At 41.1% G+C, this 72,089-nt stretch overlaps 2 protein-coding genes across 5 annotated transcripts in view; one reads left to right on the top strand and one right to left on the bottom strand.

Moving 5' to 3' along the window:
- LOC147612670 (uncharacterized) overlaps window positions 1-6,763 on the top strand; it is an 11,840-nt gene extending 5,077 nt beyond the window's left edge. Inside the window, exons 3-5 of one of the 4 annotated variants that reach the window (XR_015263485.1) lie at window positions 6,035-6,150; window positions 6,306-6,426; window positions 6,613-6,763. Coding sequence is in view for 1 of the 4 variants with exons in the window: in XM_086783237.1 (XP_086639363.1) it covers window positions 5,480-5,535 (56 nt within the window). In the remaining 3 variants the exon portion in view is untranslated. Of the gene's footprint in view, window positions 1-5,479; window positions 5,964-6,034; window positions 6,427-6,612 lie in introns of those variants that run through there. The other 3 variants (XR_015263484.1, XR_015263483.1, XM_086783237.1) reach the window with 3 other exon arrangements.
- Window positions 6,764-42,186: 35,423 nt separating this feature from the next.
- Window positions 42,187-43,491, bottom strand: LOC147612669 (pathogenesis-related protein 1A/1B-like). Its single transcript, XM_086782835.1, has 2 exons — window positions 43,379-43,491; window positions 42,187-43,146 (listed from the first exon to the last, which is right to left on the bottom strand). The coding sequence occupies exons 1-2, from the start codon at window positions 43,416-43,418 to the stop codon at window positions 42,674-42,676; spliced, it is 513 nt and encodes a 170-aa protein (XP_086638961.1). The 5' UTR covers window positions 43,419-43,491; the 3' UTR covers window positions 42,187-42,673.
- Between the last annotated feature and the right edge of the window lie 28,598 nt (window positions 43,492-72,089).

Below are 72,089 nucleotides of genomic sequence, written 5' to 3'. Positions count from 1 at the left end.
TTCCAATCTTTTGCACGAAGTGTTTGTGGAGGAATGTTACTCTTACTAGCAACATATTTAGGATGATCTGAGGGGAGAAATCGATGATGATTATCGAATATAGTCTTACACAAACCGTCAGCATACTCATGTACTAACGAAGGGCCACAAACAGGACATGCATGTTTACCCGATGTTTTCAAACCTGTTAAAATATAAATAAAAGTTAGAATAATAAAGTCAAACCGTCTAATTAATATATATAGCCAATAGTAATAGAGTAGGGAGGTAATTAGAATTCTTACCAGAACAATCGCTGTATCCTGGAAAGTCATGCATTGTCCACATCAACACTGCTTTTAAGACGAAGTGTCGAGAGGAGGGAGGCCTACTAATGTCCACCACCGCAACACCTCTCCATAGTTCCTCCAACTCATCAATCAATGGTTCAAGATAAACATCCATATGCTTGACTTTATGTTTCCCTGGAATTAGAAGGGATAACATAAGATGTCCCTTCTTGATCGCCATTGATGGTGGAAGGTTGTAATTCACCAACACAACTGGCCACACGCTGTATGCGGTGCTTTTGAAACCAAATGGATTCACTCCATCCATACCCAGGCCAAGTCTCAAGTTTCTGGGCTCTGTTTTAAAGCTGGGCCACTCATCTTCAATATGCTTCCAAGCAGGAGTGTCTGCGGGAATTCTCCACATGCCATCATCCGATCGATGTGAGGAATGCCATGACATGAGCTCTGCTATGGATTTGCACTTGAACATGTCTTTGATGCGAGGAATTATAGGAAAGTGTCGCAAGACTTTACGAGGTACATCAAAACTCTTCATATCTGTTCTGTACCTTGCTTCATCACAAGTGGGACAATGTAGAGCCTCCTTATGCGTCCCACGAAAGAGAATGCAATCATTGACGCATGCATGTATTTTATCATAATCCAGTCCTCCAAGAGATGTCACATAGCGCCTCGCTATGTCTCTTGAGGTGGGTAGTCTATTTTCCTTTGGAAGCATGTTTGATAATAGCCTGCATCCAATATCATCAATTATAATTAGTCTTAAATCCTAAACCTTAAACCACTAATTCAAATTTGTAAGTTAGAATGCTTACTTTAATAATGCGTCAAGACTTGCATTGCTCCATCCATAAACTGTTTGTATATTAAGTAGTTCAAGTGAAGCACGTAAAACAGAGAATGTGCACCCTTCAAACACCGGTGTCGATGAAGCCTTATAAAGATGCTCTTGTTCCATATCATCGTCGTCCATACCTTTGGGATCATCCTTAAAAAGATCTCGCACCATATCATCAAGCACCTCCTCTTCCACAACTTCGTGGGGTGCAGGGCTATTGTCATCCCTTTCCCACTCATCTCTGACAATAGATCCCGAAGCTCCAGCATCATCTCGTCGACGCTTTACGTGCTCTCGTCGTGCGTAGGGTACCATGTTAGGGTGTGGTACTACATCCTGCTTCAATTAGAGTTTATATATTACAACTCTATTAATTTAATTTGGATACCATGAGTCATTTGAATACCATCAATTTACATCTACTCACCTCTAAACCTGTTTGATTCCATTCTCCATACATGGAGATGTGATTCAAGGTAATTCGACGTGCTTGTACAATGCATCCTTGACATTGATTACACATACATTTGATCCGTTGTCCCAACCACACATCGCGATTACGATGACGCATTGTCTCATCTTCCCCAAAACTGCTTGAAGAGGTTGATGACATACTGTGTACAAACCAGAAAACACAAAATCATAATATGTTTTTAATGAAAGTATAAAAATCGTGTGTATTGACGCGGCTATTTCCTAAAAATTGCGTGTTTTAACGCGGCTACTTCCTAAAAATCGCGTGTATTAACACGGGTAATTCTGCAAAACGCGTGTATAAACGCAGCTAAAATCTCATACACGCGAATATACACGCGTTTATAAACGCGACTGTATGTTTAAACTAAGAATAGCCCGCCTTCCCCAAATATAGATTTTGAACTAACATATCAACACTGTTTTCATTTTCGCCTGTTTTCGCCTCTTCCAACAGCAAGGAGGGAGTAGAGAAAGGAGCACACACAGGAGAAGGAGGGAGCAGAGAAGGAGCAGAGAAGACTCACTTTTTCAGAGGTGAGTCAGTTTGTCCTGTGCCTTGTCTCTTTCCTCAGATTTGTTTATGCTATTTGCTCTTTGCTTTTTGGGTTTGTCTCCGTCCTTTTGCTTCTATGCACACGATTGGGTGAATGATTCTGACAGGGGCGACAATGGTCCTTTTATAAGGACACTTTGTCTTTATCGGAGGTCGGTCCTTTTGAAAATTTTTTTTCGCAGGTCGCGTGTAGAAACGCGTGTAAAAGCGCGTGTAAACTGTCTGCAGAGTCTGTTCACGCGGATATACACGCGTTTCTGGACGGATGTATACACGCGTTTTTTGACGGGTGTATACACGCGTTTCTGCACGGGTGTATACACGAGGAGACTGCGTTTCAAAATTCATGATTTGCAGGCAACAGAACTGATTTGAATGATGATATTTGTGTGAGTCAAGAGACAGCCCATGATGTACATGAAGATGTTTGTTGCAGGTTCTTTATGGATATTCCAGGTTCTTCATCCGATCCATTTGCGTACAGTAATTGGCTGATGGAGATGCTGAATCATTTTGGGCGCCATCCTGGTCCGGTTGAGCTTACAGAGTATATGTATGCCCATCCCCCTCCTTCCCTGCCTGGTGTCTATACCCCTACCGCGAGTATCCAGGGCACTCCAGTGCCGTCTATTCCTCCGAGTCCGACGAGACGGCATGCAGCTTCTCCTCTTCCACGTCCACCGAGGAGACATATCTCGTCCCAGACACACTCACGTACACCCTCACAGCCACCATCACGTGCTCCCTCAGAGCCACCGTCACGTTAGGGCTCACAGCCACCGTCACGTAGACAATCTCCCAGTCGTGACTCCACCCGCAGCAGTAGGAAGAGTGGGAGTGGAGGATGCGGCGGGTGCTTTGGTGGGGGAGGTGGGGGAGGTAGTAGGGCACACGGTGAGAGAGGAGATAGAGGGAGAAGAGTTAGAGGAGACAGTTCGGAAGAGGAGGAGATGAGAGAGATGGAGAGAGTGGTCTGCTATGATGTGACGGATAGGGGCGGGATAGTGATGGATGCGAGGGGGAGGGAGGTAATGGAGTACATGCATGGGGTAGTATCAAACTCATATAGAAATTGTTTTATTAAATTTAAAGATCAAAATAGCCGATTAGTTGGGGAGGTGATAGAGGCTGTACATAGTCGGTACCCCAATCCCCCACATGCTACATTCTCGGATGTATGGGGAAGGACGCGAATAAGGGAGATCTTAAGTAATAAAAGATCTCACCTTAAAAAACTCGCGTACGATGACCGGCTAAATGTAGTTGCGGGTGGCTATCCTGCCGAGAAACCTGCCACCCACTGTGCACAAACGCGAGTGGAAGGAGGCAAAGAAACGAGCAGAGGGTGGCATGAAGAGCAGGCAGCATGTGGAGGCACGATGGATCCAGATGGAGACCATTGGATCTTCGCATTTCGGATCTGGCGACGTCGAGTCATGGGAGGCAGAGTTCGTAAGTATCTTGCCACTTTATTTGATTGTTTACTTAATTCATTGATTCTATGATTGTTTTAATCTTACAAATTGTGTTGATTATGATACAGCGACGGGTTATGGGGAGGAAGCCCACAACCCACGATACTGCGTATGCTCGCCGGCATAGTAAACGTGACACGTGGGCCATCTTCAGAGCCGAGGGACGTATTACGGACGCGCAGTTTGAGATGGCCATGAGACCATACGGTCGACAGGTACTTGAAAATTCTAAACGAATGATTTTGGTTTATTGAATTACATATATATATACTTATATACTATATATTACTTGAACATGCACAAGCTGCTGATGATTCACCGGCCGCCACTGCAGAGGGTGGACGTGAGTACTACTCATCGGACATTCCGATCGATGTGAGCTCATCTGAGCATGGAGGGAGCACCGAGTCATCATCTGGGTCTGAGTAGTACTCAGACTTATAGTATCACATTTCATATTGAGGATGTGATTGTATATATTTTTTTGTAAACTAAAGCCATGGGCTACTTCGAGATATGGACTCCCTTGTATACATGTATGAAATTTTGATAGTAATATTGAATTGATTGATCGATAGTATTACATTCATGTCTGTCTTGAATCGTGTATTGACAATGTATGCATTCATGTCGTTCTTGTCTTAATCTCCCTCGTGCATATGTTCTTCGTGGATGGTCTAATGGGATGGTCTAATGCACAAAAAAAAAAATCCAGAGAGTGCTATTGGGTGCTGGAATGCTGGAACAGTATTTAGGCACCAAATAGCACTCTCTGGATTTTTTTTTTGCTCTCTGTTCGCGTGTATAAACGCGTCAGAACTGCTAAAACTCGTGTGTATTTACGCGGATACTCTGTAAAATATGCGTGTATTACTGTGTCAAAACTGACAATTACGCGTGTATAAGCGCATCTAAATTAAAGAAACGCATGTATAGACGCAGGTATCAACGCGTCTGAGACATCTGAACTGAACAGAACGCGGCTATACACCCGTGTATAAGCGCGTCTAAATTAAAAAAATGCGTGTATAGCTGCATGTATCAACGCGTCTGTGAAAAGAACGCGGCTACACACCCGTGTATAAGCGCGTCTGAGAGGTGCTATACACGCGCTTTTACACGCATGTCTGTGGCCGCGATGATACACGCGCTGATACACGGGCCCGCTACTTTTTTTCACAAGTCATTTTTAGCGGCTAGGAGCGCGGGTATGAGCCCGATCCCTTGTAGTGGCAGTTGTTTGCTTCAAATGTCAATTGGCAGTGCTCTTATCCGAATCTATTGAAGTTATGGCAATTGATTCTTGTTTTACCCGTGTCATCTGTGTCTTGTGAACGAGGCTTTTCAAAGCAAAATGCAATTAAAACGTCTACGCGTCAATGCTTGAAAGTGGACACATTAGACATGCTCATGCGTATCTCACTTGTTGGTCCAAAGTATGATGCAATTGATTGGGTGTCAGTCTACAAGATTTGGGAGCTCAAAAAATGCCGAAAAGCAACAGATGCTTAGTTTTTGCATATGATTCAGCTTGATAGCAGCTTGTTGAGTAGTATGATGCTCTTGATGCATAATTGGTTGTGTAAATGATGGTCTTGGCAACAGTTTTTGGCAGCAGTTTGTGTTCTCTATGTAGAGATTGACATCTTGACATCTGTTAAGCAAGGCTTTTGCCGTGTATGGCTGCTTCTTGTAATCAGATGTTCGGCTACCTTTGGTTGAATGATCCCCATGTGGCTATGCTTTTACTTATTGACATGTCAATCAGCATGTGTAAATGTCGAAAGTATGTATAATAGTTTGTGGTTTTTTCACTTGTTATACAGGGCTTTGTGTTTTGCAGGTACAGCCAGATTTCAGCCTATAGTGCAGCCCCATCTCAGCCCACAGTGCAGCTGATTTTGGGCCAAAAGATAGCCAATCAGTTTGCCTATCTTCAGCCCACAATCCAGCCCTTTCTCACCTTGAATGCAATCCGACAAAGTTCTCCTATTTTCAGCCCAAAGTGTAACCCACAGTACAGCCAATCTCAGCCCGAAAGAAAGCCCACAAGTTGGTCTAGTTTCAGCCCACTGTTCAGCCCTTTCTCAGCCTGAATTCAGCCCAATGTCCATCCCCTATAATGCAGCTGATTTGAGCCCCTAGTGCAGCTGATTTCAGCTCATTAGACATATCAATTGTATTTGAGATATATGCACTTCAGAGATGTTGAAGGATCAAATGAGAGTTTATATGACTAACCTTGTGTATCATGTTCTTGAAAGAAATCTTTGCAGATGTGCTACTGTTAGCATCTCCATTCTGTGGCAATGCAAATTTGTTGTATATACAGATGTGATGGTAGAAGTTTGCTACCAACACATTGTCATTTCTTTTAATTTTGGGCTCATGTTTGTAGAATTTCTTTCCAAGAGCTGATGTTACTTACTATTGTCAGTGCGTCAGACTAATTTGCTAGCTTCTTTTTGGAAGATGGTGACAATTCGGGAGCACAAGTTTGCCTTTTTTGTAAAGGTAAGGGGAGCTTGAACACATGTGTGTCCATGTTTTTTATTATTCCCAAAATACTTGAGTCCGTTTGCTATCATATGACTATATCTTCTTGAATTTATTGGAGCTTTACACAAATTCTTATATCTATGAGATGGTTAGTACTCTCTTGAGACCAGGTTGGAAACTGGAATTGCTTTACTGCTAATACCAGGGCACCTTGATGGAGAAATTCTTGTATGTGTAATGGCATCAAGATCCCAAGATGTGAATAGTTTTGATGGAAACAACAATGGCCAGGTAATTGGAGAAATTCTTGTATGTGTAATGGCATCAAGATCCCAAGATGTGAATAGTTTTGATGGAAACAACAATGGCCAGGTAATTGGAACTTGAAAGTTGTGTCAATATTATGTATCCAGGCTATTAAAAGAATGTTTTAACTCTTTAAGTGACTGATATTCTTGACAATGCTTAACATTGTAGAAGATGATGATGGTGTTTGCTCGACCTTTGTATGTTTATTGGAGGTGACAACAATGAAGGAAATTCGTCTTGTCGAAGACACTAGCAAGGTGTGTGTTGATTCTAGTCGACTCTTATTGTGAATCTCCTGATTCGTAGCTTGCCTGGCATACTATTTCTTCTAAAGTTTTTTTGTGAATTTCCATGTATCATGAACTTGTTGTTTTTATCTCGTTGTTTTAATATTTTTACAAATTTGAGTGAAGCCCAGGAATATTTTGGGAAGCAAGGAAGCCTAGAATAAGTACACAGGGAGTCACAGTCCTTGTGCTATGGGGAGTCAATTTTAAGGCCTGCTGAGAGGGCCCAAATTCAACGCCAGGCGCCTTCAAAGTCAGTCGAGCGTTTAAAATGCGTTTACAAAAGTGCCGTGTTTATCTAGACCTGGCCCAAAAATTCGCCTCACGAGTCAGTCAAGTCAAGCGTTCACTGCGAGGCACCGTAATTTTTATCACGGCTTTTCATATATGACTAAAAAATGACAAGTATTATTTTTAAAATGAAAGACTTCTTTTTTATATATATCATAAGATATTAGCAATATTCAAAGTGGAAGACTTCTTTTTCTCACAACAAAATCATATATATTAAAACAAAGCCCAAGTATTATCTTAGACAATGCTATTAATATATTGATTAAAAGAAGCTTTATCCAAGCATGCTACCAAAAACACCACATTTACTACTATCATGTACAAATTGAAAAGCATCTTTATTCATCACAGTGTAAATGATAACATAACGATCATCCAAAAGTAAATTTTCATGCGTATGGAAAATTTTTGAATAGCAAAGTAGATAGGATTCAAGCCTACCTATGATAGGAGAGATGATGTAAGCGGCCTCGAATAAGTACATCTCCAAGATCGCAATCTCCAACGTTGTTGTGTCCATGGTGAGGGCCCGCCCCTTTACCACATAAAGAGAAAGAGTAGGGGAGTTGAACCCCTTCACCACGTGGAGTGGCTTGGCTACACCAAGCTCTCTTCGGCGGGGCGGGGGAAGGGGAGTTGGTTCTCTTCACCATAACCGTTGGAGAGAACCAACTCCCCCCCCCTCCCACACTAGAAAGTTAGTACAAATGAGACAAAAAATCAAACAAAATATAAATATTTAAATTTTATGATTTTAAGATAAAACTTAGGTTTAAACTCTTACCAAGCACCTTGAAACTCGTGATACTACACTAGTCATGGTACACACGAATGAGTGAGCTTAGAAAGAAGTAGCAACAACACAAACACCACATGTACATGTTTAAAAGTACTTCCCTTCACAAGCACCACATGTACATACTTCCCTTCATAGATATGCTCGAATGAAATACATGCCGAATATATATTTTTGATACACATGCAATGTTGTACTATACTATGCTTCATCACCCCATAAGATAGCCAAACATCATGATGCAATGTTGCAATATACTTTGCTTCACCTACCAAAGGATTACCAATGCAGCCATATGCATGTGCTATGCATACTAGTGGCGCTGAAATGGCCCCCAAAACTAGTATGTGCAGAGTCCTCAACTACATATCCAACAAATGCATATGTTATGCATGTTCATGTTCTGAAATGTGACAAAATAGTCGTAGCCCAACAGCCATCAACTTTTCCTAAAACAAGCAATCAACTACTTCCCAAATGAATCTTTTTCCAAAATGTAACCTATAACCTGTATAGCCCAGCCACCCATGACTTTTTCCCAAAATGAAACCTTTGTCCAAATGCAGCCGACAATCTATACAGTCCAGCGATGGCCTAAAAGCATACAGCAATGGCATAAAAGCATGCATCACTGTAATGGCATTGCCCGCCTATATGTTCGTTCTTCTAACCAAGTACTAAAGGCATCATTCCAATGAATTTGGACACTTCACTTGCATTAAGTGATAACAACATCAAGGTATCAAGGGTTTCCAAGCACAAACCACATCTCAAGTTAGTTTTAATAGCATTTTGACCAAAGAAGGACCGTTCACACGATGTCGTGTTGGTCAGAACAATAATGCTTGCTTGCCACAAGTGCATCAACCCTGGATATATATCCCACCATGTTTGTGTATTGCTGCCCACAAGTGCATCAACCCTGGATCTATATCCCACCATGTTTTTGTATTGCTACAAAATTTCCAATAATCATACATACCCCTATTTCTAGCCACTTTATATAGCATACCCACAAAATCCTCTCGTTCACCAAGACACCTTTTGATTTCGATGATTGGACTATCAACATTCCTCTTATTGATAAGCCTTTCCAACCATTATGTGGTCCGTTTTCCACTATCAAACGGATCCAGAGGATATGCGGAAGGATTAAATAACCTAATTGAGTTGAATACTCCAAGGTCAAGAAACCTATTATTTAAAGCATCCAACGTATTTTGTACATATGCTCTTCCAATAGAGATAGATTCACCAAGAGAACCTACTTGCACAAGTATGCCCAAGGATGAAGAAAATTCCATTGATTTCTCCACCTCCTTTTGGGATTGGTTGATAAAGACTCCGAAGCAATCCAGAGCATCATTTGGAGAGCTCTCACTCTTCATCCTTGGGCATACTTGCACAAGTATGCCCAAGGATGAAGAAGATTCCATTGATTTCTCCACCTCCTTTTGGGATTGGTTGATAAAGACTCCGAAGCAATCCAGAGCATCATTTGGAGAGCTCTCACTCTCATGTATTGCATTGACATTAACCACTTTGGACATGAACGAGGCTATTGAGGGCTGAGATTTACTCTTTTTACATCTCCCCCTATGAGACATTACCATAGATAGACCCTCCATATCTAAAGGACGAAGGTGAATAAGTCTCTCTCTCTCTCTCTCTCCCTCTCTCCCTCTCCCTCTCTCCCTCTCCCTCTCTCTCTCTCGCTTACTAGCTACCAAATACATTAGCATGAAGAAAGACTCAAGATCAAATCAAGCTCAATACTTTTATAATGCATCCCAATCCTCCCAAGCAAACTACTTTAAGCAAAGGATTTAATTATGTTAAGTAGGGATATATGTATAACAATGTAATAAAAAGTTACCAAGCCAAATCGTCTACAAATTATAATATTGCAAGAATGCATTATGCTGTTATTTTGAGTTTGCTAAGATTCACTTTCTGTCGTCAAGATAGTCAAATGTATCACCACCATGGAGCAGAGAAAACTACACAAATTCAAGTTAACCCAATATAATACCTAACTAGCCATCAAGTTCAATCAAAATTTGAGACAGCTGCCTAGATGATTGTAGACATAGAGAGCACAATTCCATAGGCATGGACTACCCCCACCAAGGATGATTAGAGTGGATGGGGGAGTGCACCAGACTTGAGATATTAGAATTTAGTAATGATCCGGGGCTCCTCAGAGTATGTTTAGAGCATGGATTTCACAGTACATGATAGTGGCATGTTGTAGAGGACATAGGAGGAGCCAAAGAAGATTCGAGAGTGCATGTTCTAGAGGGTGAGGATAGTTGGATTTCAAAGAAAATCTTGGTAGATTCAAGAATCAATATCACTTCCCCAAAACTCTTCATAGGAGCCCAAACCAAGCAATTCACAACAACCCACCCACCTCCCTCCGCTCGTCGCCTCTCACGATTCACAAATCCCTTGTTTTGTACTAATAAAAGGATTTAAAATTAAGGACTTAAACTGTGGATAATAGATATTTCTTGTAAACCACAAGTAGGATGAAAATTGATTTTTTTTTTAAAGATTACCTACTAGCCACTATCCACTACTATTTTACCAAATGGATGAGCAGGCTGCCACTGCAAGTCCTTCACGTCATCCCACCGATGCATCATGCATTCCTTTGACCAGGAGACAGTAGGTGTGGAAATCGGCGGAGTGGTCGAACTAGAGGAAGATGTGCCCACGCCATTGGAGGATTACAGCTCACAGAGAAGCAGCAGACAACAACACACAGGCGGCAAACAGACCTAGGACCTCAACCCATTCAAAGGTTAAAGCAAGGAACAAACCATGTGAAAATCGGAGGAGGGGTCGACTATGGAACCAGAGGAAGATGCACTCCCGAGTCCCGGCCGCATTAGAGGGTTATAAAGAAGCATGAGGCTTGGCCAATAGCACACAGGTGGAAAGGCATGCAACAATGCAAAGGGGTCGACCGTCGAACCGGAGGCAGATGCATTGCTCCTGAGTCCCCCCGCGTTGGAGGGTTACTACAGAGAAGCATGAGGCTTAGCCAACATCACGTAGGTGGTACATAGTTCACCAAGGCCTAAAATAGGCGGTACATAAGAGTAGGGCTCAACGCATGCACATTGTAAAGGAGTCAATGAGGCAGTAGATAAGAAGCATGCAAGATGTAACAGCTAAAGTAAGAGGAGGGACCTGGGTAGGTGAGGTGGTAGGAGCAAAGGGTCTTAACTTGATTTCAGATTCGGTTGGTGATTTGAGTGAATTTTTCTGAACTGGTCACATCGTCTTTTCTTGAAACTGACGAAGGAGTTATATCTTGGTAATAGTCTGATTCAGGGTTTGAGTCTGGAAAGGTTCTCCCTGAACTATGGGAGGTTGCAAGATGAGGGTACTCACTTTTGTTCACTCTCTCTAAAATTGGGACATCCATGCATCTCGGGCGGAGTACCTCGATCGTGATAGCGCCATGAATTAAAACACGACACGTGCCTCCCAAGCCTAAATCGACATATCTCGATTGAGATGCCAACTAATGCCACGCTAGGAGGTCCGGGTTTCCAGTCATCTTCCATGTCACCATTACATGTCACCGCCACCACATTATCTCAATCGAGATATCTATGCCACTCGGATCCACATCAGGGCCACGCTGTATCCCCCTAGGCATATTTGACTAGCACATCTCCATCGTCCACGTATCTCGAACGAGAAATTAAAATCAAATCGTGACCATTCATTGTTCGAGGTGAAGGGATACAATCTCCACCGTCCACATATCTCGAACGAGATATTGAGATCCAATCTCCACCGTTCAAATAGCTCGTTCGAGATACAGAGATACAATCTCCACCGTCCAAATATCTCGTTCGATATACGTAGATGTAATCTCCACCGTCCAAATATCTCGTTCGAGTTACAGAGACGCAATATCTACCGTCCATTTAGGTACGTTGGAAGATGTGATCTCAGCCGTTTAAATATCTCGATCGAGGTATATAATGAATCTCGACCATCGACATACCTTGGTCGTGGTAATGACTTTAAATCATAGCCGTCCATGTACCTCGAACGAGATAGTAATATCAAATCTCAGCCATCGATCCTTCACCAACCCTAAAATTAAGTGTGTATCTTGGCCGTATGTTTCACTAATCCTAAAATCCAGAGCGTTAATCTTGCAAACCCTAAGTTGCATGATGCTACCGAACCTCGATCGAGGTTATAAAACCGGAAAACTTTTTTTTTTACCCTCGGGGGGTGCACCTCAAAATATGTAAGTCTACCACGTGCGATCATTAGGTGGGGTTTTTTTAATCCAAAATATTGGGTAAATTTACAGAAATACAATTACAAGTGGGGTATTTTAATTGTACTTTGGAAAAAAACCGTAAGTTTATAAAGAAAAAGGGGTAGTTTTATTAGCTCAAAATTCACAGATAAGGGGATTTTTAAATACCGCTTGAACGCACATCGTAGGAGGGGCTTCCATATAGTGGACCCCCGAGTTTTTACCTCATTGTCAGAAGTCGTTTTCACTCTCCTTGCTCTCTTGATTTGGATTAGCATTAGTGGGCCCATTAGCATTGTTTTATAGCTTCATTAGTGCTACTTAGCACTAAGTATTAGACCCTTCACATTAGACCCTTCACATTGGACCATTAGGGAAAAAGGGAGCTCATTTTGGGGCCTTTTACGGTTTGGAAAAATAAGCTCTCAACCAATGAACAGAGGGCCAACGTAACGTTGGAAATTCACAAAAATAAAAGAAAATAGATAAAAGAAACAATATTTTATGTAGGTACAAGCGTGCTACATTAATGTGGAGATTGGTTTTTTATTCTCACAAGATCTTTGGACATGAAGATAGAATCTAGTCTGACATTTTCTCTGACAAGGGCCTTCCCGCTTCCACCTCCCTTTGAACTTTGAATTGTTGTGCTGCCTTTCCTTCAAAAGGTCTACCATTCTACACCACTACCTCATTGTGCAGTAACCTCTTCTTTTCCAAAATTGCTCCCTTGATCCAGTTTGGCTTAGAGTAAGATGTTTCTTGTCAACTATCTGTCTGCCTACTTTCTCTTTCTTGAAACTTCACTTTGTTATCTTGTTTACATTACTTTGCTGTGGTTACAGATTCACAAGGTATCCATGGTGAATAAAAACTATGGTCGTTCTTGTGGAAGACGCTCTGTGGATGATAATGCTATGAAGGCAGAATTATACCACACATCCTTACCCCGTCGACCTGCTTCTTCTATTTCTTCGGTAGAGAATTCAAGTACAGTCAAAACGGAAGGAACTTGGGAAAGGTTTACTGTTTCGAAAGGAGCATGGGTGCTCATGCAACCCAGTAAAAGAAAGAAACCCCAGATAAAAAATATTTTCTTGGCATCATGGAAGGGAAGAGTACGAGATTTTAAAATCACCAGAGGAAAGATATCGGTGAAAGAAGTTTTGATTCAGCATGTGTACATGCATAAAGAACTTGTCTTGCGAGACTATCCAAATGATCTTCCGCAACACAGGCCTAATTGTATATTTTTCTATTGTGGTTTTGTTCTTTATGAGGTGCATGGATTTTTAAGACAAAGCTTTCTTTCTTTGCTTATTGATATTCTTGTGTTATTTTATTTCAGATTTATACCCTTCATCGTATGAGACATGGCAAAACATCGATTGTATTCTGGGATTTATAGATGTTTTGCATGGATCGATAGGAGAACAACAATACGAAGGTCGATGTGCAACAGAGCTAGCTCAATCCGGTATATTTTTTACTGATCATTTTTATCAGTTGCTGGACAATGCAAACACACATGGTGTGTTAAGAAAACAAGACCTTCCAGCATGGAATTCAGTGGATTGGCCTCTCCCACATTTTAGTGTTACAGAGGCATATAGAGCCAAGCTTTTCAAAGAAGTACAGAAAGCTCTTAGACCCAATATTGCCACAAGGATAATAAAAATTTCTTTGTGCATGCCTCTCACAGTTTTTGTAGACTTGTTTAATATCTTTCCAGTGAAGGTTTCAAAAACAATGTTCACAGTTAAAGCAACAAGTCTGGCATGCATGCCACAATTTTTGGATAAAGGTTGGGATAAGAAGACATGTAGTTCAGTGTTTTGTGAGGTTGTCCAACCTTCTATGCAACTGAAGTACATGGTTGCATCACAAAATTTCATTTTTTCTTTTTATTATAAGCGCAGTCGAATGCTAGGTACAAAACTAGTTCCTATGGATCAAGATGAAGATTCTTTTGGTGCAAAAAATAAACTTCTTGATATTGATGTTGTTGAGAATGGTGATGTGCTAGTCAATATCACATTAAGACAATGCTGCTCCCTAGCTCAATTGCGCAATGACATTCTATTTGAGACAGAAGGTTCTATTTCAAAGGACTTTTTATTTATCTACAACAATAAGAAGGTATACCATGTGACTTATCCTAGTCTCATTAAGCACTGCTATTAGTTTACTTTACCCTATTGTTTCATATTGCTTTTTTGCAGGTGCTCAAAAGGAGAGAGAGATCAATAAAATGCAAAGACATTGAAAATTTTAAAATTGAGATAACACAGACTCCATAAACAAAGGTATTATATTCAGAAATGTAAAATTCTGTACAGAAGTGTTTAATTACATATGTAGAACATATTCTTGACAACAATTTTCTATTTATCTACAGGTTGATCTAGAGGCTGCTCTACATGGTCCAAGCTCACCGTATCATCTTTATTTGGAGAATCTACTTTCTGTTGCTCCATCTTGTCGTGTACAGTCTCTTGGTGCTGCTCCATTGTCTCCTCTACTACCCTTGGAGCATCTGTTTGCTGTTGCTCCATCATTTCCTCAATAACATCAGCAGCAACAGGTCCTTGTTCTTGTGGCTTCTCCTCATCAGCACTAGGTCCTTGTTCTTGTGGCACCACATCTGCATCATCTGTGTCATCAAGGTGTATGACACCTTCTCGGACTTTAGAGCTCTCACCTAACTCGACAGTAGCTGGTACAATAGGTTTGGGGAAGGCATACTTCAAAAACTTCCAAATTATATCAGCTCTGAAACTATACACATAGCTCGAGTTGAAGCTATCTTCTCTCATCTGCAATGAGATATGATGATTTAGAACACTTTGTACCAATATCAAATTTTTTGAAGCTAAATGAAAATTATTTTTTCTTACAAGCTCTGGCTGTCCTATCTCAAAATAGCTTGAAAGTATATATTTGGCACTAATCAGCACTCTCCAGCCACAGCTACTTGAATCATCTTGTTGTGGTGTCTGGATAGTTGGAAAGATATGTTAGAAACTGTTAATGTCTGAACAAAATAAAATTATTCAATAAGTTCAAAGGCATAGCATGAAATAGACATCAGTAGAGGGAGCAACTTTCTACCTCTAAATCTATTGGCTCTATTGAATCCAAAAGATTGACATTAGGAGGACACTGATCCAATGCATCTAGAAGTCTTCTAATACAACTGCAATACATATAATTCAGTTAGTGTGCATGAAATCCAAATAATGAAGTTTAAAGTTAAAAATAGCACACAAACCACTTACAATTTAACCTCTCTGTGTGTGTTTCTAAGAGAGTTGAATAAAAAGCATTGCTTCTGCTGGATGTCAATAGAAGCAAAGCTCCAGTGGTCACTGCATAAGGAAAAAAGCATTAAGAAATCAAAGGCTACAAGAGTACTCAATCTTGAAGGAAAATCCCAAAAGAAGCAGCCACACACATACTTGTTATGGTATGGAAGTAGCAAAATATCAACATGATCAAAATCACAGTGTCTGAACCAATTGGAAATATCCATGGGAGTTTCCTTTGGATCTCTTAACTTGAAGGAAATTGTAGGATCAATAATATAAACTGTATGCTGTACAGCATGGTTCAGCCAGCTTCTCATCATGCTACATTGGACAAAACAATAATTAAGGTAAGGTGTAAGGGAGGAGGTACAATAAGGATTGTTTTGCAAACAAATGTAAAATAAAAGACACTTACTAGAGCATTGCAAGAATGATAGTATCTGAGCAATACTCATTCTTATGAGCCAATGCTGCCAAGCATGCTCTTGTCAAGTCAAAATTATTCTCTGAAAAATCATCTTCAATATGGACAACTATGTTAGGGCCCAGCTCCTGCAACCTGCTCTGTATCTGTAGCTCCATCTGTATAGTCTCCACATTTATAGCAGACTTGGATTCCTCTATTTGCTGCTTCAGTGACTCCTCATAAGCAGCTTTCCCTCTGGTGCTCATTGAGTGGGTCACTTCAACAACCTTCACCTTGTCTGCCTTCAATTTCCTTGTAGGTGGAATTAATAATATGTCTCTCATTTTAATGTCCTGCCATTCCACAGGATGGACCAGCTTGTCATACCTCCACCTCACTCTGGACAATGTGTTGAAGTCCTTGGCCATCAGAGTTACCCTGTGAGCATGGGCTGCTACAAGCATTGCATCTTCAAAGTACTTCTCCAGGTAATCCTCTGCCATTTCCTGTAAGGAAAGAATGGCAGTCCTGTTCCACCTGAAACCAAGGTGCCAGCTATCACAAATTTCTCTCACTAGCCTCTGAAAAGGTGCCTTGGGGATTGCAAAGCCTATAGCTTTTTGCTGTTTCCTGATCTCCTTTAGCACACCAGCAGAATGCTTTAACCTCTTGGACTTTTGCTGTAGCATGCTCATTGGCTTCCCCTTCCTGCCATGTGCAACTCTTCCTTTTGTAGGCACACTAGATTCCTTGACATCAGCCCCAGCTGCTGCTGCAAGCCCTGGCCCCTTGCCAGACCTCCTTGCAGTTGCCTTGGTTCTTGCCATCACTCTGAAAAGGTCCATACAAAGCAATAGTAAAAGATTAGAAACATGGAGAACATAGAATGATTAAAGAAGGTGATGACAACTTGGATGAAGCAAAATTGAACAATTTGCAACAAAAGGCGATTATGAAGATTTGAAATTTGTAACACCTCAAAATCGCGTTTTTCTGCAAATGCTTGAAACAACATGCTTTTGCATTCATATGATGAATTCTCTATCTTTCCAACTATAAACAATATGTATTGTGTTTATAGAAGAACTATGCAGGCTTGAAATGGATGGATGAAGAAGCATTTTAAAATTTGCAACAAAATGCGATTTGAACTATTTTGAGATTTCTAAAATCCTCTCCTCGCGTTTTGCTGCAAATTCTAGAGACAACATACTTCAGCATGCCTTTAGTCATTTCAGTGTGTATGCAGCTTGGTGCAACATGGATTGAGCCTATGGACATCAAGAAGTGATCAAACTCTCATTCAACAGGGCCAAATAAAAAGTCTTCCTGCTTCTACATGCAGTGGAGAAAATCTAAAAAATGCATATAATATTTATCATAATATGTAACCTACATCACATCAATCAATTCCTTACCCTAATATACTATTAAACAAGAAGAAGAGGAAAAAGATTTTCTTACTAACCTGGAAGCTATCTGCAAGTGTTCTGTGCTGATGATGAGTATCCTGTGCTGGGTATGAACCTCTGCTGCTGGTCTGGATACTGATGGTGTGGAGTAGGGAGGTAGAGATGCAAGAGAACTGAGTTAGGAGAGTAGATTATTACAAAATACAAATAATGGAGTTATTAATACCACACGTGTGAGATATAGTCGTTTTTTAACACGTGTGGGTCCCACCAAATCTTTTGGGATTTGAAATTTGTGGGTCACTTTTTGCCTTGGAAATTGTGCCAATCATGATTTCATAATTAGATCCATTAACACTTTTCCCTCCCCGTATTCCATCCCTGCCAGCACCCTCCCATCATCCTCTTCTCTCCCACTTTGACCACTTTCTACCCAACACACTCCATCCACTCTGCAACCTGTCTGAAGACTACTACCATTACCAGATCTCCAGGTTACCAGTGCTACAGCTCAGTTTTGGAAGAGAGCAGGACAATCTCCAGGGCTATTCCATCAGTATGGAAGAGGAAAAGAAAGGTCAGAGATCTATACCATTTCCAATGTTTTCTGACATATATTTCTTCCATCTGTAGAATTCTTAAATCTCAGTGCCTAGAAATCTGGCAGATCACCCTAGGATTTGATTAGAGATGGATATGAGTAGGATTTAGAATTTTGCAACAAAATGCGATTAGAGAGGTTTATGTTTTCCAAATGCTCCAAATCGCGTTTTGCTGCAAATTCTGATATTTGTTCTAGTTTTTATTTTTTCTCCTTCTTTTAATCTCTTTTGCACTGGGGAATTCCTCCTTGCATCATTTACTGTCCTGAACATTGTGAGATATCCCTAGCATTTGATTGGAAGTGGATGTCAGTAGAAATTCAGAATTTGCAACAAAATGCGAGGAGCGCACTTTACATTTTTCAAATGGAGCTGCATCGCGTTTTGTTGCAAAGTCTTGTGTCTCTTTTGGTTTTTACTGTTTGCTCATTGTTTTGCTTTCTATGTCCATGGAGATGTCTTTCTTGATGATGAGAAATGTTTCTGCTTTGGAACAGTTGATCCTCAGGCCCCTCCTTTCAAGAGGAAGTTGGACTTCTCTGCTGCTATACTCAGACCACAGCAATCACCAGGTGATTCATGTGTGCTGATGAAGAGTTTTGTTTGGTGATATCCTATACATTATCTGATTGCATAGGTGAGCATATAGAATTCATGTTATATAAATTTTGCTTCAGGCAAAAGCAAGAGACTAGAGCAGAAAGGTGAGTCTTCCCTTTCAAAACAAAGGGAACCAGAAGAGGACAAATCTCCAGATTTTCTCCTATTTGACTTTCTTCACAAGTGCAAGGCTCAAAGGAACTTCCACATATACCACAGTATTTTCAACAGGGAGTTCACTATGAGCTCTCTTTTGGACCATCACAGAGATTTCCTTTCAGACCATTGGGATACCTTCAAACAACTGACAGAGGTAGGAAGGATTGTGGAAGGTGAAAAGGTTTTTGTGCATTTAAATCATATTGTCTCCATTGACAAGCTGAGGTACCATGTGAATAGAAGGTTTGACAGCCTGCCTGAGGAATATAAATTCAGTTGTAACTTGCACACCAGAAAGTGTAGAGTGCTTGAGGAAAACATGGCATTCCTTATGTACATTGTCTTTCAACAGCAATCTCTAGAAGAGTAAGGGCAGGAGACTGAAGAAGAAGATATATCTGTAGCAGAGGTAAAAGAGGATATTCCTATGGCAACAGATATAGCAGAGCAGGAAGAAGATATTAACCTCGAGGATGAGGGGCTGCAAGTGGCTGCTCTTGACCTTGTTCAACTAAGGACTGAGACTCTTAGGGCAGCACAGCCAGTTGAAGACTTTGATGTTCAGAGCAGCAACTATGCAGTGCCCATGCTTCCAGGTGTCTTGATTGGTGGTAAAGATTATGTTTTCCTCCATGATATAGAGTGTATGTTCAATTTGAGGGAGGACTATGCCATTTCCCTTATTGCCCAGGCTTCAAGGCTTGACAAGGAGGTTGGCATAGAGGATGACCATTCACTGCTAGCTTTGGAAACAACCTTTGATCCTGCAGAGGCCCTTACTATTTGTTTCAAAGAGGCTGAAAGTTTCCAAGAGCCAGATGAAGCTGCCTTCCAGCTCACCCAGGAAGCTATGAATCTCTCATCACTTCATAAGGAAAAACTTAAAGAAGAGGCTGGACTGGAGGGGAGAGGAATAAATCTTTGGAAAGATGAACTTCTTGTTGCTGATGAAAATGAGAGGGTATGATATTATTACTTCAAATCAAATACTTTATGTTGTGTTTAAATGTTTTGTAGTTATGTATCATTGTCTCACTATAATCTTTTGATACATGGCAGCTACAAATTGAGGATGACACATTCCTCCAGAGATCAAGTGGAAGCAGGCCAACTGGGTTTGGCAAAATGTCAAGCCTAGCTCATTATATTCATGATCTAGGTAGTGCTAAGATCTTGATTTACCATAGGCAGTTGAGCAACAATGGAGAAGCCATTGTTTACTTCTTTAAATGTTTGTCTAGGGTATTAGGTGGACATGATCTTCCATGGCAAAAGGAAAAGATCATTTTAATAGAGAGGTTGTCCGCCATAGATATATTTGGGGATTATGTGAATAAGCAGGCCTCTAGGGCCTCTTACTTTTTGTCTTACACTTCTTATGCATTAGCATGTGGTGTTAAGGAGCCCAAATGTCTAGAGGGCTATGGAAAACACAAGCTCATAAGGTTTCGAGAGCCACCCATGATTGCATCAGGCCACACAATCCAAGAAGAAGAACACGTGGAGATAGCTGAAGACAAGGATACCCCTCTCAGACAAGCAACAGAGGCAAGCATTGATAAACAGAAAGTCGACATCAAGCCAATAAGGAAGAAAAAGAGTCCAATCAAGTTCAAAAAGAGAGTTCCGACTCGCAAGCCTTGGGAGTAATAGGATTTAGTCATCAAATATAGCACAAACATTATGTTGAAGTTGAACTGATTTGTACAAAGTCTTTGATCCTCATCAGTTCCTTGTCCGTACGGACGATCAGTACCCTTTTGCATTTGTCCCATCATTGTACGACACTTCAGTACTCTTCCCACACTCAAAAGCTTCTAAAAGTGTTTGACACTCAGTATTTTATTGGTAAGGATCAACAGTATGTCTAGCATAATTAAGTAGTATTGATTGAATTTTTTGTGTGTTAATATATGGATGTATTGATGCTTGTTAATATAGATCACATGTTTCACAAAAGACTTACTTTTGATGGAGTCTCAAAACATATAGGCATTACACCAAGAGTCACTTGTTCCACAGAATAAAAATCTATTGATTGAGTTTGAAAACATGTGGACATAACACCAATAAGTTACAAACTGCTATTCATGTTTACTTGTCCATTTATGGTTTCTAAATATCTTCGAATCCCTCCACTGTCTATGTCTCTCTGCTGCCATTGAATTGTCCAAAGTTTGTCTTCGTCTTTGCTTTTGGGCTAGAATAAAAGCAAGCTTGACTTTGGAGCTAGCAACTTTTCTTTTAGCATGCAGCCTTTGTAGAATGCCTCGGTAAAACCATTGGAAGACTTCCTTCAGACTATTTGCCTTTTGACTCCCTCCATAGTGTTGTGTGTGTCTGAAAAATGCATTACGTGCCATGTAGTGAGACTTCTCCATGCCTTGGGTAGACCAAATTGCTGGGCATCCATACTTTTTGACAAAATAGGGAAGGTGGTTGTAGATGATATGCTGTTTTCACAAAGACATAAGAATGCATAGTAAGTTATAAAAGAAAAGAGGATCACACTTAAGTAAAAGAAGAAGACATCACTTTACCATGTAGTGAGTTATATTGCAGGCTGTCCATGCGTCTTTCATTGACTTCCCAAAATGTTTTATTGCCTCTTCAAAGTTCTTGTAATCACTCTTTGTCCATGTTACATTGTCACAGAACATGAAGAGTTGATCAAGAGACCTCCACACCTCTGCCTTCACATTTCGTGCTTCCCCATCTGCCTCATGATCTTTCACGGCATTATGGACTTGCTTCCACAATCCATAACTAATCCTTGAAACTGTTTTACCTTGCCTTACTTGCTTACTATTGTGTTTGGGTCGAGACAAGAATCTTCTTGCCTTAACACCACCAATAGAGGGCTTGATTGGTACCTCCTTGCCATTGCTAGACTTTTTAAAATCCTTTGTGATATGAACATCACCTCCATGCAGACCTATATCGGATAACACTTTTTCCAATGCATGAAGAGCATCCTTTTTATTTCTTTCGGGACGGAGTTTCCAAGCAAATCCAATATACAAAAATACCAATTTCTCAATAATTCGACATAGAGCATGCAATGTGCATATGTGAACATTACATAGTGGAATGTCAAGAATGGCCTTGAAGTCAGGGTCAACTTTATCTCTATTAGGTGCTCTCTTCCACCATTTAGAATCCATTACTTGCGTTGATTCTTTGCAGTAAAGACAAGGAGACTTTGAGTTACCTCCTTTACTAACGTTATACATGCACTTAAGTGTTTTAAGATCCCCCGCCATGTGCCACTCTACTTGAAAATCACCTTTTCCTGCAACATGGAGATTCTCTCCTTGCACCTGTCTTTTAATTATTCTTGGTATTTCCGTGTGGTGAAACACCCAATCTAGTGTTTCATGGTCTTCTGTCTTTACCTGTGATTATACAAAACAAAAGTCTTACTATAAAAGATTTGAAAACATTGACTAAAATCAAGTACGAAATAAAAAATGATCATACCTGGAATGAGCCCAACCACCATATGTGTTTCTCCGACTGCACACTAAAATACTTCGAACTCGCTTCATTCAATGATGTATCAAGTGCTCCATTCATCAATGTGATAGTAATCCTTTCCATTTTCTTTTCCTTTACAACCTCACACTCATCCAGTTTGATAACAAATTTCAAAATGCCTTTGCACTCTTCAAATGTTATTCCATAAAACTCGACCATTCTTCTTTGAAGTTGTTGTAGATCTACAAATATATTGTTCCAAGGGTCATACACAGTGGTTCCTTTAGCACCATGAAATATATCTTCAATATGGATATATGGTCCAATAAACTCATCTATACTTTCATTCAAATGACCTCTTATCTTCCACACTGTTGCTGGATTTGGCAGTAAAACTCGTTTAATCCTTTGATCTCTCAAAGTTGAGGATATCGCATGGAAAATCGAACTATATCCCTTCCTGCTAACTCCACTAACATCAAGAGCCTCTTGGATTGTAGTACCATCAACTTGATTATTGGATATAAAGTCCTCTACAACATTGCGTTTGATTGTTTTGTATTTTTTTTCTTCAATCAAACCTTTTGCTACACCACAAGAAAGCAATCCTTTCATTTGTTTAACTGGAAGAAGGTTGGGATCCATATTTTCTTTTGCAGGCTCCAATAATTTCCTATAGTAACAATATAGTAACAACACAATATGCCTATATTATTCAACACTTCCAATCCTGTTTTGCATTAATGGACAAAATACATATAGTCATTTGAGAGCATTTTTGAGTTTAAAAAATAAAAAATTGCAAACTAACCTTGCTTCCTGAATTCTTCGCTTGCATCCACCAGTCCCAGCCTTCAAATTTGCAATGTTTTTAATCTTCCTACTTCGTTGTCTGTCTCCAAGCATGGTTCTCTTCCTTCTTGATCTTGTTAACTCTTTTTTACTCTTTGAATGCTCCTCAATTTCATTCTGCAACTGCTGCTCCAATTTTGCACGAATAGCTATCTCTTGAATCCTGGCTCCCTTTTCTTGTAGGTACATTGTTTTATATGTTTCTGCAAATGCAGACTGTGCTGAAATATAACCAAGAAGTCCATTTTGTCCATCGCCCGCAAACCTCAATAGTGTGGTTGGATTGACAAATGGAGGTGTAGAGTTTTGTACTGGACATTTTGGATATATACTTCCATCACACCATAAGTCAATATGTTGGAGCCCTTCTCTTCTCATATTTTCCCGTTGTTGAGCATTTAGCACCGTATCCTTTCGTCTTTTTTGTGCTGGAGCATATTGTTCTTCTAAGTCGATGTGAAGATGATATAATCGCTTCTTCTGAGATTGTACTTCACTAGTATCGGCCATTTTTGTGCTTCTGAGGTTGCAAAGTTGGCTTGTCAATCTCATAGTCTTTTTGTAACATGAATTGTGGAAGTGTGGCGGTATCCATACAATCATTAAGTTCAGTGATGGATTCTTTATGAGAGGCCTGCACACGTCGTCAAAAGAGATGCGAAATCTTCGAGAAACAAAAAAAATTAAGGAGATATTTAATGCAAAATCGTGTTAGTTAGACAAAAGATTATCTTATTCTTTTCTGAACTGACAGTTCAGTGGTCCTTACTGACAGTTCTGAGCCACGTTTCCATATTTTATTATTTTTGAGATCTTTTAGGAGAGAAATAAATCGAAAAATAGTGAATTTCTTACAGGGCCCCAAAATGAGCTCCGTTTTTCCCTAATGCCTTCACATTGGACCTTTGTGTTAGGCTTAGGTTTTAGCATGGAGTCACACGAGGAGGGCCACGAGGAGGGCCGCTCATCTATTGTGGACCTCATCGCAGAGATAGACCACGAGTTAGCGGCTATCCGTAGGAGTGCTAGAGACACACCGTCTACATTACATATCGTGGAAGACTTGGAGGCGATGCTTTCGTCCCTTCATAGCCTTCACGATATTGTTTATGTAGATGAGTGGATAGCCCACCATCGCACTGCTCCTGTGTCACATGGCATGACATATCGTCAGGTCTGTGATCTTGCTCCGATTAGAGATGGAGCCTACTTAGATCTTTTCCTCGATAGTCGTGGGATGAGGCCTAGGGCGGGCAAGCCCCTTACTATTTCGTGGTGTTTGCATCCTCGTATGGCGGCACATATCTATAGTCGATATGTTGCCACATATGGGAGGATGCCGAAAAACGCCAGATTCTCATATACTTCGCAAAGCAATTATATGCGGAGTTTGTCTTAGGGGAGGAGGTGGATTACACTAGCCATCGGCTGGGTGGTGGTGCTGGCCGAGGCCGTCTCCAGGACCAGGGTAGGCGGCCTCCACCAGCCCTTCGTGTAGCTCCTACTACAGATCCTTCATTTGTGCCTATGTCGACAGTAGAGGCTCTTGGCACCGAGGTCGGCATCGACGTACGGAGTACCACGGAGAGCATCCAGCACGTGGTGCGCCTATTCTCACGATCGATACCGACAACAGATGTCGAGGTATTTACATATTTATTACTTCTTAAGTTTTTTTAGTCATTTATTTACATGTTTATATGTACTTTTCTATATTTTTACATGAGTGGCATGGTTGATTGTGTCACGTAGGGTCCCACACCTACCACTGAGAGACTCACTCAGGAGTTGGTAGAGGCGAGAGTGGAGATTAACCGCCTTAGAGCTGCATTACAGACGGCAGAGGCAGCTACAGAGGCACAGCATCTGAGAGAGTCCGACATCCAGCAGGTAGGTTTCTCTTGCACGTAAAAGAGTTATAATTAAGGTCCTAAGTTATAAATTTCTTTAAGTAATACCTAATGAGAGAGACTAATCAATTATTTCTATGCTTTACTTTTTTGCATAGACTTGGACCGAGGTAGAGAGCTCTAGAGCTGAGGCATAGTATCACCAGATTATGGAGCGGATTGCCCAACATAGGGCAGAGCAGTTGATGCTGCATGTTCGAGAGTTTCGCAGATCCTCGGACGTGACAGTGCCTTACCTACCTTTATATCCACGGCCTGTTATTACAGAGGTTTTTCGACAACCTCTCCCTCAGGATGCACCACCCTTCCTATGTGATGCGTGCTGCGCTTTATGTATCGAGGACATTGATACTACTGGTGGATATGCCCTGGGATGTGGACATTTTTTCCATTTGTCTTGCATCACCCAGGAGCTAGTATGGTTCTTAGCATGCCCCTCTTGCCGTGCACGCGTCGACCTAGCAACATACAGAGTTTTGGGCATTGATGATCTTCACCCAGGCCTCGTTCGAGTAGATGCTAGGACTAGCAGGCCTATTGATTTTACATCAGCTATATTGACTTGGGACTCGACGCCTTTGATGATAGAGATCAGGAGCCTGAGGTGCCTCCAAAGATTGAGTGGAGCTCACATGAGTTTGATGCATACCAGAGAGTCCTACATGAGAGCAAATCACAGCATATGAGCGCGTGGGTGGTGCTGGTCCTAGTGGCACCTCGGGTGATGGTGCTAGCAGCAGTGCTGCTTCTCATGAGAGCAGCGTGTCCTTACAGTAGAAAAGCTTACATGAGCAGAGTGGCAGACACGTACCATTGTAGATTATAGATTTTGGGTTTACAAAATAGAGACGTCTTGCATTAGCACGACATAGAGAGAGAGAGAGGGCTATAGCAGCTTTTGGGACTCGTGAGCTCTCGAGTACACCGGCACCAGCTCACGATCCTGCCTTTGAGGCAGACCTCCCCGCAGACATTCGACGACCCCCGCAGTCGGCACAGCCTCCTCGACGTGCACAGCAGCCTCGACGCGCACGTCGACCGACAGTTAGAGATGACGATTTTGATTGGGTTACCATTGATAGTGACTAAACTCAGACTAGCTAAGTTGCCGTAGATAATGACTAAACTCAGACTAGCTGGGTTAGCTCACTTACATTGTACTTAGATTTATGGGCAGTGACTAACCTCAGACTAGCTGGGGTAGCTTATTTTCATTCTGATGTACTTATTTGATGTTTATATCATTATGAGTTTTTTCATTACTGAGTATCATTACATTTTAGTTGATGTTCTTGATTTTATTATATTTTTTAACACTTTGGCTATCATATTGTTTGTTGAAAATCTCCATGCCATCGTACCCAAACATGCTCTCATGGGGACCAAACTTTGCAAGCATGTGGGGGGGACCCACCCCCACATGCTTGCAAAGTTTGGTCACAATCAGAGCATGTTTGGATTGGTAATTAGCGCCCAATGCGGGTTTTTGAAGTCTCTTGGTGCTTAAGAGGCCATGGCAAATCCGGGCCTTCCCCATACCATCGTACACAAACAGGCTCCGATGGGGACCAAACTTTGCAAGCATGTGGGGGGGACCCACATGCTTGCAAAGTTTGGTCACAATCGGACCCACCCCCACATGCTTGCAAAGTTTGGTCACAATCGGAGCATATTTGGATTGGTAATTAGCGCCCAGTGCGGGTTTTTGAAGTCTCTTGGTGCGTAAGAGGCCATGGAAAATCCGGGCCTTCCCCATACCATCGTACTCAAACATGCTCCGATGGGGACCAAACTTTGCAAGCATGTGGGAGGGACCCACCCCCACATTCTTGCAAAGTTTGGTCACAATCAGAGCATGTCTCGATTGGTAATTAGCACCCAGTGTGGGTTTTTGAAGTCTCTTGGTGCTTAAGAGGCCAAGGAAAATCCGGGCCTTCCCCATACCATCGTACCCAAACATGCTCCAATGGGGACCAAACTTTGCAAACACGTGGGGGGGACCCACCCCCACATGCTTGCAAAGTTTGGTCACAATCAAAGCATGTTTAGATTGGTAATTAGTGCCCAGTCTGGATTTTTCAAGTCTCTTGGTGCTTAAGAGGCCAAGGAAAATCCGGGCCTTCCCCATACCATCGTACCCAAACATGCTCCGATGTGAGGACCAAACTTTGCAAGCATGTGGGGGGGACCATCCCCACATGCTTGCGAAGTTTGGTCACAATCGGAGCATGTTTGGATTGGTAATTAGCGCCGAGTCCGGGTTTTTGAAGTCTCTTGGTGCTTAAGAGGCCAAGGAAAATCCGGGCCTTCCCCATACCATCGTACCCAAACAGGCTCCCATGGGGACCAAACTTTGCAAGCATGTGGGGGGGACCCACCCCCACATGCTTGCAAAGTTTGGTCACAATCAGAGCATGTTTGGATTGGTAATTAACGCCCAGTCCGGATTTTTCAAGTCTCTTGGTGCTTAAGAGGCCAAGGAAAATCCAGGCCTTCCCCATACCATCGTACCCAAACATGCTCTGATGGGGACCAAACTTTGAAAGCATGTGGGGGGGACCCACCCCCACATGCTTGCGAAGTTTGGTCACAATCGGAGTATGTTTGGATTGGTAATTAGCACCCAGTCCAGATTTTTCAAGTCTCTTGGTGCTTAAGAGGCCATGGAAAATCCGGGCCTTCCCCATACCATCGTATCCAAACATGCTCCGATGGGGACCAAACTTTGCAAAGATGTGGGGGGGACCCACCCCCACATGCTTGCAAAGTTTGGTAACAATCAGAGCATGTTTGGATTGGTAATTAGCGCCCAGTCTTGATTTCTCAAGTCTCTTGGTGCTTCAGAGGCCAAGGAAAATCCGGGCCTTCCCCATACCATCGTACCCAAACATGCTCCGATGGGGACCAAACTTTGCAAACATGTGGGGGGGACCCACCCTCACATGCTTGCGAAGTGGTCACAATCGGAGTATGTTTGGATTGGTAATTAGCGCCCAGTCCGGATTTTTCAAGTCTCTTGGTGCTTAAGAGGCCATGGAAAATCTGAGCCTTCCCCATACCATCGTACCCAAACAGGCTTCGATGGGGACCAAACTTTGCAAACAAGCATATGGGGGGGGACCCACCCCCACATGCTTGCAAAGTTTGGTCACAATCAGAGCATATTTGGATTGGTAATTAGCACCCAGTGCGGGTTTTTGAAGTCTCTTGGTGCTTAAGAGGCCAAGGAAAATCTGGGCCTTCCCCATACCATCGTACCCAAACATGCTCTGATGGGGACCAAACTTTGCAAGCATGTGGGGGGGACCCACCCCCACATGCTTGCAAAGTTTGGTCACAATGAGAGCATGTTTGGATTGGTAATTAGCGCCCAGTCCGGATTTTTCAAGTCTGTTGGTGCTTAAGAGGCCAAGGAAAATCCGGGCCTTCCCCATACCATCGTACCCAAACAAGCTCCGATGGGGACCAAACTTTGCAAGCATGTGGGGGGGACCCACCCCCACATGCTTGCAAAGTTTGGTCCCCATCAGAGTATGTGGGGGGGACCCACCCCCACATGCTTGCAAAGTTTGGTCCCCATCGGAGTATGTTTTGATTGGTAATTTGCGCCCTGTCCGGATTTGTCTCAAGTCTCTTGGTGCTTAAGAGGCCATGGAAAATCCGGGCCATCCTCCCACCATCGTACCCAAACATGCTCCGATGGGGGACCAAAATTTGTAAGCATGTGGGGGGGACCCACCCCCACATGCTTGCAAAGTTTGGTCACAATCAGAGCATGTTTGGATTGGTAATTAGTACCCAGTGCGGGTTTTTGAAGTCTCTTGGTGCTTAAGAGGCCATGGAAAATCCGGGCCTTCCCCATACCATCGTACCCAAACATGCTCCGATGGGGACCAAACTTTGTAAGCATGTGGGGGTGGGTCCCCCCCCACATGCTTGTTTGCAAAGTTTGGTCCCCATCGGAGCATGTTTGGGTACGATGGTATGGGGAAGGCCCGGATTTTCCTTGGCCTCTTAAGCACCAAGAGACTTGAAAAATCCGGACTGGGTGCTAATTACCAATCCAAACATGCTCTGATTGTGACCAAACTTTGCAAGCATGTGGGGATGGGTCCCCTCCCACATGCTTGTTTGCAAAGTTTGGTCCCCACTTTGCAAGCATGTGGGGATGGGTCTCCTCCCACATGCTTGTTTGCAAACTTTGCAAGCATGTGGGGATGGGTCCCCTCCCACATGCTTGTTTGCAAAGGTGGGGAGTCAACTAGGTTGACCATGTTGACATGGAGGGTGGAGGTGGCAAGCTGAGGTGGCAAGTTGCATAAAGTGGCATGCATATATAAGATTTGTGCCTACCCAAGCCTCACACATGGAATGAAACCTAAGCTGTGAAGTATACCAAGCCTAGATTTCCAAACCTAACTAGGATTGGTTTTAGACTTGAAAAGGGGAGAGTGGACACAATATGGGAATTTTCACTTGGGAGGATTGAAAATGGACCTTCCCATACTCAAATTAAGCCAAAATTTTTTAAATAAATTCATGGCAACAAGAGTATTGATCCCTTGAGTTTTTAGATTGAAAGATTCAATATTTAATTTTATAGAATTAAATTACAATTGATTTAATGGACCTCTGACAGTCATAATAAATTTTCCAAAGTAAATCTACAAAAATCCAACCGTTAGATTTGTAATTTTACCTTATATCCACATTATACTAATCTTTCCCAATCTAATCATCACTAGATCCATACAATTTGAGCATTTTAAATGGTAGATGTGGTGGAGGATAAAATAGTATGTTTTTTAATAATTCTAATATATTTTAAATAATATAAAAAATAGTAGAACACATCAAAAATTACTCGATAAATCAAGTTAAGATCTATGTTATTTGTATTTGTGATATGCAAAGTGGGAACATCATATGAGTAATAATGTAAAAGTTATAGGCAATTTACTCACATTCACTGTACTTGTCTAAACCTACGACAGGGCCTATATACAAACTTGGTTCCCAAAGAAAAAGAGATTTGCAATTATTAGATATTCGATCAGATTATAGTTTTAGGTGCCCAACTTTGCATATGATGTTTCATTAGAAGACCTTGAAGTGAAACTCCTTGGCTAACTATGAGAGATCTTGAAAAAATGCTTGTTTTCCAGCTAAATTTGTTAGATCACCTCATACCACTGAGGTAGGTGCTGCAATAACCGGCCGAATTATTCCCATAGATGAGTTACCTTATACGTGTACAGCTTGTGAGTACTGCTTTTGTGACCATATGATGGACGGGCTTATGGAAGTGTAAAAAGTTCTTCTATCTTTACTGTATATGTTCCAAGAGTGAATAAAGTTGAAATCTTTGTTCTTGTCTTGAGTCTTGCTCTCTTTAAGATTTTTCTTGGTGGTTAATCTTAATTAAATTTTCTCTTAGTCTTATATTCGTGCATCTTGTGGAATTACTCCCAATTTGCGAGATGAGGGCATCTCACGTTTTTCAAGTGGGAGAGAATGTAAGATTCCTCCCCAGCCTCTCAAGATATCCAGCATCTTCCCCTGTAATCAATCCCCTCTTCAGAAATATAAAAGATCTTGTCTCTGGCTGTTTTGACATAGAGAGAGAAAATATTCTAGAGAGAGAATATTCAGATTTTGAATATTTTTAGATAGAAAAATTTCTCATATTATTAAAATGAATTCTCCTGAAACAGAAAATCAAAAAGAACTTTCCAATGTGCAATTGGAATTAATTGGAAATGGGTATTAAAGTCCTTAGCCTAAGGGTCTAGATTTTCAAAAAAAATTAGATTATGGTCCAATTAAGGTTCTTGTGGGCCAATAGGATCAATCCATGTGTGGGGAGGAGATAAATCCAATTTTGTAAAAGAAGATACCCAAAAATGAGTAAATACTCACATAAGATGAAGAGTTGACTATGTACAAAGTTTATTAGTAAAAAACTATAAGCAATATTAAAAATATGAGATATTTTGGATATCCAAAAATGAGTAAATGCTCACATAAGATGAAGAGTTGAAAATGTACAAGGTTTATTAGTAAAAAACTATGAGCAATATTAAAAATATGAGATATTTTGGGTATAATCATTCCATTTTGACACATATGTAAGGAAGGGGAGTCCATTAAAGGAGGTGCATATTTCACATGCTTGAATGAGTTTTAAACTCAAAAATAATGTGATATTTTTATCTCTCCTCTCTCCTGAACCAAACCAAATCAAAAAGGAACCAAACCGAATAAAAAAAGAACCAAACTAGGTTCAAATCTAGTCCAAATTCAACCAAACTGAATCTGGAAAATTCTAAAAATCAGTTAGCCTTGGTTAGATCCTCCCCCTCCTATAAATAGAACATGAGTCCTTTGAAAAAAAGGAGGAGAATTTTACTATTCTAGAACTATGCTGAAATAATGCTAATATTTACTATTCTCTAAAACTCTCTCCAATTTGTAAGAAATTGGAGCTTCCCTCTTTCTTCAATCCCCATTGGTGGCTCCATCAACATACTAAACCAATTGATTGGTTGGGGGCCTCTACCGTGAACAAAGAATCAAGCAATTTGTAAGGTAAGTGGTGAATTTTGAGCTTTTCTATAATCTCTCAATGTTTCTCTCTTCTCAACCCCTCTCAAGCTTGAGAAGCTTAATTGGAATGGTTTTTGAATGCTTTTGAAGTTAATTGATGAATGGTAGTAAAGAATTACATAAATTGATGAATGCTATTGAAGTTAATTGATGAATGATAATGCTATAGAAGTAATTAATGAATGTTAGTAAAGAATTACATAAATTTCCATTTATGCTTAATTCTAATGGTTTTTTATGTAATATCTCCCTCTCACTCAAGAAATGGTCATACTCATGACCTATTCTCAATCCAAATGAAGCTTTTAATAAAGCTTTTTCTTAATCCAAGATTAATCTATGCTTAAGACCAAATTAATGGCTTTCCCTATGCTTTTAAATTATGTATTTCATGAATGTTGATGATTCAATCCATTATGGGTCAATGATCCAATTAGGGATCATTCTAATCATTCCCTTAATGATAAGCTTTATCTTTTAAGATAATTGAGATTTATCAGTCATAGCAGCGGAGCTATGGTAAAATTTTTATAAAAATTACACATAAAATAATTTCATTCAAAGCATGAAAAGAGGACTTCCTACCATATTCTAGGCATTATCATCCTAGATTAATTAAAAAAAATTTATTGTAATCATAGAGATGTGGATGTATGCATGTAGATGTAGATGTATAGATGTGGATGTGAATGTGAATGTGAATGTGGATGTATGCATGGAGATGTGGATGTATGCATGTAGATGTAAATGTATAGATGTGGATGTGAATGTGGAGGTGGATGTATGCATGTATATGTAGATATATGGATGTGAATGGGAATGTAGATGTAGATGTATAGATGTGGATGTGAATGTGGAGGTGGATGTATGCATGTAGATGTAGATGTATGGATGTGAATGTGAATGTGAATGTGAATGTGGATGTGGATGTATGCATGGAGATGTGGATGAATGCATGTAGATGTAGATGTATAGATGTGGATGTGAATGTGGAGGTGGGTGTATACATGTAGATGTAGATGTATAGATGTGGATGTGGATATATGCATGGAGATGTGGATGTATACATGTAGATGTAGATGTGGAGGTGGATGTATGCATGGAGATGTGGATGTATGCATGTAGATGTAGATGTATGGATGTGAATGTGAATGTGGATGTGGATGTATGCATGGAGATGTGGATGTATGCATGTAGATGTAGATGTATAGATGTGGATGTGAATGTGGAGGTGGATGTATACATGTAGATGTGGATGTATGGATGTGAATGTGAATGTGGATGTGGATGCAAGCATGGAGATGTGGATGTATGCATGTAGATGTAGATGTAGAGATGTGGATGTATACATATAGATATAGATGTATAGATGTGGATGTGAATGTGGAGGTGGATGTATGCATGGATATGTGGATGTATGCATGTAGATGTAGATGTATGGATGTGAATGTGAATGTGGATGTGGATGTATGCATGGAGATGTGGATGTATGCATGTAGATGTGGATGTGAATGTGGAGGTGGATGTATGCATGTAGATGTAGATGTATAGATGTGGATGTGAATGTGGAGGTGGATGTATGCATGTAGATGTAGATGTATGGATGTGAATGATAATGTGGATGTGGATGTATGCATGGAGATGTAGATGTATGCATGTAGATGTAGATGTATGAATGTGGATGTGGATGTATGCATGTAGATGTGAATGTACGCATATAGATGTGGATGTATGGATGTGAATGTGCATGTAGATGTGGATGTATGGATGAGGATGCATGAATGTGCATGTAGATGTGGATGTGAAAATAGATGCATGGATGTAGATGTGGATGTATGGATGTGAATGTGGATGTGGATGTGAATGTGGATATATGTATGGATGTGAATATATGATATGTGATGTGAAGGAATCTGAAGTGATGAGATGGAAAATGATGTGATGGGATGAGTACACATATAAATGGAATGTGGAATAAGTAATGTGGATTAATGAGGGATAATGTGGAAAAATGAGAGTTAATATAGAAACTGTATTTGTAAACTGTTTGTAAATGCTATTTATAAATGGCTGTTTTATGTCAAGAATGCTGGGGAAGCATTTTGACCGTCTTGTGATTAAGTCGTGGAGACCTAACTGATAAAGTTGCAACTGCTGTGACAGAGAGTCAATGGAGGACGTCTCGCGTAGCAAAGTCGGCCGAGGTCTTGACCAGCCTCGGTTCGATTAAAATGGTGAGCTTCCGGTACGGTGGATGAGGGACCAAGGAAGCGGCCTATGAGTGAAGCGCTAGGTCACCTGCGAAGGATCCTAGAGGGTGCTGACCATACGGTGCTCGAGGTCTGGGTCGCCTAGGATACCCACACGTGCGTCGAGGAAGATATTGGAACAAGAAGTAAGAGTTGTTTTCTGAAACCGGGCATGGATCTGGTTGATTGACCTTGCTGGTCTTCAATGGATGAGTCCATGGCTCTTTATATGGATCTGTTGGTTGATCTTGCTGATCTTCAACGAGAGTCCATCTTGATTTTTATAAGTGATTATATTGCCGAGTATTATGGGCTAGGAACTATTGAAAAGACCCCTGAGTGGACAGGTGGTGAGCGTTCTGGTTGCCAATGATGCCATAGATACTCTGATGAAGGAATGATGGGAAATTAAGAATCAACCGGATAAATTGGAAGATTGTGATCAGTGATACTATGGTTTCATTAAAGGGTTGTTTTAAAACTGGTTGTTAAAAAAAGGCAATTTCATATTGGGTGTGTAAGTGGTGTGACTAGTTTTATTTTTGCATGAACATCCGGCTAGGGGGCCTGGGAACTCTTTTCCCTGGTACCCGGGACAAAAGAATCAAATTCTAAATTGGATCCCATCACTGCAGTGCTTGGGAGGTTGGCTAACCCATGGGACTGGATGGGGTTAGGCTGGACTGATGGATCCGTAAATCGAAACTCAATTTCTGTTATTACGATAGATAAAGAAAATCCCAGATAGTAATTGTTCTATGGATAGGAATCAATGGCTGTGCCTCTCTTGATGGGGAAAAAAGCGTTGATCCCAATGATCCAAGTGCAAGTTTCTTCCTTGATCCGAACGAGTATCTTTATAGGTGCAGTCGGATCAGCGTGATCAGTAATGATCTTGACTACGTTAGAGTAAAAAGTTATCCTGGTGGAATCGCCCGTGCTTTCTGGATAAGGGGAGTTTTTTCGGGTTCGAGTTTGGAAAAACCGACAGATTAGTCTCTTGTCCGGATATCCGTGGACGAGGCCCCGAGTGTGGGACCTTGCCCGTGCTAGATGTGCTACTTCCGCTACTAGTACCCCGAATCCGTTGCGCGGTGGGTACAGGGATCTCACAACACATGTACACATGATGGTGATGATCATACACACACATGTGATGACATTAATGTATCACACGCACATACCCATGATGATGTATCATGCACACATACACATGATGATATTCATGTATCGCACACACATACACATGATGATGGTGATGTATCGCAAACACACACATGATGATAGTGATGTATCGCACACACATAGACATGCTAATAGTGATTCACCTACACATGTTACAGCTACACATGTTACCACTAACACATATGCACATGATGATGATGTATGTGGTGAAAATGATAATGAGAGTGATGTGTGTGAGTTAGATCATGCGGGCATGATCTTGACGGGAGGGATGGCAGTGAGCATTCCGAGAATTGTGATTGGTGATACACCTATATCTACCTACCTTCCACAGCTAATCGGTAGTGATGCATTAAGAGATAGTGATACATTAGACTATCATGGGGATCAGCTCTTGAATAGTGATGCATCCATTGTCGTGTGTGAGATTCGGGATGATGATGCTTCAGATGTTGGTGAGCATACGATAGTGCATGAGGAGCATAGACCTAAGTTTCTAGTGCTAGATGAGTCAAGGTACTCTTTTAGATCTTCTATTCAGGGTGACGTGTATGATTCTATCTCTACTCCTAGTTCTCATAGCGTAGCTGGAAGCATTTACTTAGGTTTAGTGCATATACTTGGCCAGTCATGCATGGCCAGTCATGCATTACATGTGAGCATAGCAATGATTTTGTTGAGGTGAGGCTTCACAGGAGAGAGAGGATTATGCATATGGATCTAGCAAACTTTACATTTGATTTCGGTATTTTCCTAGATCTAGTGATTAGAGATATTGACCTATCTTTGGATATAGGTTATGTATGGATTCCATTGATGGATACAAACCATGATCATGGTGATGGTTTTAGAGATTGTGAGGATGACATGAACATTGATTTGATGGATGATGATCATATCCATAGTAGATCATATGGTATAGATCTTGAGAGATTTGTATTTGATCTAGACATCTCCTTAGATCCTATATTGTTGGAGATAGATTTATCATGGGATATAGGTCACATAGGGGAATCATGGATGGAGATATACCATGTTTATTAGGGTGACCTTGGAGGCCTTTGGGATGCCATAAATGATGATTTAGAAGATGGTACGATTTCTCTTTCATGTGAGGATACCTCTTCATTTTTCAATGATGATTATGATTATGATGATGAGTATATTGATATCCTAGATCATCATACACACATAGAGGGTTTTGCACATGAGGAGGTAGTGCATGGTTTGGATCATGCCCATATACCTATTGATGGTTTGGATCATTTGTTTGACATTTCGAGTAATACTACATGGGATGATAGCATTGGTTCACTCTTACCCTCGCATGATGCCAACCTGAGATATGTTCTTTTGGCTCCAGATGTTGACATGATGTTGTTTTCTTTGGAGCTAGGAAATTTACTTTTGGATGAAATATATGCCATTTGGGATGCATGGTATCTGATAACATGGTGCATTATGTGGATTTACATGCATCACATCGAGGTTATCACTTGAGTAGTTATATGGACCATGGATTTGATGATATTTCTGGTGGTCGTTTCACGGATGAGGTGCTTGGATACTTCCTTCTCGATCGAGGTGGTCACACATTTATTCCATGGTTAAATGGTCTACACTTTGGCTATCCATTTGACCCAGGAAGAGTTATAACGAGTTACATCATCGACATGGGTTTCTATCGATTTGATCGAAAAGGATTGGCCAGCCACAACACTGACATTGGCTCTCTACATTTTCCATTCAATCCAGGTGGTTTGACAGCATGCATGGTTTGAATATACATTCCATGTATGTGGTCACACTTGTCTGGATTACCTCATCTTCGGAGCGATACTAGTATCTTTTCCATTTGATCTTCAAGGATACTCGAATAGCTTCGTCATTGACAGTGGTTCCTTATCCTTTCCATTTGCACCAGATTATCGAGGGACCATTGCCTTGAATTTTGTATGCCTCCAATTTTCTTTTGTTCCAGATGGTTGCGTAGATAGCCTAATCATTGACAGGAGTCCTTCATCCTTTCCATTTCACCCTGGGGTCATGTGATTCATGTATGGGTATTCCAGTACATCGACATTCAACCATGGATGTGATTTTTGGCTTTTGTACATAGCCACTTGTATATGTCTTTTCTTTGGTAATGACCATTCTTTGATTTCAAGGATGAAATCGTTATAGGAGGGGATGGTTTGTAATGAAACAACACCTTTAGTGGAGGTCTAGGAGGGGATGGTTTGTAATGAAGCAACACCTTTAGTGGAGGTCTAGGAGGGGATGGTTTGTAATGAAGCAACACCTTTAATTTGTAATGAAATCATTATAGGAGGGGATGGTTTGTAATGAAGCAACACCTTTAGTGTAGGTCTAGGACCTTGGCCATGGGCTCAAGTATAAAAGGCTGCTCATGGGCTATCATTGTACCTTTAACCTTTTTACCTTTATACCTTTTGACATCTTGGCTCCTTTCTTGGAGATGGCCTTTTAAGGTCTAGGTATCATGGCAAGCTTGATAGCCATCCTCTTGGTGGGAAGTTAACTCACTTTAGGCATCATGCCCATTGTATGAGATTATCCTTCATTTTGTATTAATTCATGATGATTTGTCCCTGATGTGAGCTTTATGATCACACCATTGCATGGAAGAAGATGATGAAGAAACCAATTTAGAGAAGGCCGATCAAGTGCATGAGGAACATCAATCCAAAGAAGATGATGAGTCATCTATCAATCATGACAATGCTTCATTGGATAATGAGAGTGATATTGATATGTAACCCCATATTTTCATTGAGCTTCCATTAGATATAGATATTCATGAAGCAACACATATGGATCTATTACAAGATGGGATAGATTCATAATATTGACATTTTTTCCCTTCAAAAGTTTTCAACTATCTTTATTGTTTTGCTCAAAACATTGCTCCGAGGGTTATAATGGATGTTTTTTTTAAACTATGATCATTTTCTATATATATGTGACATGTATAACTTAAATGCAGCACTCAACAGCTCTTTGGAATTTTATGCAGCAAGAATAGCAACAAATTTTCACTGTTATTTTCATTGTTGAGTAGCAAAATTATAGTATAGCAGTGAATTTTTGCTACTATTTTCGTTGCTCAATAGTGCAATTTTGTTGTTGGGCAACAAAACAACAACAAATCTCAAAAAACTATATAAAGTTGGGTGAATGTTCTTAAAAATGAATTTATAAAATAGCCAACAAAATTTGGAGACCCTTGAAAAATAGCCACAATTGGTTATATATAGTCCCTAATGGTTTCCCTCGAACTTGTATTATATGACCCATATAATGTTTTCCAAATGCATAATACGTGGTTATTCATGTATATTATAAAGAAATTTTCAATCAAGAAGATTTCCATTAAAAAAAGGCCTATATATATGTTGGAATATATGATCAATGTCATGACCTCTAAGGTTAAGGCACACAATAAAATGTAAAAGGACCATGTAATATGAAGAGAATCCAGGTGAATGAAAGGGTCAACCCCCACTTGAAGTAGTCGAGTTTCAGAAGATTCCCTGGAGGCTATATTCTAGGGAGCCATGTGGGGGGAGATGGCCTTGGATGCTCTTGAGATAAGATGTAAGCAATGATGTCATTCAACCATGTACACTTTGGCTATAAAATGGTGGCCCTCCTTATGAGAAAAATACGAATTTATATGCTATGTGATGCTCCTTATTGTGCTGTCATTATGTTCTCTTAATCTTTGATTAAGTACTAGTTAATTACACTTTTGCTCATGTGACCACCATGGCTTATCTTGAACCACCATAGCTCTTTCATCACTCCATGCTCACATTAAGCTTGCATTATCACTCATTATGCTTTTCCCAACATGGTATCAGAGCCATGATTATCTCTAGGCATAGTAATTAACCACATTAATTAGATTTTTTAATTTTTCAAGCTTTCCATTAAAGCTTCAACTCATCCCCTGCTAGTCTTTTGCTTCATATGAGCTCGATAGTCCATCAAATCACAAGCTTTTTGATTCAAAAGAGAGCTAACAGCCGGCTCAATCTACGCCTAGCTCCATTTGAGCTCCCACGAACTACACGCGACGAAATCAGCTCTGCAAAACAGCACGCTTCTGCGCAGCAAAATTCCTTAAATTGGTGCCGTACGATGAATGGTTTGCTAATTCCTCTTGTGAGCATAACATTGATGCTATGAAGCTCCCACGTGTTGATTTTCATGAGCAATGGTCCACTGTAGCTGCTGTTTGAACTAATTTATCAGTGACAGTACATGCTGTGTTGCAGAGAAGATTTACAGAGATTGAAGCAGCATCTTGACATGTTTGAGTCATTAGGAAGTGAATGGGGTCTTCTTGGGCCCTTTAATTTGCCCAAGCCTAATCAAGGTGATTAAGGAATAGCCAAATGGGGGGTTGCCATGTGGACTGAAATGTTGGGTTTTTAAGAGAGGTGTAAGAGTGGTCAAAGGGTGCACTTTTTCCCCAAAAGGGGGGGAGGGGTAATTTTACAATTTTCGGACCTCCATAACTTCTACATACAAGCTCCGATTTGAGCGGAGATTATAGATCTGTGATCTACGCATCAAGAGCAATGCCTATGGCTATGGCATCACTCTCTATGACATAGAGAATTTATAGAGTGATAAAGATAGAAACATAGAGAATGCTATAGAATTTATAGAGTTCCGATGTGCGTGAGAGAGATAGTTAATTGTTTTTACTTATATGCATGTGCATGTGTGTGTGCAATTATCTGTGACCACCCTGGTCACATATGTGGACCAAGTGTGTGCACTTAGCACCCTATAAGTGTTTTTGTTGTGATTCTCTATGATCACCCTAGTCACACATGTGGACCAGGTGTATGCACTTAGAACCTTGTGTGTGTATGTGTTGTGGTTCTCTATGGTCCACATATGTGACCACCCCCTAGTCATGTATTGTTCATGGGACAAAACACACAAGCCTTGAAAGATAAAAGTAGAGGAGAATGTAAGGGTCATGTGAGTTTCCACCTCAAGACACTCCAAGTAAACTCTCTTTTATGGAGATCTAGGATCCTTAATTCTCTTTTATTGTCAACACAAAACAAGCTTTGCAAATGGGTGGGGAGCAAAGAGAGAGAGAGAGAGAGAGAGAGCTATGGAAATCTCAACCTCTACGTCTATGCCATAGTGAGAGAGAGAGAGAGAGAGGTGTGTGTTTGTATACATATATGTGTATGTGGATGTTAGAGAGAGAGAGGGAGGGAGAGAGTGAGAGAGAGAAAGCGGGGTGTGTGTATACATATGTTAAAGTAGGGAGAAGTCGGTGTGGCAACTCCATAATACTCTAAGAGCTTGGTGAGTTTCATAGCCTTCCTCTTCTTGGTGGGAGTGAGGAGTAGTATTGTGTAAGAGGATGTCTTGGATGCCCCGCACCAGCAATTATATGATGAGAATACTGAGTGCTAGAAAGTAGGGGGAAGGCAGGGAAAAAATAGTAAGAGTTTGGCTAGGTGCAGAAGAAATTGTGGGATATTACTTGGAAATGTATGTATGCAGTGAGCACATACGTTCAGAGGCCATTCTTGGGGATATGCATACGCAGAATGACATACATGCATTTAGAGCTCCAAACGAGCATGGTTAGGTGTGAACATGCACGCGTAGAAGTGAAAACACGTGTGAGTAGAAGTGGAAACGTGCATATGCAACTATGGAAACATGCGTGTGCATAAGTAAACGTGCATGCCAGATTATTAATTATGCTATTGAATTGTAAAATAAGTGATACTTTTTGAATGTTTGCTCTTTGTGATTTTCCTATGATTGCTACTAGATTCCCACTCTTAGTTGGTCCTTTTTTTTTGTGTAATTCTCAAAAAAATATGATCTATCTATCTATGTAGCTCATCTTTATAATTTTGTGCATTTTGATTTGTTGAACTCATCTTTATAATTTTGGGCATCTCGATTTGTTACGTTGTCCTATTGTACATTAGCAGCAAAAATTTGGCATGTGACACTGAATTAATTGTATCCTAATTATTTTTCTTAGAATGTATAATGGGCATAAACATGGAAATATTGTTGAGTACAAGCCTAATGGTGGTAGGCTTTGATGTTTTTTTGTGCGAAATAATAGGTGGCTTTGCATCCAAATTAAGCATTGGGGTTTGAATGGGTATAGATTGACTCTTTTTCTTAGATCGAGAGAGTAGGCTACTTCAAATTTTTTGATATTGCAAGGTGAAACGATTTTGGGTCCTATGTTCCTAATTCTACAAGATCATCTTTTCTTCCACAAAAAGTTCTAATTGGGATATTTCTAATTCTTATTATGTCTTCTTCATATATGGCGTGTGTTTTTATTTTCATCCACTTCTACTTTGCTTGTAATGCTTCTTGGCTATTTTGTTTTGTAGAATCTTTTTTTTTCCCTTCGACCAAAATTCACCATAGAATTATGCATGTCTTTTCTACAAAATGATTAGGCTTTTTGTGTGGGTAGTGTATATAAACCGGTGTTTCTTGCCAAAAAAATAAAAAAAAATAAAAAAATAAAAAATAAAGAAATGTGTGCAGGAGAGATTTAAAAATTATCAAAGAATGCTTTCAAGGTGGATATTTTCTTGCTTTCTCTACCAAAATCACTATTTGGCTTGATGATAAAGATGGAATAATTGGAACCACTATGTAATAGAGAGGTACACCAAGACATTGTTTTTAGTGCAAGCATTAGAGAAAAACACAAGAGGATAAGTGAATAGGTGAAGGTATTTAGGAACACGCAAGAGGATAGGTTTAAATTAAGGTTCAAACTAAGGTTTTAACCTTTTACGTCTGCCCACCAACCTCCATTGCACGAGACGAGACGAGACGAGAGAGACGGTGGAGTCGAGCAGAGACGAGATGGTGGAGAGAGAGTCGAGAGATAGTCGAACGGAAGGCCTCTTGGCGAGCTCTCTCGGGCGCTAGAGAGAGAGAGAGGGAGAGCCATCGCTCGGGCGAGAGAGAGAGAGAGAGAGAGAGAGAGAGAGAGAGAGAGAGAGAGAGAGAGAGAGAGAGAGAGAGAGAGTGCCATCCGGAGAGCCAGAGCATGCTTTCTGGATGTGAGAGGCAAAGCAAGCGCGTGCCAAAGAGACAGAGACTCGACACTGTTGTCTCGGGGATACCATGTGCGAGAGGGAGACAGAACAGGGGAAAAAAAGGCAAGATCTCCACGATATGCCACGCGTAGAAAAAATAACCTTCACGAAAACTCCAGAAAATTACACCTTCTTTCACCCCAAAGGTTGGAGCCCTTGTCAAAAGAAATTAATCAACTTTGACCTCAAATTACCTTGGAGCCCTTCTACCAACTAATTAATGTGAAACAAAATTTTGGTCCCATATTGAAGATGACGATTACAATATAAATAAATGAGGCATAAAGCCTTCCACGATGAGGGCTCCATTGAAGGGATCATGTTAAACTTCCGTTTATGTGTGAAGAGATACTACCCAAAAGTTCTTTTTTTTCCCCAAAAAAGCTCAGATTCTCTTTTTAGGATAAATTTTTCTCTAACCTTTTTTGGAAGGGTCTTCAAACTTTAGCGCTATTAGTCCTGAGTTGTTGTGGCTTTTGAGAACATAATTGTTTTATTTTATTTCCGAATTCAAAACATTATATCTAGAACCTAACCTTAACAAGAAAAGCTATGATATGTGAAGCTTTAAAGTGTATGCTTGCTTGGGTGAAGTTTTATGATAGATGCTTGGATAGTTTTATTTATTTTGATGCGGTGGTTGTGTTTTAGCAGAGGGTGATGGTGTAGGAGCCACCGTAGGCACAACCCTGGGTGCAGCCGGAGCAGTCGGGGACGCGGTAGATGGGGGGCTGGGGGCAGCTGGCATCGGCGCAGGAGAGCGAGGTGCAACCGCCAGTGGAGGGCGTAACGCTCATGGGCAGGTTGAAGGCGTCGATGATGGAGATATCATAGTAGTCCAGGTTGTTTCCGCCGTCCACAGTAATCTCGAATAGCGTGGCCGGCTGCCCGCTGCCGGTGCACACCAAGCCCCCACAGTCTCCCGAAGCGCAGCTGGTGCCGGATTCACTGCAGCCCGTTCGCCCCCACACTCGTCCGGACCAGCCAGCGCCTACCGTGAGCCCCCACGTGCCACCCGGAGCCAGCTCCGAGCCGCCACCACCAGACGCCGTCGACCACGACGCCGGCCACACGGTGTAGGAGCACTGATTCACAACATTGAAAGTGGTGGCGCTGCAACCTGCAGCAAAATATAATCTTAATTAAGCTGATGCCATTGACAGTAATCGAATTAGCCACGCACATCTTAATTAAGCTGATGCCATTGACAGTAATCGAATTAGCCACGCACAGAGCAGTAAACTAGCGATATTAAGATAACCACATAATGCAACATTAATTAAGCCAACAACCGATTAAAAAACCTACAGGCTTGCATTACACATAAGATTGACATCATCATCAACAAGTACCTGATACTGCGCACAATGGGGCCCACACTAGCTGCGCCATACGTCTAACGCTGATGACCAGCAGGCTGCAGCAATGTATTTGTTGATAAGTTGGTTGGTATAATTAATTAGCGACAGGCACGATGATAGATACAGCAGTGGGTTGGGTTTATATATTAGCGCCTCACGAGTCACTGCCTGGGAGGGCCCAAATTCAACGCCAGGCGCCTTCAAAGTCAGTCGAGCGTTTAAAATGCGCCTCACGAGTCAGTCAAGTCAAGTCAGGCACCGTAATTCGCCTCACGAGTCAGTCAAGTCAAGTCAGGCACCGTAATTTTTATCACGGCTTTTCATATATGACTAAAAAATGACAAGTATTATTTTTAAAATGAAAGACTTCTTATTTTATATATATCATAAGATATTAGCAATATTCAAAGTGGAAGACTTCTTTTTCTCACAACAAAATCATATATATTAAAACAAAGCCCAAGAGTATTATCTTAGACAATGCTATTAATATATTGATTAAAAGAAGCTTCATCCAAGCATGCTACCAAAAACACCACATTTACTACTGTCATGTACAAATTGAAAAGCATCTTTATTCATCACAGTGTAAATGATAACATCATGATCATCCAAAAGTAAATTTTCATGCGTATGGAAAATTTTTGAATAGCAAAGTAGATAGGATTCAAGCCTACCTATGATAGGAGAGATGATGTAAGCGGCCTCGAATAAGTACATCTCCAAGATCGCAATCTCCAACGTTGTTGTGTCCATGGTGAGGGCCCGCCCCTTTACCACATAAAGAGAAAGAGTAGGGGAGTTGAACCCCTTCACCACACGTGGAGTGGCTTGGCTACACCAAGCTCTCTTCGGCGGGGCGGGGGAAGGGGAGTTGGTTCTCTTCACCATAACCGTTGGAGAGAACCAACTCCCCCCCCCCTCCCACACTAGAAAGTTAGTACAAATGAGACAAAAAAATCAAACAAAATATAAATATTTAAATTTTGTGATTTTAAGATAAAACTTAGGTTTAAACTCTTACCAAGCACCTTGAAACTCGTGATACTACACTAGTCATGGTACACACGAATGAGTGAGCTTAGAAAGAAGTAGCAACAACACAAACACCACATGTACATGTTTAAAAGTACTTCCCTTCACAAGCACCACATGTACATACTTCCCTTCATAGATATGCTCGAATGAAATACATGCCGAATATATATTTTTGATACACATGCAATGTTGTACTATACTATGCTTCATCACCCCATAAGATAGCCAAACATCATGATGCAATGTTGCAATATACTTTGCTTCACCTACCAAAGGATTACCAATGTAGCCATATGCATGTGCTATGCATACTAGTGGGGCTGAAATGGCCCCCAAAACTAGTATGTGCAGAGTCCTCAACTACATATCCAACAAATGCATATGTTATGCATGTTCATGTTCTGAAATGTGACAAAATAGTCGTAGCCCAACAGCCATCAACTTTTCCCAAAACAAGCAATCAACTACTTCCCAAATGAATCTTTTTCCAAAATGTAACCTATAACCTGTATAGCCCAGCCACCCATGACTTTTTCCCAAAATAAAACCTTTGTCCAAATGCAGCCGACAATCTATACAGTCCAGCGATGGCCTAAAAGCATACAGCAATGGCATAAAAGCATGCATCACTGTAATGGCATTGCCCGCCGCCTATATGTTCGTTCTTCTAACCAAGTACTAAAGGCATCATTCCAATGAGATATCTATGCCACTCGGATCCACATCAGGGCCACGCTGTATCCCCCTAGGCATATTTGACTAGCACATCTCCATCGTCCACGTGTCTCGAACGAGAAATTAAAATCAAATCGCGACCATTCATTGTTTGAGGTGAAGGGATACAATCTCCATCGTCCACGTATCTCGAACGAGATATTGAGATCCAATCTCCACCGTTCAAATAGCTCGTTCGAGATACAGAGATACAATCTCCTCCGTCCAAATATCTCGTTCGAGATACGTAGATGCAATCTCCATCGTCCAAATATCTCGTTCGAGTTATAGAGACGCAATCTCTACCGTCCATTTAGGTACGTTGGAAGATGTGATCTCAGCCATTTAAATATCTCGATCGAGGTATATAATGAATCTCGACCGTCGACATACCTTGGTCATGGTAATGACTTTAAATCATAGCCGTCCATGTACCTCGATCGTCGACATACCTTGGTCGTGGTAATGACTTTAAATCATAGCCGTCCATGTACCTCGAACGAGATAGTAATATCAAATCTCAGCCGTCGATCCTTCACCAACCCTAAAATTAAGTGTGTATCTTGGCCGTATGTTTCACTAACCCTAAAATCCAGAGCGTTAATCTTGCAAACCCTAAATTGCATGATGTTACCGAACCTCGATCGAGGTTATAAAATCGGAAAACTTTTTTTTAAACCTCATTGTCAGAAGTCGTTTTCACTCTCCTTGCTCTCTTGATTTGGATTAGCATTAGTCAGCCCATTAGCATTGTCTTATAGCTTCATTAGCGCTACTTAGTACTAAGCATTAGACCCTTCACATTGGACCCTTCACATTGGACCTTTGTGTTAGGATTAGGTTTTAGCATGGAGTCACACGAGGAGGGCCACGAGGAGGACCGCTCATCTATTGTGGACCTCATCACGGAGATAGACCGCGAGTTAGCGGCTATCCGTAAGAGTGCTAGAGACACACCGTCTACATAACATATCGTGGCAGACTTGGAGGCGATGCTTTCGTCCCTTCGTAGCCTTCACGATATTGTTTATGTAGATGAGTGGATAGCCCACCACCATCGCACTGCTCCTGTGTCACATGGCCTGACATATCGTCAGGTCTGTGATCTTGCTCCGATTAGGGATGGAGCCTACTTAGATCTTTTCCTCGATAGTCGTGGGATGAGGCCTGGGGGCAGGCAAGCCCCTTACTATTTCGTGGTGTTCGCATCCTCGTATGGCGGCACATATCTATAGTCGATATGTTGCCACATATGGGAGGATGCCGAACAACCGCCAGATTCCCATATACTTCGCAAAGCAATTATATGCAGAGTTTGTCTTAGGGGAGGAGGTGGATTACACTAGTCATCGGCCGGGTGGTGGTGCTGGCCGAGGCCGTCTCCAGGACCAGGGTAGGCGGCCTCCACCAGCCCTTCGTGTAGCTCCTACTACAGATCCTTCATTTGTGCCTATGTCGACAGTAGAGGCTCTTGGCACACCCAGGTTGGCATCGACGTACGGAGTACCACGGAGAGCATCCAGCACATGGTGCGCCTGTTCTCACGATCGATACCAACGACGGCAGATGTCGAGGTATTTACATATTTATTACTTCTTAAGTTTTTTTAGTCATTTATTTACATGTTTATATGTACTTTTCTATATTTTTACATGAGTGGCATGGTTGATTGTGTCACGTAGGGTCCCACACCTACCACTGAGAGACTCACTAGGAGTTGGTAGAGACGAGAGTGGAGATTGACCGCCTTAGAGCTGCATTACAGACGGCAGAGGCAGCTACTGCAAAGGCACAGCATCTGAGAGAGTCCGCCGACATCCAGCAGGTAGGTTTCTCTTGCACGTAAAAGAGTTATAATTCTCAAGTCTCTTGGTGCTTCAGAGGCCAAGGAAAATCCGGGCCTTCCCCATACCATCGTACCCAAACATGCTCTGATGGGGACCAAACTTTGCAAACATGTGGGGGGGGGACCCACCCTCACATGCTTGCGAAGTTTGGTCACAATCAAAGTATGTTTGGATTGGTAATTAGCGCCCAGTCCGGATTTTTCAAGTCTCTTGGTGCTTAAGAGGCCATGGAAAATCCGGGCCTTCCCCATACCATCGTACCCAAATAGGCTTCGATGGGGACCAAACCTTGCAAGCATGTGGGGGGGACCCAAACCTTGCAAGCATGTGGGGGGGACCCACCTCCACATGCTTGCAAAGTTTGGTCCCCATCGAAGCATGTTTGGATTGGTAATTAGCACCCAGTTCGGGTTTTTGAAGTCTCTTGGTGTTAAGAGGCAAAGGAAAATCCGGGCCTTCCCCATACCATTGTACCCAAACATGCTCCGATGGGGACCAAACTTTGCAAGCATGTGAGGGTGGGTCCCCCCCACATGCTTGCAAAGTTTGGTCCCCATCGGAGCATGTTTGGGTACGATGGTATGGGGAAGGCCACCCCCACATGCTTGCAAACTTTGGTCACAATCAGAGCATGTTTGGATTGGTAATTAGCACCCAGTCCGGATTTTTCAAGTCTCTTGGTGCTTAAGAGGCTAAGGAAAATCCGGACCTTCCCCATACCATCGTAACCAAACATGCTCCGATGGGGACCAAACTTTGCAAGCATGTGGGGGGGACCCACCCCCACATGCTTGCAAAGTTTAGCGGAGCATGTTTGGATTGGTAATTTGCGCCCTGTCCGGATTTCTCAAGTCTCTTGGTGCTTAAGAGGCCATGAAAAATCCGGGCCATCCTCCCACCATCATACCCAAACATGCTCCGATGGGGACCAAAATTTGTAAGCATGTGGGGGGACCCACCCCCACATGCTTGCAAAGTTTGGTCACAATCAGAGCATGTTTGGATTAGTAATTAGCGCCCAGTGCGGGTTTTTGAAGTCTCTTAGTGCTTAAGAGGCCATGGAAAATCCGGGCCTTCCCCATACCATCGTACCCAAACATGCTCCGATGGGGACCAAACTTTGCAAGCATGTGGGGGTGGGTCAAATCCGGGCCTTCCCCATACCATCGTACCCAAACATGCTCCGATGGGGACCAAACTTTGCAAGCATGTGGGGGTGGGTCATACCATCGTACCCAAACATGCTCCGATGGGGACCAAACTTTGCAAGCATGTGGGGGTGACCCACCCCCACATGCTTGCAAAGTTTGGTCCCCATCGGAGCATGTTTGGGTACGATGGTATGGGGAAGGTCCGGATTTTCCATGGCCTCTTAAGCACCAAGCGACTTGAAAAATCTGCACTGGGCGCTAATTACTAATCCAAACATGCTCCGATTATGACCAAACTTTGCAAGCATGTGGGGGTGGGTCCCCTTCACATGCTTGCAAAGTTTGGTCCCCATCGGAGCATGTTTGGGTACGATGAGGCCCGGATTTTCCTTGGCCTCTTAAGCACCAAGAGACTTGAAAAATCCGGACTGGGTGCTAATTACCAATCCAAACAAGCTCCGATGGGGACCAAACTTTGCAAGCATGTGGGGGTGGGTCCCCCCCACATGCTTGCAAAGTTTGGTCCCCATCGGAGCATTTTTGGGTACGATAGTATGGGGAAGGCCCGGATTTTCCTTGGCCTCTTAAGCACCGAGACCTGAAAAATCCGGACTGGGCGCTAATTACAAATCCAAACATGCTCTGATTGTGACCAAATTTTGCAAGCATGTGGGGGTTGGTTTCCCCCACATTCTTGCAAAGTTTGGTCCCCATCGGAGCATATTTGAGTAAGATGGTATGAGGAAGGCCCGGATTTTCCTTGGCCTCTTAAACACCAAGAGACTTCAAAAACCCGCACTGGGCACTAATTACCAATCCAAACGTGCTTCGATTGTGACCAAACTTTGCAAGCATGTGGGGGTGGGTCCCCCCCACATGCTTGCAAAGTTTGGTCCCCATCGAAGCATGTTTGGGTACGATGGTGGGAGGATGGCCCGGATTTTCCATGGCCACCAAGAGACATGAAAAATCTGCACTGGGCGCTAATTATCAATCCAAACATGCTCCGATTGTGACCAAACTTTGCAAGCATGTGGGGGTGGGTCCCCCCCACATGCTTGCAAAGTTTGGTCCCCATCGGAGCATGTTTGGGTACGATGGTATGGGGAAGGCCTGGATTTTCCATGGCCTCTTAAGCACCAAGAGACTTCATAAATCCGCAATGGGTGCTAATTACCAATTCAAACATGCTCAGATTATGACTAAAATTTGCATGCATCTGGGGGTGGGGTCCCCCCACATGCTTGCAAAGTTTGGTTCCCATCGGGGCATGTTTGGGTACGATGGCATGGAGATTTTCAACAAACAATATGATAGCCAAAGTGTAAAAAAATTTAATAAAATCAAGAACATCAACTAAAATGTAATGATACTCAATAATGAAAAAACTCATATAATGATATAAACATCAGATAAGGACATCAGAATGAAAATGAGCTACCCCAGCTATTCTGAGATTAGTCACTCCCAAAAAATCTAAGTACAATGTAAGTGAGCTAACCCAGCTAGTCTGAGTTTAGTCACTATCAAGATAGAGATCTAGTCAGTAGTAGCACCCTCTCTAGCTCTCAACTTCTCTAGAATGCTCTCATGGTCATCCACTCGAAGCCGAAAACGAGGGTGAGAACTGTGTTTTCAACTCTGTACTCGATCAAGAGTGCTGGTAGCAACCACTAGATGAGAGAACTGAAATGCCTCTAACTCCCACTTCCACTGCTGGAACTCAAGACTCCCCCGATGAAGTCGAACTCTTATGCATGCTTTTAGTATTTCATTTTTATGTATGTGGGCTGATTTGAAGCTTTCATGAAAGCTTGATGCTTGAGTGTGTGCATGCTTGTAGGAAGATAGGAGTGGAGTGAGGTCTTTCTGTTTGCTTGAGTGCATAGTGATTATGTTCCTCTTGCTTGTATTTGTGAATGAATGGGTGTGTAGGAATGAGGACAAGTTGAGCTTGTGTGTGTGCTTAGTCTAGTGTCATGTGATGGTAACCATAAGCATTCTCTCCATTTGTGGATAAGCTTTTGTGCACCGGTACGGGTTGAATCCCTAGCTCCGAAAGGGATGCAAATCCCATTGGATTGAGCTACACGTGGATCATACTACTCTTGCTACAAGTGAGAGAGTTTTTCGTCTCTCCATTGGCACCGCTGCCGGGGAAAAGACTTAAAACCGGTTGAGAAGCTTGCATTACTACCACTATTTCTTTTTGTTTTTAGGTTTAGGGTTAGCATGAGTGTGGAATCTCGGAGCTAGTGATTAGAAGAGAAAAAAATAGATGAGTACTTACTTGTGCGGTTGAGATCTACTCCCGCTAATTTCTCATTCATGTATATGCTTTCCAATGTCCATGGTTGTTTTCATCGTTGTGTTCATTTTTTGTTCATAGATTAGAAACGAAAATCTGAATAATACAATAAGCTCAATGCATTATGTGTGAGCTTATTTAGTGTGCATTAAACTTGTGCTTAAGGCAATATTCCTAATGCATAATGCACTACCCACTCTGCAGCTAAGGCGTGAAGGAGAGGCCGGTGTGAAGTGGCCGCAAGGAGGTAAAAAAACAAAAAAAAGAAGCCAAAGGCCTGGCAGGTGTGAAGCAGCCGCAAAGGTGTCGGCCTCAACCTCCGGACCATCGGCAAGAACGTCAATCCCATTGCCGTCAAGTTCACCGGCAAGAACTCGTTTGAACTGTAACTAATTGCAATTCAGTCATGTTCTCGATCGAGTGCTAGTTGAGAGCGAGGGCCTCTAGTGTGTAAGTGCTTATTTCATCAACGTGATTGTTGTAGAGACTTGGCTGTTGTTGCTTCTTATTGTTTAATTAACACCTTTAAAAAAAAAGAAGGCGTCAGGCTAAGGTGGTCGGCGGGGCGCAACAGGCGTCAGCGAAAGCAAAAGAAAGCGGAAGCGGTGGCTGCAGAAGAAAGAGCAGAGGGGAGGTGAGGTGCTGAAGGGCTGGCCGTGGAAGAGAAAGGTGGCCGGTGAGAGACAGCTGGGAGGCGAAGTGGTGGCGACCGGCAGCAGCTGGCTGCAACAGACGAGGAGAAAGTAAGGCGGCTGTTGGCTAGCTGGCTGTGAAGGTCGGCGAGCTTCAGCTCTACGGGCCGGCGTGGAGACAGCTGCGAAAGAAGTGGCCGGTAGAGCCGACGAGCTGCAAAGGGGCGCAGAGGCGGCTGCAGAGCTGAGTAGCAGAGGCGGAGAAGTGGAAAAGAAGCCGGTGGAAGCGAAGTGGACGGTGGTGGTGAAGAAGCCTGCGGTTGCGAAGGCGGCAAGGGCCCCCGGCAAGGGCCCGACATGAAAAGAGCACAGGCGGTGGCGTAGGGTGAGGAGGCAACTGCAACTGTGAAGGCCGAAGAAGGAGCGAAGGTGCAAGGAAACGTGTGGTGACGAAAGAAGATAAGCAAGGGGCACGGCCGGCGAATCCGCAGAGAAAGCGCCGAAGATAAGGTTAGTGTTTTTTTATTTATTTTTTTAATTTTTATTTATTTATTTTTGTTAATTTTCTTATTTTTTATGTTTTTTTGAAAATAAAAATAAAAAGAAAAAAAATATAATAACAATAAAAATAATTTAAAAAAAAAGAAAAGAAAAGAAGAGAAGAAAAGAAAAGAAAAAAAATAAAAATTAATTAATTTTTGGGTAAATTATGTGTTTTATTTTGAGTCCATATTTCTTGCATATTCCGTATTTTTCTAAATTTTCTGTAATTTTTTTACATAATTAGTGTAACTTGCATTTTTTTTTAAATTTTTGTAATCTTGTGCATAATTAGTATTTTTGTGTAATTAGTAAAAAATAAAAAATAAAAAAAATAAAAAAATAGAAAAATAGAATAGATAGTTACACACATATTCATGTTAGTTGCATTTAGTGGTTAGGTAGGGTTTAAATATATATATATATATATATATATATATATATATATATATATATATATATATATATATTATAAAAAAAACCTTAAAATTTGACCTTATGCACTTGCGGTCGGGACGTTATATAGACACTGCCATAGGGCCTAGGGCACCTTCTAGAGTACCTACGTAGGAAAGTGGGACCCAATCAGTAGGAAATTTGGCAGATATTGCTGAAACCTTTTTCGAATCTCAATCTGATACCCTTTCCAGAACAACTAGCTCATTGTCCATGGACAATCTAGGGCCGTCAAATAGTCATCCCTTAGTCCCAAATAGAACACCCACAAGATCTTTTAATCCATTTGAAGCCGACACCATGGGGTTACCACTCAATGTGAGACTTCAATATGTCTACACGAATGCTCAAGGAGCTGAGATCTTTAGGGATCCACAACAACGGTATCTTGTTAAGATCGCAGACTTTTTCTTAGAACTTGATAGAGCACCTCTAGTCAATGACCAGGGTAACATGTACATGGGTGGAGATGGTGCTCGCTACGAAGTCACCTATCATCCAGAGAATGTAGACAAATTAGGGGAGCTCTCTAAAAGCGAGTTCTTAGACTTATCAAAGCTTTCCAGAGCAAGGGAGTCTAGAGATGATTGGCTCATTGAGCCGGACATGCTTGGACCATCCAATGCCCAGTCCTCAAAGCCATCCATAGATGATTTACTTCTTGTAGATTTAAATTTGGAAAGGGATAGGAAAGGCAAGAGCAAAATGGATTAGGAGGCTGAGAACCAATGGGAGTTTGTACGACAAATTCCAGTGACAAAGGTCTTACAGGATGACCCACTTCAAGAGGTCTATAAGGACTCTTTAGAAGGATATTATGCCACAACTAGATTGCCAGAGCTAGATCTTCCTCTAGCACTTGTGGTGGTAGTCAAGAAGCTTGCAGAATACAAGAACCGAATCGTTGATAAATGGGCCAATGAATACCGGACCTTAGATTGGAAGGAGATTCGGGAGCTCACGTGGAAAGGATAACCATTATTCATGGAAGTGTTCTCAACAAATACAGCTAAACCAGGAGAGACAGCCTTTCTTGGAGAAACTGCTGCTCCTCCCCTACGAGAGTTCATTAGAGAGGGACCCTCAACATCAAAGTGGACCACTGCAAGTAGCCCAACTCTAGCACCAAGATATTATCCTACACCAAAAGTGCAACCACAGATCACACCACAACAACGTTTCTCTCACTATGACAATCGGAGGGTAGGGGAGCCAACTCGGCCTCCCATAAATGCACCTCTTGAAATGCGGGTAACAAGATCTTTGGAGGGGGTTGGTGAGGCAGGTAATAGGGGACCCACACCAATTTGGGATGCATGTGGACCATCTTATCAAAGAGAGGAACAATTCCCACTGAGAATGAGAGGCCGTAGGCCCTATAATGAGTATTCAAGACAAGTAGGGCCATCAACTCTTCAGAAACTGGTAAAGAAGTACGAAGGGTCGGGAGATCCATATGACCATGTAGCAGCATTTAGGCAAGCAGTTCGAGCTGAGCAAGTGACAAGCATACTCAAATTGAAGGATTTGGGCTCACTCTTGAGGGAAAGGCCCTTGCTTGGTTTCTGGCACTAGAGGCTTCAGACAAATCTTCTTTACGAGTTCTGGAAGAGAGATTTATTACTGCTTTTTCCTTGTGATGGGGATTCAACATGATACGGTAGCAAACATCTACTCTTTCAAGCAAGGCGAGACTGAGAGTGTTAGAGACTGTGTAAATAGGATGAAGCAGTACATTAATCGTTGCCCAGAAGATGAGAAGCCTACCCAGAGTCGATTAATTTCTCTCTTCTTAAAAGGACTCAAAAATTCAACACTGCATACACATCTCTATGCAAAGAAGCATACAAATTTCAATGAGTGTTGCCATGATGCCATGGATTTCACAGATAACTTCAAATTCCAAGATGGTACTGGCCCTGAGGTGCAACCTAGGGATCAGTGGGGTGATGACCAAAGTTCAGGGTCTAGTGCGCTAGTAAATCCAGACCAGATAGCTAACCTAGTACTAAGGAGATTGGGACAAACCTATCGCCCACCCATGCAGCCACAACAACATCAGCAGCAGCGAATGAGGAGTGTACTACCTACAGGTCCTCATCTTTGTGGAGCATGTGGCAGTAACCATAAAACCGAAGAATGTAATACCTTTTCTCCTCTAGTCACAAACCAACCCACAAAGAAGTGGTGCCAGGCCTGTGCTTGGAACTTTACCCACACCACACAGGAATGTACTCGCATTGCAAGAATGAGACAGGAGTGTGAGCAGCAAAGGGGTGGAGTGACTCCACAAATGCATCAATAGTATACTAATTTTGAACGTAAGCCACCAATGGCACAAGAGCAAGCACGACCTGTTCTTGGTGCTCAACCTCCTGCTTGTTGAAAATACAAGTGAATAGGGTGTGTGTGGGAACAAGCTCTTGGATAGAGGCTGTAAAAGAGGAGATGTAATTGTGAAAGAACCTGTGAAAAGGTTAGAAGAATCTACTGGGAGAGAATAATGGGTAGCATGAGGGAATTTAGGAGTGTGGAGATATTCTGGGAGATATTCAGGGAAAAGAGAAGAGGTGGAGAGAATCAGGCAAAAGGTGGAGATATTCTGGGAGTGAATCATGGAGAAATCAATGGGATTTGATGCTTGATGTAAACTCTATAAATTGAGGCATAGCCCTAATGAGAATTTGCTGGTTTTTGAGTATCCATGCCTACATTAATCTATGTGCTAATTATTCACTAATTATGTCTTAATATAATCACTTGCTAATCACTTTGTTAATTATGTTGATTCTAGTGTTTGATCCACCATAGCTCATCATTTTGCTCAAATTTCAACATGGTATCAGAGCCATGCCTAGAATCAACCAGGTTTATGACCCCATTAGTTGATTAATTAGGATTAGTAGGTAATTAGCAAAAAAATCAAGTTTTTTAGTGAGTTTTTCATCTTCCCCTTCACCCCTAGCCAGTGGAGGACTCCATTCTCCATGCACAGTCAACATTAGGTCTTGCCCTTTTAACACAAGCTAGCCTACACATTTAGCTTCAAGCCCATCGAAACGGCGCAGCAAACCGCCGAAGGATTCAGGAGATTTCGCGTATTTTGCTGGCACCTTTTTTCTCTGCAGATTTTGCTATTGCTACTTCATCAAGTCAAATTGCTTCAATTCCTCCTAGCCCAAGGGGTAATCAAGCATGCTCTACAAGCTGGTGAAGACAGAAATCAATTTCATCAAGTCTACATTGAGATCAAAGCTCTTCATCAAATCTGCAGGTGACTTTGGTAAAACAGAGATTAAGCTTTCATTATTTGGTCAAATCTTGTGTTTCTTGGCTTAATCCTCTACTAGACTCATTGCTATTGATTCCTTTGAAGGCATTTGAGCTCATTTGAAGTGGAAGGCACCAGATCTGGACTCCCCACATACTCTGTTTTTTGCACACAATCCAAAGCATTAATTTGCTAATCAGTGATTAATCAATGCTAATCACTGTACTTTGGTGCAATTGAGGGTTCAAATTAACCATTAGGTATCTGATACAGATCCCTAAAGCTTCAGATTGCAAATCGGAGTTGGTTTGGTACTCCAACCATCCCGTACAAATTGGTTACCCTTAATTTAATGTAATTTCTGGTGATTTTATGTTGATAAAATTGTTGTAATCATCTATTAAACACCATATTGACTTGTAAAAGGGTAGACACTGCCTTTGAATCTTGAATTTGGATCAAGAGGTAACACCCCCTTCACATCACCATGAGTTCAGCACAGGAAATAGCTAAATTTAATGGGGAACAGTTTTATACATGGCAGACAAAAAACCATGTATTTGTTGATGAGGAAAAATCTGTGGGGATTAGTTGAAGGGAGAGATGAATGACCAGAGAGAGGAGAAAATGAGTGGAAGAGTAGGAATGAAAAAGCATTGGGACTTATTGCACTCAGTTTAAATAATGAAATCATTCATCATATCACAGGGATAGAGTGGGCAAAAGATGCATGGGATGAACTCAATAAATTATTTGGTACACAAGCAAAAAATTCCAAGATAAATCTATTAATGCAATTCTACAAATTGGACATGAAGGAAAGTGAACCCTTAATCACACACTTGAACAAATATAAAAGCATTAAGCAACAGCTATTGGCAAAAAGGTAGAAGATGATGAAGCATTAGCTGTAAGAGTGTGGACAAAGGAGATTATGAAAACATTGTAGCAACACTAAAGAATGTACCTGAATTGAAGATACATGAGATAGAAGCAGCTCTACTGGAGCAAAGAGAAGAAAGAGCTCGACTCAACAACAGGAGAGGAAAAAGCATTCTTCACCCGAGGAGGATTCTCTCGAGGACGAGGACGAGGAAGAGGCAGAGTAGGAGGGAGGACCTTCACTTGCCACAAATGTGGAAAGCCAGGACACATGGCGAGAGACTGCTACAGCAAACCCAGTGAAGAAGGAACGACATCGGCAAACTTCATGGAGGCTCCAAAGGAAGTGGAGTCGGATCATCTTTTCAGAGAGAGAGAGAGAGAGAGAGAGAGAGAGAGAGAGAGAGAGAGAGAGAGACCCCACAACCCAATGTAACCTGTCCCAATAAAGTAAAACCACCTCTGAGCCACCGATGATGTAGGCCAAGTGGTAGATCATTAGGGCCAAAAACGTCTCAAAATGGGCTGTGTAAGGAATTTTGCTAACTTGCTAATTAGTAGAATGTTGACGGTCAAAACGGCTCCAAATTTAGCCGTTTTGGGTATTTAAAGCGTATCTATCTGATTGAATACGTATCTAAGTGCATATTTTAAAATCTTAAAAAATAGATCGTTTTCATGCTACTCTTTAATGGCTCGTCTCGAAATTTGTCCTCTTCTAGTGACTACGCGGCAAAATGACCATTCTCTTAAAAAATAGATCGTTTTCATGCTACTCTTTAATGGCTCGTCTCGAAATTTGTCCTCTTCTAGTGACTACGCGGCAAAATGACCATTCTCTCCAAACGCGCTCTTATCCATTCTCCAAAAAAATTTCACTCCTCTGCTTCTCTAAAAATTTCACAAGCTACATCTCATTCTCATTCTTCTGTGTCTCTCATGATCTAATAGCTCTGCTTATATTTTTTGCTCGGTTAGTAATGAGTGATACATCTAATCGTAAGTTTCATTTGAACATCAAGCTCAACCAAGAGTATGCAACTACACGGAGTGTCTACCAAAGATCCCTTTCATGTGCAAATGAAGCTCAACATCTTCGCAACGAAGGAAAGAAGCATATTGATCTATGGACAGATGGAAGTCTATATCCACCGGATCCCAAAACAGGAAGGTATCCTTCTTTTCATACACCACATGATTTGATTAGATTTGTTGGTGATGGGGAGGATGGCTTACTTGGTTATAGTTCAAGACTATCTCAATCACATATTAATTATGCAGAATATACTACATATCTTCAAAATACTTCATCTTTGAATGCAACAAAAATTTTAGAACTTGAAAACGAAATAGTGTCTTTGAAACAAGAAAATGATCAATTGAAAACCTTAAAAGAAACTCCAATAGGATTAAGAGCACGAATAAAACGAATGCGGGATGTAGTTAACTTAACAGAGAGATCTGGACAAAGAAAAAAAAGGTTAAAACTTGTAAGATATCATGTTACTAACCTTCTAGGATTTGACATGTCTAATGCTCAGGAAAGGGTAAGATTTTTGAATGAGCTTATGAATAGGTCGGATATCTTGAAACTTTTAGAACTTCCTGAAAATCAAACTCAAAAAAACTGGTCTTTCAACATCTATTAAAAGATATGGACTTATTAGTCCAGCCTTCCCAAATGCAAGAAGTTTGTGACACAGTGGGAGTGAGTAGAAAGGGATACAGAGCCATCTCTAAAACCTGGTTCAGGGTCCTTAAGTATTACAAAATCAAAGCTTTTGGGTTGCCTAGACCTCACAATGTTGGAAAATATAGAACTCTGTTAAATGAGGAAATTTCTAAACATTTCGGAGAGTATTTCCATATTGAGGGAACAATGCCATATGAGAGACAAAAAAAAAAATCATCTTTTGAATACAACGTTTATAATAATATTTGGATGAACATTAGAAAAGTCCAATCTTTTATGGTGAGATATTACAACATAAGAGAAATAGATTGTGAAGGAAAACTTGTATTTGTTTTAAAATTAGATGAAGCTCAAATCCAAAAGTGTCAAAAAATGGAAAGAATATCTATATCCCTAATGAATAAAGCATTGGACTATAGTCAGGGTAAGCTTGATTCTCCATACCACAAAACTCAATCAGAAATGGAGCTATGGTGGATTGGATCAGCTCAGGTACCAGTAGAGAGTCATGAAACATTAAAGTGGCTCTTCTCAAAAACAGACATTCCTTCAGTTATTCAGAGCCAAAATACAGGTGAACACCTTCATGTTGACGACATAGGTGATTTCATTGTGGAATGGCATTTGAGTGCCGACCTCAAGGCGTTGAAGTGTATGTGGAGGAGCAAATACCAAATATCCATGTCTTTATTGCATGGCAAGCACAGGGACAAAAGAATGGCTTGCAGAAAATGAGATTGGAAAACCACCATCCAGAAAATGAGATTGGAAAACCACCATCCAGAAATAATGTGAATGTTGTCGATTATCCAACTTCTGTTAAAATATGGGATCCAATTCTACCAATACATTTGAAAAATGTGCATATATGTACATTGCATGCAGAGATAAGAATCTTGGACAAATTGCTCAGACTTCATCTGGACTATGCATATTCTATTAAGCCGACTAAACTTGCAGATGAGTGCATAGAAAAGTGCGAAGCCTTGCTCTCTCAAATGGGTTTTCATGGTGGAGAAGTGCATCTTAAAAAAGATCCTGTTCTTTCTGGAGGTACAGGTGATGTTCTGCAAGATGTTTCAATGGGAGGAGCAAAAGCGAGAAGATTTTTGAGCAACCATGACACCAAACAAGTCAACGCAATGTGGAACTGTTAGAAACAGCTGTGTGTCATCACCACAAATGTCAAAAGTAGACCAGCTGTAGCCAACAAACGTATGGAAGTTTGGAAAAAACTCGACAATTTTTTCAAAGTCCTTAGACGACAAGTTGGTTCAAATACTTATGCAGATGATTTCAAAAACGCAATAAAGCTTTTGATCAAAGCTATCATAGATGCCTGGGGAGAAAAAGACATAACTTATTACTTGGTGAGTATTCAGACTTATCAAAACAGTTATAAATTGGTGTGTCCAGACTTATTACTTGTAATTTCTTAAATGTACTAACAAAAATTTTCTTTGTAGCATATTCTTTACTTGCATGGACCATATTTTGCTACAGAAGGACCACTTGCAACATGGAATACACAAGGAATGGAAAAGTCTCATTATCAAGCGAGAACTTCCTTTTTTAGATGTACCCGAAGAGGAGGAGGTGGACAAAGAAGAAGCAATGCACTAAACGAATTATTCAATTGGTTCTACAGGAGGCAATTACAAAGGATGAGATCAAAGACCCAGCAATCTGAAACTACACCAACACCTCAAGAAAGAGACTAATGATTACTAACACATTTGTACCTCTAACAAAAAATTTTGCTGAAATAAAATCGGTCCTTGCAAAATATTGTGTACATTAGTATTTGATTCTCTTGGGACTACTTGGCATGTCACCTCTGTATCTCAAAAATTTTCTCCTTCTATAACCTCCAAGAAGATTGATATCTGACACCTCAGCTGCAGCTGCATAGCTAGAGTAGCAAAGAAAGTATCCTGCTCTTGAGGCATTGAAACCTGCAGCATATCCAAAGATTCTAAGAGCAGCAGCTCTCTTCAGAAGCAAAACCTTGTTAGCATTTATTTGAAGGGGAGTATATCCCATGAACCTTGACAACACCTTCAAGGCAAATATTGGCAACTCAGCATCTTCAGAGAAGTTCATGTGGAATGCACAGAACACAGCCTTATCCAATGTAGGCAAGTAGTGCATGAGAGCAGATGAAGGCCTTCTTGACCTAGTTTCTGTAGATTTCACTCTGCTGCCTCTAGCTCTCCCCAGAAAATCATCCTTATCAAGCAATTCAATCTGCAAGACAAAAACCTCAATTAAAAAAAATTACAATCACAATAACATTTAACAAAAGATTAAATGGAAGCTACCTTCTGCAACTCATCCTCAATTACTACTTTGTCTTTCATCAAGTTGCATGAGCCAACCCTTTCCACTTTATCAGAATCTGCCTGAAGCTTGAAATCTCTGCCAAAAGACTCAATACCTAACTCAATTAGCCTGTTCTCAAAATCCTCATCACTCAAGGAAGGTTTCCCCTCTTCCATTTTTTTAAGGCACAAGGCAAGTGCATCAGTAGTAGCAGGGATAAATGAGTTGTCAGATGTTTGCAAATCAAGTGCCAAAAACTCTTCCTTTGGCTCTACTTCTGTATCAATAAAGTCTTTGGCCACTTCACAAGCTTCTGAAATTGCTGCAATACAGTAGTCTTCTCTGATATTGAAGAGACATTGAAGATAGGAAAGAGGAATAAAATCTTTCTCATTGATATAAAAGAAAGGAAGGTTTGGAAGAGTAACAGAGGATTCAGATATGCTTGCTACCTCTGAAGGCTCTTCAGTAATAGTGGAAGCCCTAAATTCTGCAACATCAAGATTGGCACTTTCTCTCTCCTCAGCTTGAACATCAATTTCTTCCTCTTCTAAAACTTCACATTTCTCTAACTTTGAAACTGTGGTGACATTTAAGTTTTCTTCCTCATTCTCTGCATCAATTTCTAGTTGTTGCTCTTTATCCTGTATTTCTGCTTTCAAAAATAGGAAGAAAAGAAAGGAGACATCCTTGGGGACAAGGTTGCAATGCTTTTTATGGATAGGACAAGAAATGGATGAAGGGCATGTGAAAGAGGTTCTATTTGAAAATCTACTGAACCTCTTTGTTACTTTGGCTTTCTCCACAGATAGCTGTGTAAAATCTGTAAGGTGACAAAAATCATGGTCTCCGACACGAAAACAATGAGCTTGAATTGACATTTCAAATTGCTTGTACTCATCTTCAAGAATGTCCTTGAGCTTCAACAAAACATCTGAAAGAGAAAACTTTGGATTGAAAATCTCCACTGCATCAACGTATATCTTCATATCATGACCATCTTGCAAAATAGCATTCAAGAGTTTCTCACTTGGGCTTTCTTCAACAAGTTCATGTCGACCCGCAACACCTTTACTCATTGAGATATTTGAGAAAAATGCCTGAAAAATTCTGATGAGCCAGAACCAAGCGAAAATGAAAGGTCCAAAAAAATTGGAATGAGTCTATCGCTTGGTTCGGGCTTTGACAATTCCAAGGTCTCAAAAAAAATTTTGAGTTTTGCAAAATAGGGTTTTGAAGAGAAAACGGTGCACAGCTTGGTCTGACGCAAATAAGTGGTCCGAAGCTGGGGAAGAAAATTGAAAGTGCGTGATTAAAAGACATTAAATAGTGACCGTTTATGCCACGTGCTAATAATGATTACATGCCACATGTACCCAACGGTACTTTGTACGACATATGCGAGGTATAAAAACTTAATATTGTTGAAAATATTCATATTTTTCTCCGGCACTGTATCAAGCGAAAGCAGGCTACCTTTTGTTTCCCAACCCGACTTTTCCCATATCAAGCGATTTCACAATTCCCTGCCTGAATCAAGCGATTACGCAAATCCGAGATCCTTGGATTCTCCTCATCGCTTCGTTCGGGACTTCTAGTTTTCTTTAGTTCCTGCCCACATCAAGCGATTACACACATCCGATTCTCTAGGATTCTCCTCATCGCTTCGTTCGGGACTTCTCCTTTTTTTATTTCGTGCCCGAATCAAGCGATTATCACTTTCCATAATCTTTGGATTCGCTCTATCGCTTCATTCGGGCTACCTCATTTCTTTGTCCTATTATACAAATCGCTTCATCTGGTCTCTTTTTTAAGCTTCAATGGCAAGGACAAAGCAGACTGCAAGGAAAGTCTACTCACCATTGGAGACTGAAAAAGCTGAAGACAAGCCAGGACCGTCCGAACAAGAAAAGCCTCTTCCAAAGCCTCGTGCGAGGGCGACAGCAAGAAAGAGATTGAATTATCAGGTGAAGTCCTTAAGAGAGATAAGAGCAGCACAGAAATCTACAAGTCTTCTCATCCCTCGACTGCCATTTACTCGGGTTGTCAGGGACATATCAGAAAGGTTAGTTGGTAAAATGAGAAACACATATCTTCAGAAAGTTCGATGGGAGACCCAGGCCCTCATGTGTCTTCAAGAGGCTGCTGAAGATTTTTTAATCGACTTTATGAATGATGGCTACATTGCTGCTGCATTTGCTCATAGGATCACTCTTATGAGCAAAGATTTTGTACTGGTGTCCAGAATTAGATATAAGTTTGACAAAGCTTTGGAGCCTATTCCAAGTCAAGATATGAGAGCTTTTGAAATTCTTAATATCCCTCCAGCAAGGCAACCCAAGCAATCTGTTGTTATTGAAGATATTTCTCATCCTTATGATACAAGAAAAGCTCAGGATATCAAAGAAGAAGTTGAAAAAGAGAGAGAGCAGGAGAAAATTTCAGAGGATGCCATTCTTTCTCAGCAAGCTGAGATTCTCCATTCATCCAATTCAGAGCTTTATCAGAATGTGACAGGTCAAATGATAGTAGATGTGTCCATGCCTGGAGAGGATGAGGTGTATTGTGACATTGCCCCTGAGGACACAAGCATGCTTGTGAATCCTAATATTGAGATATCTGACACAGTCCTCTTCATCTGCCTGAGGTTTGTAGGGATTTGCTTTTGTTTTCTTGATGAATTTCTCGGGAACCATATTTTGTTGACATGTTTTGTTTGTCTCTCCAGATGTCTTATGAGGGATCTTCATGAATCAATGGCTATGCAAGTGACAATTCTTGATCCCCTTGTTACACAGTGCCTTTTCAATAGGCAAGGGGATCTTGCAAGTTTTCTCAAAAACTTTGATATGCTTACCTGCAATTACATTGTGTACCCTTATGTTGAAGTGTAAGACTCATACTCAATTACCTTTTGCCTATTATAGACATGACAGTATTCATTACTAATTTCAGTACTCATATTATCACAGAGGCCATTGGAGTCTTATTATCATCAATCTATTGGATAGAGATGTGATCTTTATGAACTCTTTGGCATCCATCCATGGGAGAAGTAAAATGTAAGAATCAACTTTTCCATGTGTTGACCCTCAAATATCTTGCATGATTTCAATTATTTGGTTGACCCTCAAAACTTTATGTTTGCAGTGCTGCCAAACTTATCTTCAGTTTTCTAGCTTCTACCTATGTAGACTACAAACTTGAAGATTTTAAGTACTTCAATCAGGAAGTTCCCTTGCAGAAAGACTCAACATCTTGTGGATGGATGGTTCTTGCTAATGCTTGGAGATTTCTTGAGTCAAGATTTAGAATGACAACACTTCCTGTAAGTTCATGAATGAAAACCATTGATTGATTTAGTGAATACATTTAGTGACCTGTTTTCTTACTTTCTTATTTTCTTTTGTCTTAGTTGCATGAGTATTCAGATTCTTGGGTAAGTTGGGTAAGGGAGAAGGCAGTGTCCATGGTTTTGAGCAGATCCATCAATCCATATGATCCTGATTCTCCCTTTCCACCTGGAGCCAAGGATACAACTTCAAAGAAAAGGAAAAGGGAGAAGAAGGAAAGCAAAGACAAGGATGACTCATTCAAGAAGGAAAAGACCTCTGCCAAAGAGAAGAAGAAGAGAAAGAAGAGCCCTTCCAAGAGCAAATCTTCCAAGGGGAAAAAGAGCCATTTTAAAGAGAAGAGCCATTCTAAAGTAAAGATCCCTCAGGCTACAGAGAAGATCCCTACCCCTCCTGTTAAAGAGAAGAGCCCTAGCCCACTTGCTAAAGAGAAGACCCCTAGCCCTCCTGCCAAAGAGATGAGCTCTTCACCAGCTCAAGGGAAGACACCTATCAAAGAGAAGATCCCTAGTCCTCCTACCAAAGAGAAGAGCTCTTCTCCACCAGCTCAAGAGAAGACACCTATCAAAGAGAAGACCCCTGTCAAAGAGAGGAGTGCTGCTAAAGGTCTTCCTTTTCACTCACCAGTGAAATTTAAAATTCAGAAGCGTCGTTTGTCCAACAAAGGTAGTAAGAGGGCAAATGTTGGCTCTCCCTTTAATTTCTTGTTCATGTTCCCCAAGAAGACTGCCAAGTCTCCAAGGCCAACCTCCAAAGAACCTTCTCCAAAACCAGACCCCACTGCCAAATCTCCCTCGCCAACACGTGAAGGTCTCAGAGAGGAGCCCAACTTACCACCATTAGGGGAATCCACTCTAAAGTCTTCCTCTCCAACACCTCAAGTGCTGAAAACTCCAGAACTTGAACCTCAATCAGCAAAATTTGATCGAAGCAAACAGAAGAGAGAAAGATTCTCTAAAGATGCAGGGTCATCTCATGCCAAAAGGAAAGTTGATTTTGTAGAGTGATTCCACATATTGGATTTTGTTTTGTTCATTTTGTCCATATGAACACACCCTTTTTGGGACAATTTTCTGTACTTAAATTCAGTATCAATAATTTGATATTCAACTGTTAAACCTTGTTTTGTGTCGCGAACAATTTGTTTTACCAATTTTGTGAAGAAGTCAAGACGAAATCTAGCAGAATATATTGATTACATTATTGGAGAAATCCTTTTCAACTATACAAACTTGCCCTTGCAAGTGGCTCAAATACAACTTTTTTTGGGGGGAGACATGTGATGCATGAGGTTACACTCTCCATCCTTGTACGGATAACAATATCATCTACTTTGAATCTATATTCAGGTGATATTTCATCCAGAAACTCAAGCGACTCTCTAACATGTTGTAGTCGCCAGTTTGATGTTACTATGAGTTTCCTGGGATCTATGAATGGATGGACTATGATGTTAAATTCAAACTCTGGACAATTCTCTTCAGAATCCAAAGGGACCCAACTACCAAGCTTGCTTTTCCATCTCCTATAGTCATAGCCCAAAACTAAGGATTGGCGACACAGTTGGTATGAGATGGACAAAGAATTTGGGCTTACTCTACAACTGATATTGTCCCCCATATGAAAAGTTTCCTTGGTACTCCATCCTTCTCCAAGTACAGTGTCCAGATCAGTCAGAGATAGTCTTCTATTAAGCCACATCATTCTTGTCCTCTCCAATTCCATTGTTTTGAAACATGCCACAAAGACATGTATAGGCAAGAACCATTGAAGTTTGATCCTTCTTGAAATCCTTCCAGGAGACATTGCTTTAAGAATATCATCTTTGATTTTGGATTTGAAGCTTGTTATGGTATTTGGATCAGGAACTTCCCATTCTAGTGACATTATTGTGGGAATAGGTATGTCATACAATTCTCCATGAACACCTTCTCTTGATGGAACCCTGTATTCTGCAAAATACACAAATAAATCCACTGATTTGTAAAATGAAGGTGGTTTGTCTGCGTACATGACATCTGCAATCCCCTTGTGAATTGCCTTGAATGTGCCACTTAAGCTCTCAACAGGCTGCCACTCCACAGCTGTTGACGAAAAGATAACTGAAATGAAACAAACAACAAATATATCAGAAAGAGAAATATTGTGTTGTATCAAATAGATAAAGGTTTGTTGAATTACAGTAAGAATGGAGAATTGGATGTTCATCCAAGTTCAACACCATGTCTTTGGCCATGTAGACATGTTGAACTTTTGCAAGCCAGCCATTGTCGGTCACTTTGAATGCAAGAACACGACCTTTCCAATGGGATTTCACTTCATTTCGCTTAGTTCTTTTCACCCTGTGGGCACCTTTGCAAGAGGGAAGCATTGTTACCCAATCATTCACACGAAAAGACATGGGTTTCCAAACACCATCTTCTCTCGTGTTATGAAAATCACAAGAAGTTATATTATGAGAAGGACGACGTGAGGACGCCATAGAAGCTCACAGATAAGAGAAAAATAGTAAATCTTTTGAATAGTGAATCTTTTGAATAGTGAATCTTTTGAAAGTGCAAAGAAAGGAGAATAAACCATATGCTAAAATGAAGGGAAGGCGGAAAGTAGACGTCTGAAAAATTTGGTGTTTTGTCATTAATAGCGTTGTTTTCAAGGTTCTGAAAAGAGGATTTCGTATCTTAATGCTTGATTTTTTGAAATAAAAAATGGAACAAGATGTCACTATTTTGGACCCAAACTTTAATGTTAGCCATCGTAAACGTCTAAATTTAGCCGTTTTAGCCGTTCGCCACTAAAATAGAACCGTTAAGAAGACATTTGGAGGAGACAAGAATGCCATACTTTTGTATACGTGTCAATTCACAATTGGATAATTTCTTAATCCTTAGATTAACAAACAGCCCTTTTCTTGCCGTTTTTGGCCCTAATGTGTATGTGTGAGCACTTTAGTCAAGGTCGCGGGCACTTATAGTAGCCTTGGACACATAGAGAGAGAGAGTGTCAAGGACTATGGAGTTTAGGGGAGGAGTAGACACTGGTCGCGGACTTCCAAGTAAGGGGAGGCAAACTTGGTATAGGGTCTAAGTGTGCTAGGATTATTCACTTGAGGGGAGGTGTTGAAAATACAAGTGAATAAGGTGTGTGTGGGAACAAGCTCTTGGATAGAGGCTGTAAAAGAGGAGATGTAATTGTGAAAGAACCTGTGAAAAGGTTAGAAGAATCTACTGGGAGAGAATAATGGGTAGCATGAGGGAATTTAGGAGTGTGGAGATATTCTGGGAGATATTCAGGGAAAAGAGAAGAGGTGGAGAGAATCAGGCAAAAGGTGGAGATATTCTGGGAGTGAATCATGGAGAAATCAATGGGATTTGATGCTTGATGTAAACTCTATAAATTGAGGCATAGCCCTAATGAGAATTTGCTGGTTTTTGAGTATCCATGCCTACATTAATCTATGTGCTAATTATTCACTAACTACGTCTTAACCACTTGCTAATCACTTTGTTAATTATGTTGATTCTAGTGTTTGATCCACCATAGCTCATCATTTTGCTCAAATTTCAACACTGCTCCTAGGACTGCTCCTGTGAGGGTTGTTAACTACGACAATTCAAATATGTGTAGAGACTTGTAAACCCAGGCTATGTGGAGGAGGAATATGCATCATATTCATCCAAGGAAAATCTCTTTGAAAGTCTCGCATATCCAAGCCAAGCACCCAGGGAAACAAAATTCTTTGATGTTGCTAGGCGGCTACCAACCTAGGACTCCAGGCCCCTCAGGTCAATGGCAGCAAAGGAAAGTAGAAGCCAAACTAATGGGCCCCTGTTATGAGTGCGGAGAACCCCATTGGGCTTGTGATTGTCCACATCGCTCAAGGCAAGCAGCTCGATCCAATACAACAGTACCACAGTTTCCACCAATTGAAAGATATTGTCTAGGGTGTTGTGTAGAACACTTCCCAAAGGATTGTTTGCTGAAACCACATAAGGAAGGCACCTCTCAACCAAAGGTCTCACTCAACTTTGTAGGAGCAGTTCCATCGCCACCTTCATCAGAGAATGAGGATGTCGTGCCACTTAGAGTCATGACTAGATCACAGACACGAAATGCCGAAATGCAGACTAATGAGACACCTCGAACTAGGGATGCAAAGGCAAATCTACTGGACAAGACCCTACATTCCAATAGAAAAAGGACCACTAGGGGGAAAAAGAACCGCAACAAGCGAACTAAGAGTGCATCCACTAGTTCTCAAGAAGCCTCTAAACAAAACATGAGGGATCAAACTTTTACATCCCAAGAAGTGCATGAGGAGCATCAACCTTGACCTGGGCCTAGTGCTAAACAAGATGAGGCTAGTACGACTGAGGATAGTTTTGGGGGTTCTGTTTTTGTGGATAAGGTGAATGAGACTCTAGATGCCATCATTGATGCTCATAGAAGTCGCATTGCAGCTTTATCTGAGCTACCCAAGAAGCTTCAAGAATACCCAAACCCTCGTGAGGAGAAGATTAATCTAGCTGTACATCAGCAACTCATTAGGGAAGCTCAATCAATACTTGAGGGCCCACCTCCACCTATCTGTTGCATGACAAATGAAGATTAATACAAGGATGCAACAAAAAAGATACTTAGGGCTCTTGTAAAGAGTTCCACTTTGTAGATGAATGTGGGAGAGGGCTTGACAATAATCCCACATGGGAACTTTTGGGAGTTCTAGAATTTTTGTATAAAAGGTGGCTCATTTGAGAGCATGGACACATTGGGCAAACTCATGTTTGAGCTCTCTTGAGACTAGCTCTCCCTCTTCTTCCATAGAGGTGCAAGCTCTTCTCTCTCCCCATCTACATTGTTGTAAGTTCTATTCTTTTGTTAATTCAATGCAATGAGTTGATATTTGTCTCTCTTCTCATGTCAATTCTCTTGTGTGCATGTTTCTTATTGAGAGCTTCAAGGATTGTGTGCATGCTAGGGAAATGAGTATTTGAGAATAAAGAATGCTTTGATCTTGTGTGAGCAATAGCTAAGCTTTCTTCTTGTTTGGATGTATGGATGAGTGGAATGTGGAGTTGAGTGAGCAATAGCAAGATTGAGCTTGAGTGTGTGTTGAGTCTATGTCAATAGTAGTAGTTTTCTTAGCATTCTCTCCATCAAATGGATAAGCTTTTGTGCACCGGTACGGGTTGAATCCCTAGCTCCGAAAGGGATGCAAATCCCATTGGATTGAGCTAAGTGTGGACCATACTACTCTTGCTACAAGTGAGAGAGTTAAAACAATTTTTACTTTTGTATTTTGAAACCATTGTTCATTTTTTCAATTTCTGTAAAGTCTTGCATAATTAAAGTAGCTTGCATTTTTTATTTTTATTCTTTTTAGAAGATTTGTAAATGATGCATAATTAGTAAATTCATATTTTTTATATTTGGCACGAAATTTATTAGTTAAAAAAAAACCAACAAAAGGAGAAAAAAACAAAAGAAAATAAAAGAAAATTTTTAAAAAAATAAAAAAATAAAAAAATAAAAAAATTATAACTTAAGTGTTTTTTAGGAGTCTATTTTTTTGCATATTCTGTAATTCTTTATTTTTTAATTTTTTGCATAATTAGTGTAACCTGCATTTCTTAATCTTTTGTAACTTTGTGCATACTTAGTATTTTTTTAGTGTGATTCATAATTTTTGTGTAAATTTTAAAATATATATATATATATATAAATAAAAATCATTAAATCATTAAAAAAAAATCAAAAAAAAGGATAGATAGTTATGCCATACACATACTCCTTTTAGTTGCATTTAGTGATTAGGTAGGATAAAAATATATATATATATACATATATATATATATTTTTTTTTATTTTTTAAAAAAAAACAAAACAAAACAAAAACACATAAAAAAACCAAAAAATTTTGACCTTATGCACTTGCGGTCGGGACGTCTTGTAGATTCTGCCATAGGGCCTAGGGCACCTTCTAGAGTACCTACGCAAGAAAGTGGGACCCAATCGGTAGGCAATTTGGCAGATATTGCTGAAACCCTTTCTGAATCCCAATCCGATACCCTTTCCTCTAGAACAACTAGTTCATTGTCCATGGACAATCTAGGGCCGACAAATAGTCATCCCATAGCCCCAAATAGGACACCCTCAAGATCCTTTAATCCATTTGAAGCCGACACCATGGGGTTAACACTCAATGTGAGACTCCAATATGTCTACACAAATGCTCAAGGAGCTGAGATCTTTAAGGATCCACAACAACGGTATCTTGTTAAGATCGTCGACATTTTCTCAGAACTTGATAGAGCACCTCTAGTCAATGACCAGGGTAACATGTACATGGGTGGAGATGGTGTTCGCTACGAAGTCACCTACCATCCAGAAAAGGTAGACAAATTAGGGGAGCTCTCTAAAACCGAGTTCTTAGACTTATCAGAACTTTCCAGAGCAAGCGAGTCTAGAGATGACTGGCTCATCGAGCCAGACATGCCTGGACCATCCAATGCCCAGTCCTCAAAACCATCCATAGATGATTTACTTCTTGTAGATCTAAGTTTGGAAAAGGATAGGAAAGGCAAGTGTAGAATGGATCAGGGGACTGAAAGCCAATGGGAGTTTGTACGACAAATTCCTGTGACAAAGGTCTTACAGGATGACCCACTTCAAGAGGTCTATAAGGACTCGTTAGAGGGATATTATGCCACAACTAAATTGCCACAGCTAGATCTTCCTCTAGCTCATGTGGTGGTAGTTGAGAAGCGTGCAGGACACATGAACAGAATAATTGATAAATGGGCCAATGAATACCGAACCTTAGATTGGAAAGAGATTCGGGAACTCACGTGGAAAGGACAACCATTATTTATGGAAGTGTTCTCAACAAATACAGCCAAACCAGGAGAGACAGCCTTTCTTGGAGAAACTGTTGCTCCTCCCCTACGAGAGTTCACTAGAGAGGGACCTTCAACATCTAAGTGGACCACAGCTAGTAGCCCAACTCTAGCACCAAGATATCGTCCTACACCAAATGTGCGACCACAGGTCACACCACACCAACATCTTTCTCATTATAACAATCGGAGGGTAGGGGAGCCAACTCGGCCTCCCATTAATGCACCTCCTGAAATGCGGGTGACAAGATCTTTGGAGGGGTTTGGTGAGGCTGGTAATAGGGTACGCACACCAATTTTGGAAACATGTGGACCATCTTTCCAAAGAGAGGAACAATTCCCACTGAGAGTAAGAGGCCGTAGGCCCTATTATGAGTATTCAAGACAAGTAAGGCCATCAACTCTTCACAAACTGGTAAAGAAGTATGAAGGGTCGGGAGATCCATACGACCATGTAGCAGCATTTAGGCAAGCAGTTTGAGCTGAGCAAGTGGCTGATAAGCATACTCAAATTGAAGGATTTGGACTCACTCTTGAGGGAAAAGCCCTGGCTTGGTTTCAGGCATTAGAGGCTTCAGACAAATCTTCTTTACGAGTTTTGGAAGAGAGATTCATTGCTGCTTTTTCCTTGATGGGAATTCAACATGACACGGTAGCACACATCTACTCTTTCAAACAAGGCGAGAATGAGAGTGTTAGAGACTGTGTAAATAGAATGAAGCAGTACATTAATCGTTGCCCAGAAGATGAGAAGCCTGCCCAAAGTTAATTAATTTCTCTCTTCTTAAAAGGCCTCAAAAATTCAACACTGCATACACATCTCTATGCGAAGAAGCATACAAGTTTCAATGAGTGTTGCCATGATGCTATGGATTTCACCGATAACTTCAAATTCCAGGATGGTTCTGGCCCTGAGGTGAAACCTAGAGATCAGTGGGGTGATGACCAAAGTTCAGGGTCTAGCGCGCTAGTAAATCCAGACCAGATAGCTAACCTAGTACTACGGAGATTGGGACAAACCTATCGTCCACCCATGCAGCCACAACAACAGCAACAACAGAGAATGAGGAGTGTACTTCCTACAGGTCCTCATCTTTGTGGAGCATGTGGCGATAACCATAAAACAGAGGACTGTAATACCTTTTCTCCTCTAGTCACAAACCAACCCACAAAGAAGTGGTGCCAAGCCTGTGCTTGGAACTTTACTCATACCACACAGGAATGTACTCGCATCGCGAGAATGAGACAGGAACGTGAGCAGCCGAGGGGTGGAGTGGCTCCACAAATGTATCAACAGTATACTAGTTCTGAACGTAAGCCATCGATGACACAAGAGCAAGCACGACCTGTACTTGGTGCTCAACCTCCTGCTCCAGGGACTGCTCCTGTGAGGGTTGTCGACTACGACAATTCAAATATGTGTAGAGACTTAATAAACCCAGGCTATGTGGAGGAAGAATATGTATCATATTCATCCAAAGAAAATATCTTTGAAAGTCCCGCATACCCAAGCCCAGCACTGGCCAGGGGAACAAAACTCTTTAATGTTGCTAGGCGGCTACCAACCTAGGACTCCAGGCCCCTCAGGTCAATGGCAGC

Source organism: Cibotium barometz, chromosome 45, assembly GCF_041138505.1.
Source record: "Cibotium barometz isolate CiBa-2024 chromosome 45, ASM4113850v1, whole genome shotgun sequence".
NCBI classification, from domain to species: Eukaryota; Viridiplantae; Streptophyta; class Polypodiopsida; order Cyatheales; family Cibotiaceae; genus Cibotium; species Cibotium barometz.
Note: the sequence above shows the minus strand (reverse complement) of the source record. Positions and strands in the feature narration are given on the sequence as shown.

Coding starts and splice junctions, on each gene's coding strand:
- LOC147612669 (XM_086782835.1), bottom strand. CDS start 43,418: ATGGCGCAGCTAGTGTGGGCCCCATTGTGCGCAGTATCAG. Junction 43,147..43,378: donor CCCATTGTGCGCAGTATCAG/GTACTTGTTGAT, acceptor ATTTTGCTGCAG/GTTGCAGCGCCACCACTTTC.